The following is a 72,089-nucleotide window of genomic DNA, read 5'->3' on the forward strand; positions in this document are numbered from 1 at the left end:
AGTTTCCAAACAGAAAGAAATAAATCCTGAGTCAACTCAGATCGATCTTGCGAGCTGGAGTGGAGAGGAAGAAGAACCCCGATAGTACCATGATTGGATTGGCAGGGCACGACGCGGCAATCAGATCGGCGGCAACCAGAGCTGAGGTTGGGGAAAAGGAACTGTTCGGATCTCGATTGCTGGGTGGCACAGCAAAACGAGGGATCAATCCACCAAGGAACTGTCGAATCAAGCTAGCAGTTTCCCTTACCTACGGAGGAAGAACCCAATCCAGGCCCGTCCAGCAGCACTGGACCCCGCCGGCCGGCCGGCTGGCTACTCAGTAGCTGTGGGCGCCGAATCGCGAGGAAGAAGAAACGGACTCGGGGCGGGGAGAGATCAGAGGCGAGGAATCCGCGGGAGCGGGGTGGGCATTGGAGTGCCGGCGCCGGGGAAATCTCGGAGTTGTGGTGCGGTTCCCACCTCCTGGCCTAGGCTGCCACTAAGCGAGCAGGGAGGGGGGTAACTGTGCTCCGAGGAGGACGCACGACGGCACGGCATGGGGGGAAGGCCACTAACCCAGCACGACGAATACTAAATTCGAAATCGCCGCCACTAGCGCCGCTACTTGCGTCGACCGAAATCCGAGGACAGACATCACCTGAATCTGACAGCACCGACTGACCTGGGCGACGACCGGCGGGGGGGAGTCGGGAGGATCAGCAGCGGGCGGCGGGTAGCCCTCTGGGGAGCATCGCTCGCTGCCGGCGGGCCAAGAACTAGAAGGCTGGCTCCGAGGCGGGGGAGGTCAAAGCCGGCCGTGGCAGGAACGGGTCCTCGCCGGCCGCCGAGGGGGACGGGAGGTCGGCTCGGCAGTCGGCAGTCGGCACGAGGGGGGGGCGCGGAATCCTTGCAGGTTCGTAGTGGGTGGCCGCTCGCTGCTGACAATCACAAGGCCCGCGCCGCACCGGGAAATTTGGCTGGCTTCCGTGCCGCTTTCGTCGCGCCCTTCCTTTCCTCCCGTGGCATACGGGGCACGCACGTTCGCTTCGGTTTGGCGAGGACGCCTCCTCCTCCATGTGACCCTCTGGACCGACCTTGTGTTGTGTTGTGTTGGTGTTGGTGTTGGTGCCGACTCGTGCTTGCGTCGTCCAAGTCGTGGCTCCGTTTTTGGTGCTGGAAATTTCCTTGGTCTCGGCATGAGTAGCGGTGAAGTTTGGAGGGAAAGTCTTGACGAGATTTTTCCTGGAATGGACCCGGCTGGTTGGTTATGGGTTCACCAGGAAAGTGTTGACTAATCCAGTAGCATGTCATCTATACTACTAGTCCATCGTATTCATCGCTACGTCACCCCCAGCCAAAGCTACACAATTTTCCGCGGAGGAATTATAACCTTCTGATCAGATCTCTTAATTACATCTAACCATCAAGATTGTGCCAGGCCCACCTTAAATGTACGTTTAGCATATTTTAAAACGGACGAAAACTCTGCCACAATCGGAACACACAACAAAAAGACACGCACAGCTCAAAATAAAAAAGCACGTCTAGCGTCCAACACCTTATACGGAAACAAAAGCCAGATATGTTAAATTAGGGGAAGTCATATCAATCTTCCCCGTTCACGTCTAGCGCCTTATACAGAAACAAACAACAGATATACTAAATTAAGGGAAATCATATCAATCTGTTCCCGTTCAACGTTGCCGTCCAGACGTCTAGCAGTTCGTGCGTCATCGCTGCCCTGCGCAGCCGTCGACGCATCCACCAACGGCCACTACGACGAGCTCTTCACCAACAGAGCTGCAACCGTCGACGCATCCGCCAACGGCCGCGACGACGAGCTCTTCACCAATAGAGTTGCAGCCGCCGAGGCACCCGTCCACGGCCGCGACGACAAGTTGTACGCCGTATAAGGTGCTGCCTTCTCTCTGCTGCCGAGGCACCCGTCCACGGCCGCGACGACAAGCTGTACACCGTATAAGGTGATGCCTTCTCTCTGCCGCCGAGGCACCCGTCCACGGCTGCGACGACAAGATGTACGCCGTATAAGGTGCTGCCTTCTCTCTGCATTGTGATCCATCGATTTGCTTTGATTGATCTGGTTATCTTTCTGCAAATTATCATAACAACTACATCATGATCCATTGTTCTAAATAATTAATGCAAACTGAATTCAAATGGTTCCATACGCACAACAAGAAAACTTTGATGGTAAATAGTAGGATGTAGTTGAACATGAAACTCTATACCTTCCTGTACAATGGTATGATGACATTTTTCACATTAACAGAGTTGGCGGAGTTCGTATGACACCAACCACTCCCAACGGGACGCGCACCCCGTTCCAGGATATAAGCAACTCCCAATCCTTGGGTGATGATCAGTACCTAATCAGTATATTTTTGTTTTGTTGCTCGACTGCTAAATTGTCTCATTTATTACAGACCCTAAAGAAGTAAAAAAGGCACAGGGATAGAGAGCGGTATGCACAAAATAGGGATGAGATTAATAAGAGACGACGTGAGGCCTATAAACAGAAGAAGATTGCCGCTGCCGAGATCAGTGGGGCAAACGCACAACTGACTGTATCACAAGGTAATGACCATCAACTAAATGGTATAAGGTCCATATGTATTGTTATATAACGATCTGTTCTTTGTCTATTCAGACCGTAGTGATATTAAGAACCGCATTGAACGTGAGCGGTATGCACAGAATAGAGAGGAAATATTAAAGCGACAGCGACAGGCCCGTGACCAGAAAAAGCATAATGTTGTCGTCCTTGATGGCAGTAACCTTGTAACACAAGACATGGCTACCGGACAATCAGCAGTCACACAACTGGCTAACATAACATGTGCAGGTGGTGCAGTACCAAATTCCAGAGGGCTTCTAGACGAAAACGAGAATATTTATGGCGGCAACAAATCCGATTGGTTGCACAGAAATGATGCATACCAGATGCAACGAAAGTCTGGACAAGTAAGAGTCACACAAATGGAAGTGGTAGAGAACCCACAACTCAACCTATGTATCCAAGAAGATTCTTTAAAAAAAAGAGGTTACTTCTGTGACTTATTAATGGTGCTAAATTATCAAGTTTGACTTTCTTCTTTATTTTGGCCCTCTCCTATAGTTTCAGGTATAGCGCATTTTGATGATAATAGTCCAGTGATGCAACCTACACCAGCTGCAGGGCAAACCACTCATAATCAAGGTGGTGTGCCTTTTTTTCTAAAACTGGTACATGACAAAGGGTTCCAACCAAGGGTACTTACTCATTGGGACACAAAATGTTTTCAGGCAACGACCATGAAGAACATGCATACGGAATACTGGAGCCCGATGTCCACACCGTCAACATTGATGGTGTGCATTATGTCCTTTTGTGTTTCATCTCCTCATTGTTGTTGAACATGAACTTAACATGATTTCTGGCCCTTAATGAATTATTCATATCTTCGGTACTAGAATGCGATGGAGATAGGAACCAGATAGAAACTGCAGACGTTAACCATGATGAAGAAGCTAGGATCTTCGCGGAACGAGCTATATTGTTGCTATCATGAGTTATCAGTAAACTATAACATATGATACTATGGTTTCTACATGCAGTTTGATTAATGCAAGTGTCTAATCTTATCCAGAAGTTGCTTTTGAATCCTACCGAGTGGATCAACAGGATGGTCATGGGACTCCGAGTAGTGATATTTATGACAGGGTTTACATGAACCTCCCCAAAAAGCACCATGTGCTTAGGAAAGTTAGTGATTGCCGCCATTGTGGAGCTTTGAGAATTCAATACGAGGGGCCTGCGTTTTGTTGCAGAAAGGGGAAAGTGGATGTATTTACTCCAGATGTTCCGGAAGAGTTGAAAATGTTGTTTACAAGTCAAGATGATGAGGGTGCTAAATATTTCAGAGAAAATATACGGTATTTCAACTCCCATTTCTCTTTCACAAGTCTTGGAGTCACACTTGATCGTCGAGTCAGCACCGCAACATGAACTGGTGTATATACATTTCGTGCATGTGGGGGGTTGTACCACGCTCTTGACGATCTATTGTCTTCTGATAATGGCCCTAGACATTTGCAGCTATATATTTATGATACTGATGAAAACTTGTTTCACAGGGTTAAGAGGTCTCCGAATCTTAGGTTAGATCTCATACGAAAGATTCTGAAAATACTAGAGCACAACCCTTATGCTCAAGTTTTAAAAAGCCTTGGTACTGTTCTGAATCTAGATGAATACAGAATCTCATTAAATACAGATATCAACCTTGATCAAAGAAGGTACAATGCACCAACTACCTCTCAGGTAGCAGCAATCTGGGTTGAAGGGAGCGACCCACAATAAACTTTTGATAGAAGTGTTATCGTGTATGCTAAAGGAGACCGTCCCCTATATATTAGAGCATACTATGGGTGATACGACCCATTGTCATATCCACTATTCTTCCCACGTGGGGAGATTGCTTGGAATCGTTTGATGCCGTATATTGGGCCGGCCGCTGACACAAACCAGGATTCAGTGGATTATTCTACACGTCAAGAGAACCAAGCCTGTGTTTTTCCTTCAGGTATAATGTTCATTATTGGTTTTTCATTTTAATAAAAGTCAACCTTACTCAGTAATCCATCTTTCAGACGATAATGACACTATAACAGAACAAGTTGGTCATACCGCACACCAGGATGACCGGGCCACTGATTTACCTCCAGGTATGTGACCAGATTGTTGTTTTTATATTCTTATGATTCTATTATACCAAATTTAATGATGTTAAACAATTTTTAGATGACAACGAGGATAACCCGGATGAGGATTATGGTGACAACGAAATGAATGCCACAAAATCAAGGAAATTTGTTAGCGCGAGGGAGTATTATTGCTTCAAGTTGTAGGTCCGGAAGAAGCTTCTTAATATCATCTTGTTTGGGGGCGCCTTTTCCAACAGTGGGCTGTTGACATTTACATCAAGATTGAGACAATGAGGCTTGACTGGTACTCAAAGCCAGAGAATCAAAAAGGTTATACGCGCTGACCTCTACCAGGTAATGTACTTGTGTTTATACCTAAAAATTACATTATAGATGCCACACTCTTTGCTTGGACCATGTATACTAATTGGCGCCAAATATTAATTTATTATAGGGTCTTGTTGACACCGTCATCGCTGGCGAGTCACGTGGTGACCGGATTGGAAAGCGAATCGTGCTTCCACGTACATTTCCTGGTGGTGATCGTGACATGCAGCATAGGTTCCTGGATGCGATGGCAATAGTTCAGCGATGGGGTAAACCGGATTATTTTATCACGATGACATGCAATCCTTACTGGGAGGAGATAACTCAGGAATTGTTGCCTGGACAGCTGCCACAAGACCGTCCAGACCTTGTCGCAAGAGTATACAGAGCTAAACAACGAAGTATGATGGACTTACTGACTAAGGGTAAGCATTTTGGAGAAGTCGTGGCTTATGTACATGTCACTGAGTTTCAAAAAAGAGGTCTCCCTCATGAGCATATACTTCTGATCATGAAAGCAAAAAAGCAAGATAAGGACCCCAGATGATTATGATGGGGTGATATCTGCACAGATACCCGACAAAAAGAAATATCCTGTTCTCTATGATCTGGTAGTCAAACACATGTTGCACGGACCATGTGGTGCACTCAAGAAAAGTTGCCCCTGCATGATAGAAGGACAATATCAGTTTCATTACCCACGAGATTTCTGTGATGCTACATTGCAAGGGAAAGACTCATATCCCATCTATAGAAGGAGGGATGATGGGGTGCGAGTTAGGATCACAGGAGCAGAATTGGACAATAGATGGGTGGTCCCTTACAACCCCTTTCTGGTGATGACATACAATTGTCACATTAATGTCGAAGCATGCTCGAGCATCAAGGCAGTCAAGTACTTGTTCAAGTACATCTACAAAGGGCATGATAAGGCGTCTTTTGCGTTTGAGCAGGATATTATCAATGATGGGGTAATCATCAATGAAATTCGGCAATATAGGGATGCATGATATATATCTCCTCCCGAAGCTATTTACAGGATTTTCGGCTTCAAAATGTTTGGTGTGAGTCCATCTGTATTGCAGCTCCAGCTTCATTTGCCAAACATGCATACAGTCGCATTTAAGGCACATGAAAATCTGGAAGATGTTGTTGCTCGGCCATCTTCTTCCAAATCCATGCTTACCGAGTACTTTGAGATGAACCAGAAGTATCCGCACGCATGGAAATTGTTGTATAGAGAGTTCCCAAAACATTATAGGTGGATAGCCGGTGGTAAGAAGTGGCAGACGAAAAAAATAATAAGAAATCACAGATTGGAAGGCTGGTGCATGCACACCCTGCTGAAGGAGAGAGGTACTACTTGCGTGTGCTCCTAAGTCATCTCAGAGGTGCCACTTCATTTGATGATTTGAAAACAATAAATGGCAAGCTGTGTGGTTCCTTCACAGAGGCGTGTGAGCACTTAGGCCTCATTGAGCACGACAGGACACTTGATGATTGCAAGACGGAGGCAGCAACATTTCAAATGCCTTGTGCTCTTAGACGTTTGTTTGCGACTATACTGGTATTATGTGAGGCAACACAAATCCATCAGTTGTGGGACTAACATCTAGCATCAATGTGTGAAGATTATTGCCGTACTCAGTCAAATGAGGTATCACTTGAGCAGATGGTCCTTAGGGATATCAGGGATCTTTTGCAATCCATGGGAAAGGATATTAAAAGCTATGGACTTCCGGTTCTGGTTGACATATATGGTGATTTTGACGTTGAGTATAAAGAGGTAACAGAGGAGAGACAAGTCAAAGTGGACCAAGAACATCTAGACATATTCAGCCGTTTGAACACTGAGCAACTGGTTGGTTTCAATGAGATAATGGATCATGTGACGAACCAAAAAAGCCAGATATTCTTTGTTGATGGTCCAGGAGGCACTAGGAAGACCTACCTATACAAGGCATTGCTTGCAAAGGTCCGTTCGATGGGTCTAATAGCGATCGCAACTGCTACATCAGGTATCGCGGCGTCGATAATGCCTGGAGGCCGGACTGCACACTCCAGATTCAAAATTCCAATCAAGCTCACTCACAACAGCATGTGTAGTTTCACAAAGGAGAGTGGTACGGCAGAGTTGCTTAAACAGGCCTCCTTGCTAATTTGGGATGAAGTTGCTATGACAAAGCGTCAAGCAGTAGAGACACTCGATAGATCACTACAAGATATAATGGAATGTGCTTTACCGTTTGGTGGAAAGGTTGTCGTCTTTGGTGGAGATTTCAGGCAGGTCCTCCCCGTTGTGACCCGAGGGACAAGAGCACAGATCACTGATGCTACATTGTTGAGATCCTATCTGTGGGAGAAGATCTGCAAGATACGCCTCACGCGCAATATGCGGGCACAGACAGACCGTTGGTTCTCTAAATACCTCCTAAGGATAGGCAATGGAACGAAAAAACAATTGGTGACGACTATGTGTGTCTCCCTGAAGACATTGTGATAAGTTATACCAAGGATGAAAAACAAGTTAACAAGCTTATTGAAGATGTCTTCCCATCCCTGCACACCAATGCTACGTTGAGAGAGTACATGAGCACACGTGCAATTCTCTCAACAAAAAACGAGCATGCGGATGACCTGAATGACAAGATGATCTCCACGTTTCCGGGGGAAGAAAAGGTTTACCATAGCTTTGACTCTATCGAGGATGATTTCGAGAACAATTACACGATTGACTTTCTGAACTCGATCACACCAACTGGGTTGCCCCCGCATGTCTTGAAGGTAAAAATGAACTGCCCGGTCATCTTGCTACGGAACCTCGACCCTCATAATGGGCTATGTAATGGAACACGGCTTATGACCAGGGCCTTCCAGGATAATGCAATCGATGCAGAGATTGTTGGTGCGCGAGCATGCTGGAAAGAGGGTGTTCATACCTAGGATCCCTATGTCGCCCTCGGAGGACACCTCACTTCCCTTCAAGCTTAAGAGAAAACAGTTCCCCATCCGCTTGAGTTTTGAGATGACCATTAACAAGGCACAGGGACAAACCATTCCAAATGTCGGTATTTACCTTCCAGAACCTGTTTTCTCACACGGCCAACTATATGTTGCATTGTCAAGGGGTGTGTCAAGAAAGACGACGCGGATTTTAGCCAAGCCTAACAAGGATATTGATAAAGTTGGGACAAGCACCAAAAACATTGTCTACAAAGATGTTTTAGAGGGGTGATGTATGTGCAATCTTTAGTGTTTTGTTTGCACCTTTGCTTTTGTACCTAATAACTATTATGATCTGTTTTTCTTTCACACAACATGCAGTGCATTTTTTGGACATTTTTAGTTGCTCGGCTGGTCAGTAATGGAGGGCCTCACCGTGCGGATGGGGAATTGTCCTAAAATGAAAAGGCGTTCACATATGAACTGTCCTAAAATTAAAAAGCGTTCACATCTCACCTTATGTTATGATTACTTGTATCATCATTTGGGGAACATACAAGTTTCCATTTATTTGGTCAATTCCAGAACTGAAGATCCCTATACCAGCAAAATTTAAGCTGGGTGGGATCACTGTGACAAATAATGAAATATTGCAAATTTACGATGGTTGGAATTACTAGCGTGTATATTCTCAATGCAAATTTTTATTTAACACATGACCAGGAATATAAGAAACAGGAGTACGAAACTCACCTTGATTTTAGTAGACACAAAATCAAAGAAACATTAGAATGAAATTGGACAGAGAGATGCTTCAGCAGCGAGAAGATAACCTCCATCAGCTGAAAAACAGTGCAAAAAATAAATAAATGAACATGTACAAATTAGAGGACCAGAACAATTAAATGATTGGTGTCCATTATCAGTTACTTGATCATCTGAGTGTTGTCCAGCTGAAAAAGGAACACAAGGTATTCCATTCAAGGGCTGCAGTATGAAGCTGAACGGATTGTTGTCGACGATGACGATTCTGCTGAATTGTTTTGACAGGCAAGAAAGATCTTTCACATGTTCTCGGTACTCCGTGAAAATGCACAACCCCATTGACATCAGAAAATGAACTGGCTCGCTACTGTAATGGTTTATGTTATTGGCAAGCAAGTATTATATGCACTATCAGCCAGTCTTACTCCAAACAAGTTTTATGTGCAAAAACATGCATATGCATGCAGAGCCGAAGAAAGCACCATCCATTCATTACTAAAGACTAGCACAGGGACATGCCTTGTATGCAAGCAGAATTGATGAACTGCTTCTCCTTGTATGCAAGCAGAGCCAAAGGCATGATGAAGGGTATGGATGGACCATGAAGAAGAGACAATAAATCCCTTATATTCTGGCCCCCTGCTGCCTTTGCAGTGTGGCACCCTTCATGGATAGCATTGCACCACATAGACTCAAGAATTAGACACAAAATCAAAGAAACATTAGAATGAAATTGGATATTACACTGACAAAGCATAAAATAAAATAAGTTATGCGCAAGAGAAACACCCCGTCTACAGTGAGATGACTCATACATCCATAATAATACATGGTGTCGGTTTGGCTTTTTTCTATCCAAAAATGCCCAAGTTCACAGTGCGATCCTAAAAGCAGTGAATATATCATATATATCAAGATGTATCTAGAGCATACAAACTTACTTGTGAAATATCTTCTTTAAGCTCCGTATGCCCAAAACATCATAAACTTTAAGTAATAAGAAAAGGCGGGTGGATTTCCTCATATGATCAATAAAGAATGGAAACAACACCTAATGATAATTTAACAACTATGACACCTAAGGACCAAGTATTTGCAAGAAACATCCATAATTACTTCATCATATAGTAAAATAGCAATGGAGAAAACACCTAATGAGTAATGGCCAGGGGTGTTTTTAGAACATATTGCATCCAAGTGAACATTTGTTTGTATCAAACAGTATTAGAGAGATGAGAGATAAAAACTGACTTAACAACTTATTCATTATATCTTGTAAAAAAACATATTCACTATATACATGGTGGTTCATCAAATTGTTCTCAAAGACAGTATGTCATAGAGTCGACGAACATTAGCACGTGGGAACAGGCCCAAAGCTGCTATCATTTTATACAGAAATATCCATAAAAGAAAATTCAACATCATAAGAACTTACAACGTATATAGGTCTCTGCTGGTGAGACAACAAAGTGTACTCCCTTGCATAAGTGTAATAACTAAAAAATTGATAAGAAGAAAGAAGAACATGTGATAATCATGTGCATGTTGCAGTTCCAAATAAACAACATAAAATATCGAAAGAAACATTACGATGAGTCGAATCCAATATTTCTGTATAAAATATATTACGAAAATAAACCCAGTATTTCTGTATAAAATGTATTACGAAAATAACTCCATTAATTTTGGGTGCGTGGGGTATAAAAAACATAATTTACTTTCATATCGTGGATGAGGTCTGAGATAAATAAAAATAAAAGCGTGGGGCCTGAGGTAAAGATCACGATTCCCTTCCATCCTCATGCTATGAAAGTCCTTCCCATGATTTCCGGGAGGGAAACTGCCTATAACTAACGATCTCTCGACCAGGAGCCTAATAAGCAACGGTTTTTGCACCCTAGGGTTTTCTTCCACCTCTCCTTCATCCTCTCTCCCGATCTCGCCGCCACATCCTCACATCCCTCCACCGCACCGGCCTCTATCTTGCTGTATACATCTGTCTGTGGTGAACCATCGTCCAACATTACTCAGGCACAATCCTCGGTGGCCTCTATGGATCAATCTGCTATCATCGTGGTAATGATGTCTCTCCGTAGTTACATCCTATTCACGATTCCACATCTACAAGGCAAGGACAAACATAAGAAGATAAGCTTGGGTTTTCAGGAAAGCATCGACAAGGGAGCCAAGGACGCAGAATCTAATGGAATAGCCGACAAAGATGAAGTGGAGAAAAAGGAGAGCACGCAACCCACTGATTCCGAGGTGACAGACGCATCTTTTCTTTTCCAACTAAGTCCCAAATTGTTTTAATTCTACTTATATTATATCCTGCATACAAATTATTCTTTGTAATGTTGCTCTCAGGAATTAAACTCCAACAAAACAAGTGATGAGATGCAGCCAGCTCGGAACGAGGAATTAGCCTTCCAGGAAACAAGTGAACAACTGCAACCAGCTCTAGATGATGAATTAGCTCAAGATGATGACACCAAAGGGACAAAAACTATAGGGGACGGGCTGACAGAATCTAATGGAATAGCCGACAAAGATGAAGTGGAGAAGAAAAATAGCACGCAACCCACTGATTCCGAGGTGACAGACGCATCTTTTCTTTTCCAACTAAGTCCTAAATTGTTTTAATTCTAATTATATTATATCCTGCATACAAACTATTCTTTATGATGTTGTTCTCAGGAATTAAACTCTAACAAAATAAGTGAAGAGATGCAGCCAGCTCGGAACGAGGAATTAGCCTTCCAGGAAACAAGTGAACAACTGCAGCTAGCTCAAGATGATGAATTAGATCAAGATGATGACACCAAAGGGGCAAAAACTATAGGGGACGGGCTGGCAGAATCTAATGGAATAGCCGACACAGATGAAGTGGAGAAAAAAAGAGCACGCAATCCATTGATTCCCAGGTGACAGACGCATCTTTTCTTTTCCAACTATGTCCCAAATTGTTTTATTTCTAATTATTTTAGGTCCTGCATACAAATTATTCTTTGTAATGTTGCTCTTATGATGTAAACTTTGCTGGTACAAGTGAAGAGATGCAGCCAACTCAGAACGAGGAATTAGCACAAACATTCGTCACCAAAGGGGCATAAACTATAGGGGACAAGCTGGCAGAATCAAATGGAATATCTGACAACGATGAAGTGGAGAACATGACAAGCACGCAATCCACTGATTGCGAGGTCTCTGAAGTGACAGAGGCAGGTGGGGATGAAGAACTAGAACAAACGTCCCGCAGGGAAGGGGCAGAAATTATAGGGGACAAGCTGGCAATGCCCGCGCAGACAGGGAAGTCTATCCGACTGCATAACAAACCTAAGAAGGCACAAGACTACGTGGTGGCTCGAGAAGGCACGGACTAATATTTCTATGCCCTGGTTTTGCTACATTTGTTTTCTTCGTTATTAATAAATGTTATTACTTGCATCATGATAGATTACGCGTGCATCGATGATGATTGGTCCGTGATTGAAAATATCATGTCTGAACCAAATGATAAAAGAAATTTAGTGAGTATTGACGACTCAAATCTCCAAAGAAGACAGTTGGAACGTCTTTTAATCCCCGGAGAATTTCTTGGCGACGAAGTAAGTATATGTAGTTTTATGACGAGACGATGCTATTTGAACATGGGTTTCTATTATGTCCTATAACCAAGGTGTGCACTTCATATTTCAGATCATAGACGCATACATACATTGCATAAGTGCTAAAGAGCATCTAAAGATGAGGACAGGTGGAAGTGTGTTCTTAGAGAATGCATGGATCTCTAAGATGATAAAGGAATTTAAGTTTATACGGGATGACACACTAAGATGGGTGTTAGACAGAGCTACAACTTATTTGGAACAAGATATGGTGAGTCTCAGTTCCTTACATATTACTATGAATTCAATCATGGATGAATGTTTGTACAGATGGGACCTAAACTAACAAAAACTCTATTTTCAGATATATGTTCCAGTAAACATTAAAGACTTTTATTGGTACCTAGCAGTTATAAATACCGGGGTGCGACGTATCCAGGTGCTCAACTCGCTAGGCCCAGGAATGAACCGCAAAGACCTCATCGCTATGGTTAGTTATTACTTCCACTACACCATCTTTTGATAAGATGATTTATGTTATTCTTCGGTTGTGATGCTAATGCGTTGTCATTTATTCATGCAACAGCTCGAAGGACTGGAAAATGTATTCCAATATGCATCACTTCAAATGGAACTAAAATTTGACAAGTGGAAAGATGTAAACTTTACGACATGGCCAAGGGAAGAATGTATTAAGAGCAGTCTGCAGACAGATGGGTATACCTCTTTCGAACCAAACTTGTTGCTCCCATCCCCTTTAGGCACCTCCTCCTAATTGCTACATTCTTGCATTGGGTCTGGGAAAAATGCAAGAGAAGTAAGTAAATTAACAAAGAAAAGTTACCAAGCCCTGGCATCCACGCAAATAAAATGAAAATGCAACAGAAGTAAGTAAATTAGCAATGTAAGAATTAGATAAGGAAAACGGTGCTTCAGATACACCAAATATTAGCACAAGAATCCTAATTCTGATGACCTGCAAAGTCTGAACTGAACCAAGTTTGAATTCTGAACAGTAGCAGATTTATGTTCATATATAAGCACAGAGGGGGGGGGGGGTGCAATGCAGCTGAAGAATTTTCTGAGCTACAATTAGGCAGAACTAAACCGAACTAAGCAAAACAATGTCAAGTCTGAATCACTTGCAAATTGTTCAGAACCAATAGTGCTAATTTCTCATCCTTGGGAATCAGGACTTACACAGGAAACTAGATTTCACTGAAGAATAGCATTAGTATAGTTTGCCTAACTTAAAATCAAGTTAACCAATCCTGATTTCTGAACTATAGAATATCATGAACTTAACTGAATTGAACACTGTTAAGTCTAAATAAATTATTGAACTGTTTAGAACCGAAGAATGCAATTCTTCTTGTTTGGTGCTCACAAAAAAAGATAGAGTATTCTCCATCTTTCTGACTTCTTTCGGATATACTCTCAACATGGGTGAAGGTGCTTTAATTGATAATTGTGGCCGCAAGTTGCGTTTGCCATTTTTCGTATTATATATGCCATGTGCTCCAATCCAGGCGAAGGCATCTCTTGCTCTCTGCCCAGATCTGAGCCATCTAATTATCATATAGTATAGTGTGCCTTTCAAGGCGAACTGAAGGAAATCGTTGACTGCCTGACAGTTGACTTCACATCACACCAGAGAACAATAGAATTAAACAGCAGAATTCTCAGCTATGGAAAGCCAATTTCAGTATCTATTTTAACCAAGGGTATGAACATATGCATACAACGGAACCAATTTGCAAATCACAAAAAAGTTGAGGTGTCTTGAGAACTAACCAAACTTCTCAGGCTGGAGCATGAACTGGAGAACCGGTGTGTAGTAGTCGCCGTAGATGATCCGCACATTGGGGTACTTGGGCCGGAGCTTCTCGAGCGCTTTCTTGAGGTGTGCGTTGTGCACCCATGAGAAGGTGTTGTACTGACGGATGCACCCGCTCCGTGCGCCATACTCGTGGGCTGGGATGTCGAGCATGTTCAGGTAGACGGGGAAGCACCCGGTGGGCATCACCCCTGGCACAATGAGATCCACTGCCCCCTCGGCGATCAATTCCTGCACCATATTGTAGTTGGAATTACATTCGATGTGACAACGAGCAAATGTACGACTCAAAGAAGAAGCAACTGCTACCTCGACGCCGTCGGAGTTGCCCTGGATGACATCGGGCATGAACTTGTAGGCCTCTGTGAGGCCCTTCCCTGGAAAAAGGGGCGCGTTGTAGTCATTGCCACCGAACTCCCCGACGACAAACAACGAGTTGGCGTAGAACTCCTTGCACTCCTCTGCAGAAACATTGCAAAATCCCCAATCAGTTCATCGCAATCCACCACGTATCTAGCTTGCTGCAAAGGTGGGATTCCTTTTGACGTTTTGTTTGTTTACCCTTGGTGGAGTTGCAGAAGAAGGGCTTGAGGTCACGGAACCACTGGATTTGGGTCATGAGTGTTGGAAATATGCCCTAGAGGCAATAATAAATTAGTTATTATTATATTTCTTAGTTCATGATAATTGTTTATTATCCATGCTATAATTGTATTGATTGGAAACACAATACTTGTGTGGATACATAGACAAAACACTGTCCCTAGTAAGCCTCTAGTTGACTAGCTCGTTGATCAAAGATGGTCAAGGTTTCCTGGCCATAGGCAAGTGTTGTCACGTGATAACGGGATCACATCATTAGGAGAATCATGTGATGGACTAGACCCAAACTAATAGACGTAGCATGTTGATCGTGTCATTTTGTTGCTACTGTTTTCTGCGTGTCAAGTATTTGTTCCTATGACCATGAGATCATATAACTCACGGACACCGGAGGAATGCTTTGTGTGTATCAAACGTCGCAACGTAACTGGGTGACTATAAAGATGCTCTACAGGTATCTCCGAAGGTGTTCGTTGAGTTAGTATGGATCGAGACTGGGATTTGTCACTCCGTGTGACGGAGAGGTATATCGGGGCCCACTCGGTAATACAACATCACACACAAGCCTTGCAAGCAATGTGACTTAGTGTAAGTTGCGAGATCTTGTATTACAGAACGAGTAAAGAGACTTGCCGGTAAACGAAATTGAAATAGGTATGCGGATACTAACGATCAAATCTCGGGCAAGTAACATACCGAAGGACAAAGGGAATGACATACGGGATTATATGAATCCTTGGCACTGAGGTTCAAACGTTAAGATCTTCGTAGAATATGTAGGATCCAATATGGGCATCCAGGTCCCGCTATTGGATATTGACCGAGGAGTCTCTCGGGTCATGTCTACATAGTTCTCGAACCCGCAGGGTCTGCACACTTAAGGTTCGACGTTGTTTTATGCGTATTTGAGTTATATGGTTGGTTACCGAATGTTGTTCGGAGTCCCGGATGATATCACGGACGTCACGAGGGTTTCCGGAATGGTCCGGAAACGAAGATTGATATATAGGATGACCTCATTTGATTACCGGAAGGTTTTCGGAGTTACCGGGAATGTACCGGGAATGACGAATGGGTTCCGGGAGTTCACCGGGGGGGCAACCCACCCCGGGGAAGCCCATAGGCCATGAGGGTGGCGCACCAGCCCTTAGTGGGCTGGTGGGACAGCCCAAGAGGGCTCTATGCGCCTAGAGAAGAAAATCAAGGAGAAAAGAAAAAAAAGGGAGGAGGTGGGAAGGGAAGGAAGGACTCCCTCCCACCAAACCAAGTCCAACTCGGTTTGGGGGGGGGGGGGGAACCTTCCCCCTTGGACTCGGCCGACCCCCTTGGGGCTCCTTGAGCCCCAAGGCAAGGTCCCCTCCCTCCCACCTATATATACGGAGGTTTTAGGGCTGATTTGAGACGACTTTTCCACGGCAGCCCGACCACATACCTCCACGGTTTTTCCTCTAGATCGCGTTTCTGCGGAGCTCGGGCGGAGCCCTGCTGAGACAAGGTCATCACCAACCTCCGGAGCGCCGTCACGCTGCCGGAGAAATCTTCTACCTCTCCGTCTCTCTTGCTGGATCAAGAAGGCCGAGATCATCGTCGAGCTGTACGTGTGCTGAACGCGGAGGTGCCGTCCGTTCGGTACTAGATCGTGGGACTGATCGCGGGATTGTTCGCGGGGCGGATCGAGGGACGTGAGGACGTTCCACTACATCAACCGCGTTCACTAACGCTTCTGCTGTACGATCTACAAGGGTATGTAGATCACTCATCCCCTCTCGTAGATGGACATCACCATGATATGTCTTCGTGCGCGTAGGAAAATTTTTGTTTCCCATGCGACGTTCCCCAACAGTGGCATCATGAGCTAGGTTCATGCGTAGATGTCTTCTCGAGTAGAACACAAAAGTTTTTGTGGGCGGTGATGTGCGTTTTGCTGCCCTCCTTAGTCTTTTCTTGATTCCGCGGTATTGTTGGATCGAAGCGGCTCGGACCGACATTACTCGTACGCTTACGGGAGATTGGTTTCATCGCTACGAGTAACTCCGTTGCTCAAAGATGACTGGTGGGTGTCAGTTTCTCCAACTTTAGTTGAATCGGAATTGACCGAGGAGGTCCTTGGATGAGGTTAAATAGCAATTCATATATCTCCGTTGTGGTGTTTGCATAAGCAAGATGCGATCCTACTAGATACCCATGGTCACCACGTAAAACATGCAAACAACAAAATTAGAGGACGTCTAACTTGTTTTTGCAGGGTATGCTTGTGATGTGATATGGCCAACGATGTGATGTGATATATTGGATGTATGAGATGATCATGTTGTAATAGTTAATATCGACTTGCACGTCGATGGTACGGCAACCGGCAGGAGCCATAGGGTTGTCTTTATAACTAACGTTTGTGCTTGCAGATGCGTTTACTATTTTGCTAAGACGTAGCTTTAGTAGTAATAGCATGAGTAGCACGACAACCCCGATGGCGACACGTTGATGGACATCATGATGATGGAGATCATGGTGTGACGCCGGTGACAAGAAGATCGTGCCGGTGCTTTGGTGATGGAGATCAAGAAGCACGTGATGATGGCCATATCATGTCACTTATGAATTGCATGTGATGTTAATCCTTTTATGCACCTTATTTTGCTTAGAACGACGGTAGCATTATGAGGTGATCTCTCACTAAAATTTCAAGACGAAATTGTGTTCTCCCCGACTGTGCACCGTTGCTACAGTTCGTCGTTTCGAGACACCACGTGATGATCGGGTGTGATAGACTCAACGTTCACATACAACGGGTGCAAAACAGTTGCGCACGCGGAACACTCGGGTTAAGCTTGACGAGCCTAGCATGTGCAGACATGGCCTCGGAACACATGAGACCGAAAGGTCGAGCATGAATCGTATAGTTGATATGATTAGCATAGAGATGCTTACCACTGAAACTATTCTCGACTCACGTGATGATCGGACTTGAGATAGTGGATTTGGATCATGTACCACTCAAATGATTAGAGAGATGTACTTTTTGAGTGGGAGTTCTTATGTAATATGATTAATTGAACTAATTATCATGAACATAGTCTAATGGTCTTTGCGAATTACGATGTAGCTTGCGCTATAGCTCTACTGTTTTATATGTTCCTAGAGAAAATTTAGTTGAAAACTGATAGTAGCAAAACTTTGCAGACTGGGTCTGTAAAACCGAGGATTGTCCTCGTTGCTGTGCAGAAGGATTATGTCCTTAATGCACCACTCGGTGTGCTGCACCTCGAGCGTCGTCTGTGGATGCTATGAACATCCGACATACACGTTTCTGATGACTACACGATAGTTCAGTGCAAAATACTTAATGGCTTTGAAGCAAGGCGCCGAAAACGTTGTAAAACGTCACGGAACATAAGTCATGTTCTAAAGAGATGAAATTGTGATTTCATGCTTGTGCCCATGTTAAGAGGTACGAGACCTCCGACAAGATTCTTTGTCCACTAAGTAAAGGAGAAAGGCTCAATCGTTGAGCGTGTGCTCAGATTGTCTGAGTACGACAATCGCTTGAATCAAGTGGGAGTTAATCTTCCAGATGAGATAGTGATAGTTCTCCAAAGTCACTGCCACCAAGCTGTGAGAGCTTCGTGATGAACTATAACGTATCAAGGATACATACAACGATCCTTGAGCGATTCGCGATGTTTGACACTACGAAAGTAGAAATCAAGAAGGAGCATCAATAGTTGATGGTTTGTAAAACCACTAAGTTTCAAGAAAGGCAAGGGCTAGAAGGGATACTTCGTGAAACGGCAAAACAGTTGCTGCACTAATGAAGAGACCCAAGATTAAACCCAAACCCGAGACTAGGTGCTTCTGTAATGAGGGGAACAGTCACTGAGGCGGAGCAACTCTAGATACTTGGTAGATAAGAAGGCTGGCAAAAGTCAAGAGAAGTATATTAGATATACATGATGTTGATGTGTACTTTACTAGTACTCCTAGTAGCATGAGGGTATTGGATACCGGTTCGGTTGCTAAGTGATTAGTAACACGAAATGAAAGCTACGGCATAAACGGAGACTAGCTAAAGGCGAGGTGACGATACGTGTTGGAAGTGTTTCCAAGGTTGATATGATCAAACGTCGCACGCTCCCTCTACCATCGGGATTGATGTTAAACCTAAATAAGTGTTATTTGGTGCTTTCGTTAAGCATGAACATGATTGGATCGTGTTTATTGCAATACGATTATTCATTTAAAGAGAATAATGGTTACTCTATTTTCTTGAATAATCACCTTCAATGGTTTATTGAATCTCGATCGTAGTGTTACACATGTTCATAATATTGGTGCCAAAAAGATACGAGTTAATGATGATGGTACCACTTACTTGTGGCACTGCCGCTTGAGTCATGTTAGTATAAATTGCATGAAGAGGCTCCATACTGATGGATCTTTGTACTCACCTGATTTCGAATCACTAGTGACATGCAAACCATACCACATGAGCAAGGCCTTGTGTTCATTGAGATGAAATAAGATAGTAACTTGTTGGAAGTGATACATTTTGATGTATGCAGTCCAATGGGTACTGAGGCACGCAGTGGATATCATTATGTTCTTACTTCACTGACGATTTGAGTAGATACAGGAATATTTACTTAATGAATCACAAGTCTGAAATGTTGAAAAGTTCAAATCCGTTTCAGAGTGAAGTTCGTCGTAACAAGAGGATAAACTGTCTACGATATGATCATAGAAATGAATATGTGAGTTACGAGTTTTGGTACGCAGTTAAGACAATGTGGAAATTGTTTCGCAATTCATGCCACCTGGAACATCATAGTGTGATGATGTGTCTGAACGTCATAGCCACGCACTATTTGGTATGGTGCATACTATGATGTCTCTTATCGAATTACCACTATCGTTTATGGGTTATGCATTAGAGACAACCGCACTCACTTTAAATAGGGCACCGCGTATTTCCGTTGAGATGACACAGTATAGACTGAGGTTTAGAGAAATCTAAACTGTCGTTTCTTGAAAGTTTGGGGTTTCGACACTTATGTGAAAAAGTTTCAGTCTGATAAGCTCGAACCCAAAGCGGATAAATGCATCTTCATAGGATATCCAAAACAGTTGGGTACATCTCCTATCTCAGATCCGAAAGCAAAGTGTTTGTTTCTAGAAACGGATCCTCTCTCGAGGAAAGGTTTCTCTCGAAAGAATTGAGTGGGAGGGTAGTAGAACTTGATGAGGTTATTGAACCATCACTTCAACCAGTGTGTAGCAGGGCGCAGGAAGTTGTTCCTGTGGCGCCTACACCAATTGAAGTGGAAGCTGATGATGGTGATCATTGAGCTTCGAATCAAGTTACTACAAACCTCGTAGGTCGACAAGGTCGCGTACTGCTGCAGAGTAGTACGGTAACCCTGTCTTGGAGGTCATGTTGTTGAGCAACAGTGAACCTACGAGTTATGGAGAAAGCGATGTTGGGCCCAGATTCCGACAAATGGCTGGAAGCCATGAAATCCGAGAGAGGATCCATGGATGAAAACAAAGTGTAGACTTTGGAAGAATTACTTGATGGTCATAGGACTATTGAGTAAAGATGGATCTTTAAAGGAAAACAGACGATGATGGTGATAAGTCACTATTAAGAAAAGCTCGACTTGTCGCAAAGATGTTTTCGACAAGATCAAACAGTTGACTATGATGAGACTTTCTCACTCGTAGTGATGCTAAAGGTCTGTTAGAATTATGTTAGTTGTTGATGCATTATTTATGAAATATTGCACGTAGGATGTCAAAACACTGTTTCCTCGACGGTTTCCTTGAGCAAACATTGTATGTGATACAACCAGGAGGTTTTGTCGATCCTAAAGATACTAGCAAGTATGCAAGCTCCAGTGATCCTTCAATGGACTGGTGCAAGCATCTCGGAGTTGGAATATACACTTTGATGAGATGATCAAATATTTTGGGTTTGTACAAGGTTTATGAGAAACTTGTATTTCCAAAGAAGTGAGTGGGAGCACTATAGAATTTCTGATAGGTATATGTGGTTGACATATTGTGGATCAGAAGTAATGTAGAATTTCTGTAAAGCATACAAGGTTGTTTGAAAGAAGTTTTCAAAGGAGTACCTGGATTACGCTACTTGAACGTTGAGCATCAAAGGTCTATGGAGATAGATCAAAAGCGCTTAATAGAAGTTTCAACAAGATGCATGCCTTGACAAGTTTTTGAAAGAGTTCAAAATAGATCAGCAAAGAAGGAGTTCTTGGTTGCGTTGTGAGGTGTGAATTTGAGTAAGACTCAAAACTCGACCACGGCAGAATAAAGAGAATAGACGAAGGTCGTCTTCTATGCCTTAGCCGTAGAATCTAAAGTATGCCATGCTGTGTACCGCACCTGATGTGTGCCTTGACTCAAAATCTGTTGAGAGGTACAGAGAATGATCCATGATTGAATCACTAGCAGCGGTCAAAATTTATCCTTAGTAACTAATGGACTAAGGAATCTTTCTCGATTATGGAGGTGGTTAAAGAGTTCGTCGTAAAGGGTTACGTCGATGGAAGCTTTGACACTAATCCGAATAACTATGAGTAGTGAAACGGATTCGTATAGTAGAGTAGATATTTGGAGCATTTCCGAATAGCACGTAGTAGCAGCATCTATAAGATGACATAAAGATTTGTAAAGAACGCACGGATCTGAAAGTTTCAGAACCGTTGACTAAAACCTCTCTCACGAGCAAGACGTGATCAGACCCCATAACTATATGGGTGTTGGATTCGTTGGAATCACATGGTGATGTGAACTAGATTATTGACTCTAGTGCAAGTGGGAGACTGTTGGAAATATGCCCTAGAGGCAATAATAAATTAGTTATTATTATATTTCTTAGTTCATGATAATCGTTTATTATCCATGCTATAATTGTATTGATTGGAAACACAATACTTGTGTGGATACATAGACAAAACACTGTCCCTAGTAAGCCTCTAGTTGACTAGCTCGTTGATCAAAGATGGTCAAGGTTTCCTGGCCATAGGCAAGTGTTGTCACGTGATAACGGGATCACATCATTAGGAGAATCATGTGATGGACTAGACCCAAACTAATAGACGTAGCATGTTGATCGTGTCATTTTGTTGCTACTGTTTTCTGCGTGTCAAGTATTTGTTCCTATGACCATATGATCATATAACTCACGGACACCGGAGGAATGCTTTGTGTGTATCAAACGTCGCAACGTAACTGGGTGACTATAAAGATGCTCTACAGGTATCTCCGAAGGTGTTCGTTGAGTTAGTATGGATCGAGACTGGGATTTGTCACTCCGTGTGACGGAGAGGTATATCGGGGCCCACTCGGTAATACAACATCACACACAAGCCTTGCAAGCAATGTGACTTAGTGTAAGTTGCGAGATCTTGTATTACGGAACGAGTAAAGAGACTTGCCGGTAAACGAGATTGAAATAGGTATGCGGATACTAACGATCAAATCTCGGGCAAGTAACATACCGAAGGACAAAGGGAATGACATACGGGATTATATGAATCCTTGGCACTGAGGTTCAAACGATAAGATCTTCGTAGAATATGTAGGATCCAATATGGGCATCCAGGTCCCGCTATTGGATATTGACCGAGGAGTCTCTCGGGTCATGTCTACATAGTTCTCGAACTCGCAGGGTCTGCACACTTAAGGTTCGACGTTGTTTTATGCGTATTTGAGTTATATGGTTGGTTACCGAATGTTGTTCGGGGTCCCGGATGAGATCACGAACGTCACGAGGGTTTCCGGAATGGTCCGAAAACGAAGATTGATATATAGGATCACCTCATTTGATTACCGGAAAGTTTTCGGAGTTACCGGGAATGTACCGGGAATGACGAATGGGTTCCGAGAGTTCACCGGGGGGGGGGGGGGGCAACCCACCCCGGGGAAGCCCATAGGCCATGAGGGTGGCGCACCAGCCCTTAGTGGACTGGTGGGACAGCCCAAGAGGGCCCTATGCGCCTAGAGAAGAAAATCAAGGAGAAAAAAAAAGGGAGGAGGTGGGAAGGGAAGGAAGGACTCCCTCCCACCAAACCAAGTCCAACTCGGTTTGGGGGGGGGGGAACCTTCCCCCTTGGACTCGGACGACCCCCTTGGGGCTCCTTGAGCCCCAAGGCAAGGTCCCCTCCCTCCCACCTATATATACGAAGGTTTTAGGGCTGATTTGAGACGACTTTTCCACGGCAGCCCGACCACATACCTCCACGGTTTTTCCTCTAGATCGTGTTTCTGCGGAGCTCGGGCGGAGCCCTGCTGAGACAAGGTCATCACCAACCTCCGGAGCGCCGTCACGCTGCCGGAGAACTCTTCTACCTCTCCGTCTCTCTTGCTGGATCAAGAAGGCCGAGATCATCGTCGAGTTGTACGTGTGCTGAACGCGGAGGTGCCGTCCGTTCGGTACTAGATCGTGGGACTGATCGCGGGATTGTTCGCGGGGCGGATCGAGGGACGTGAGGACGTTCCACTACATCAACCGTGTTCACTAACGCTTCTGCTGTACGATCTACAAGGGTACGTAGATCACTCATCCCCTCTCGTAGATGGACATCACCATGATATGTCTTCGTGCGCGTAGGAAATTTTTTGTTTCCCATGCGACGTTCCCCAACAATGAGGGCGCCGGAGTTCCAGACGACGGTGCCGAGGCCCCTGGCCTCGAAGTAGGGCGTGTCGAGCGCGGTGGCATAGGTGATGGCGAAGTTGGCCCCGTACCTGAAATTGAAGTGGTTGGCCGAGTGCCTTGTGCCGAATCCCCCACGCCTTCCTATGGCGGCCATCCTACATGGATCACAAAGCCACAAGAAAAGTTAGGGAGATGGACACAAGAGACTAATTTCGAGCGAGAAGGATAGCGACCTTGTAGAGGTTGATCTTGTTGATCTGGTAGGAGACGTCACGCCAGGTGGTCTTGGCGACCTTGTAGCCGAGGCCCAGTCCAGCAGGAACTGCACCACGTTGAACAAGTTCTTCTTCTTGCTCCTCTTCGCGTTCGCTGCCACCGCCGCCTCTCCCTCCGCGGTTGCGGCGCTGGTGCTCAGGGCCCTCGGGGCTGTGGGCGCCACGAGCCCCACGGACCGCCGGAGAAGCGCGCCCGCGACCCTCTGCGCCATGAGCTTCGGTGTCCGGGGTGGCCTCGAGAGAGGAGCGCGGACGGTAGGGGAGCGGCGGCGGCAGCGGTGGCCGGCGGGGCTTTCTAGGGTTTGACGCGGAGCTTGCCGGAGGGGAGAATGCCGTCGAGTGGGCTGTTGTGACAGCCCGACGCCGACGTCCCAGAAGATTCCCCTTTTCTTTCCGTTTTCGTTGCGTGTCTATTTACTTTCATCATCGCATCATGCGCATCATATGCATTGCATCGGCATCTCGTTGCCGTCCGTTTTCAAAACTTGCATTCGTTAGTAGTTGCCGGTTCTCGTGGTTGTCCGTTCTCAGTCCGATCGCACTCGCACGCGCCCGCGGCACCGTCGAAACCCTGTTTTAAAAGTGTGCGTAAAAACTTTCTCTGATCGGGTTGAAATTTGACGTGCGATCTTATTGCTAGGCCGCCTGTCGAGTTTCGTCGCGATCGGAGTCCGTCTGGTACCCGAACGGTCGACCGTAGCGGCACCGTATTCGGTCTACCGTCGGACGTGTTCCGGTGTTTTAAATTGTGTTGCCGCGCCGCCCGTTCTCCCTCTCGTCTCCGGATATCCCCTCTACACGGCCGCGTACCCATTTCCGCGTTCGGATTCGTCCGAATCCGACCGCACGGTTGGATCCGGAACGAAATTCCGGGTAACCTAGCCCCCCATTTGTCTATAAATAGACCCTCCTATTATTTTGGGACAGCCTACCACCCTCTACCTCGGGATCCGCACCAAACCCTAATTCCCCCACTCTCTCTCCCCTGTCTCCCACCTCCAGCCGCCGGGCCCGCCCGAGCCCGGGTCAGGCCCGCCGAAGCCCATCGGGGCCCGAGGCAAACCCTAGCCGAGCCCCCATGGATCTCCCTACCCGAGCAGCGCCTCCCCATGGCTCTCCCCGCGCCAGCAGCCGCCGGCCAGCCCCGTAGCTGCCCCGCCGGCTTCCTCCTCCCTCGCCGGTACCCCGTCCCCGCCGAAGTGGCCTGCATCACCAGCCCCGCCGCCATGGCCGTCCTCGTGCCCGAGCTCCTCCCGTCGGGGTCCCTAACCTGCAGAAGTTCGCCGCCGCCGATCTCCTTGTCCGGCCGCCGCCAGCCGCAGCCACCACCGGGAACGGAACCCCGGTGGCCGGATCTAACCCCGCCGCCGGTTCCATGCCTCCCTCCGCATCTTCCCCCGCTCCGGCTGCAGCAGCCACCGCCGACAGTCGCCAGGGCCTCGACAAGTGCGGGAGGACGAGGGGCTCGACCCGTTGACCGAGCCAGTGCCCAGCTCCAGCGCCGCCTGGGCCGCTCCCCGCGTGGGCGACGTGGGCCGGCTTCGCCAGGCCTCGCCCCGGCCCAGATGCGTCCCAGCGCCAGGAGGCAGCTCCTCCGGCCCAGCTCCTCCTCCCACCAGACCGGGCCAGGCCCGAAGGTGAGAGTCCCCTAGCCCCTTTGTTGCGCCCCATCATAATTTAGCTATTTCGCGCTCGTTGCGAGTAGGTCCAGCTGTGGTAGAAGTCGGCCTGATAGGTTTTTGTTCGATTTTTTCGGATTAGGTAAATTCCAGACATATACGTATATTATATCGTCCGTAGTTTTTAATCCGTAAGTCGGATCGCGATGGGTAGTATATGGTTTTAGTGTAGGTTTTCGCGTAGAATCCGTTTTAGCCACTTCCATAATTATTTGACGTTGTTTTACGTGTCGAATGCATAGATTAACGTGCTGTCCTATTATGTTTGCGTCCCGTATTATTTTTTCGCGCGTGCCCGGACTGCCCGTATACCGTAGATTAAATGTCCATGTTTTAGGGACCATTATTCCATGTTTTTTAGAGCGGTCATAGGTATTTTTGCATGTATGGATTGCCGGTAGTTTATTTTCCCGTGTATAGGTTATTTTCTCGCATTTTCGTGTGGGAATATTTTCTTGTTGCAACCCAACATATTTTATGTGTTTTCGGGGTAGAAAAATCCACGGGATTTTTCTGTGCAATTAGTTTTAGCTTTTGAGTAAGTTAGTTCGCGCGATATTTTGCCGTGATGCCCTTTTGTTTAATTCGTAGGATTTATTCCGTTCTTCGTTTCACGGAGTTGTCAACTAGAGAGTTGATCTTGGGTGTTTAGACTAGCCCCTGGTATTTTTAGTTGCAATAGAGATGCATGTTTAGGTGTGGTTTTCTTGCTCTCAAGTTGCTAGAAATAATGCTGATTTGGAGGAGCTGAAATATTTCTAAGTCTGGAATCTGTTATATTTTGTTGCTGTCTTGTCTTGCTTGCATTTGGTGATGTGTAGCTCTTTTGAGGTTGGTCCAATGGAGTTAGTTGTACCCCTTGTGTTTCTCCAGCATGCAGTAAATTTGCATGCCATTTGGAGTCCTGTAGCTATAGGTTTGGCTGCTGTCAATATAGCTTCAGATCGAAAACTGCACTTTCACGAGGTGTAATTTTCACTAAGTCTGAAATAGTGTGTGGGAAGCCATTTTGTGTCTTCTTTCCCTAGTGATCCATGATGCCATGCTAGTTGTTGTTAGATGTTTATAGTAGTGCTTCTTGCCCTCTTTCATGATATGCCTTGCTTGAGTTTATCGGAGTTGTGTAGCCGTAGTTGTGGGGCGTAGAAAATGCTATGTGGCTGATTTTGGCAGATTGTAGTCAGTTCTTGTTTTGCTCGTAGTTTTTGAACCGTAGCTCCGTTTAGATCGTGTCCTACATGAAACTTGCTTAGAATCTCGTGTAGTTTCATTTTCTCTAGATGGTTGCATGTGTTGAAGTGCTCGTAGCCGCCGTTGCACACATATTGCATTCATGCCATCATATCTTGCGGTGCTTGTAACTTTTGATCCGTAGCTCCGTTGAAGATGTTCTTTATGTGTAGATTGCTTGAAATGACGCGTAGAATCCCGTGAACCTATTTGTTTTACTGTTTAACAACTAATTAAATGTGTTAGTTCAGATCTGGACAGAATTGTAAATTAACATGTGAGGTCGTCTCGGAGGTGCTATATGTCATTTCCGACCTCATTTATAATGCCTACATAGGTAGTTTAATTGCGCTTCACCTCTTGCCATGTTTAATCACATTTAATATTGTCGTGTATCAACTCGGGATAGAACTAAATAATTAACGTGGAGTTTCGTCAATATGCAACTCGTTGCATATTGAACTTCACTTAATGTGTAGTGTCTGTTAGTGTGAATTGCCATGCCGTGACTTGCATGTATTCCGCTGCTCATGCATCATATGTGTTGTGCATCGTGTGGCGACTCTCGTGTGTTGATTCTTGTTCCCAGTTTGCCTCGTCTCGATAGAGTTCCGCAAGCGTGTCGGATTGTGAGGACCCGTTCGACTACATCGGTTCGTCTACTTCGCGGAGTCATTCTTCTTCCAAGCGGGATCTCAGGCAAGATGACCATTTCCCCAGATACCATTACTATCATTGCCAAGCTAGTTATTTCGATGCTACCGATTATGTCTCGTTGCCTACCACATGTTTAATATCAGCCTCTCAACAATGCCATGAAAACCTTCTACGTGTTCGACCTAGCAAACCACTGATTGGCTATGTTACTGCTTGCTTAACCCTGTGTTAGCGTTGCTAGTTGCAGGTGCAGTTGCTTCCATGTGAAAGCATGGGTTCCTTGTCATATCAGCATATTTAAATGATATTTAATTTAATGCACCTATATACTTGGTAAAAGGTGGAAGGCTCGGCCATTCTAGCCTGGTGTTTTGTTCCACCTTTGCCCCCTTAATTTCGGCTACCGGTGTTACGTTCCATAAACGAGCGCTCCTAACATGATCGGGGTTGTTGTAGGACCCCCTTGATAATTCGTTTTAGATTAAAGCTGGTCTGGCAAGGCCCAACATTGGTACTACATTTGCCTAATCACCTAATAAATTGCATAGGGACTTTCCGGACCTCGAGGATAATTTAATCAACCCTCGGGCCAGTGCTCCTCATGAGTGTTGGTCCAAAACAGAGCACTGTGCGGGGCCACCGCGAGGAAACTCGAGGTTTGGCACTCGTGCGTGTAGCTTATCCGACGTGTCCTAAGAACGAGATACGCGGCTCCTATCAGGATCGTCGACACGCCGGGCGGCCTTGCTGGATTAGTTTTAGCTTTGACGGAATATCTTGTGCATCGGGAGTCCGGTGATGCTTTGGGTAATCCCAGAGTTGAGGTTTTCCACTAGGGAATCCGATGAGATCGCGAGCTTCGTGATCGAGGATTTCTATGCGGCTTGTGGTAATTTGTGATGGACTAGTTGGAGCACCCCTGCAGGGTTAAATCTTTCAGAAAGCCGTGCCCGCGGTTATGTGGCAACGTGGAAGCTTTGTTTAACACTGGTTCTAGATAACTTAAAGTTAACTTAATTAAAATATGCCAACTGTGTGCGTAACCGTGACTGTCTCTTTCGTGAGTTCTTTCTCCGATCGAGGACACGGTGGGGTTATGTCTGACGTAGGTAGGTGTTCAGGATCATTCACTTGATCATCAGTAGCTCACATCCGTTATGCGTAGATCTTCCCCTTCTTATTTTCTTGTACTCGTAAGTTTAGCCACCAAAGATATGCTTAGCCGCTGTTGCAACCTCACCACTTAACCTCACCTCAGCCATTAAGCTTTGCTAGTCTTGATACCTTTGAAAATGAGATTGCTGAGTCCCCTGTGGCTCACAGATTACTACAACACCAGTTGCAGGTACAGGTAGAGGTTAATTCACGGGAGCGCGTTGATTGTTCATTTGGAGTTGCTTCTTCTTCTTCTTCTTCTTCTTCTTCTTCTTCTTCTTCGATCTAGGATGGGTTCCAGGCCGGCAGCCTAGGATAGCAAGGATGGACGTCGTTCTTCTTTTGTCGTTTGTTTTGGTCCATAGTCGTACCCTGCTCTTACTCTTGATGATTATGTAACGTACTGATGTGACTCTGATGTAGCTTGTGGCGAGTGTAAGCCAACTCTATATATATCTCTTCTTTTCAGTACATGTACTTGTAACGATATCCATTCTTGCGACACGACGAGATGCGCTTCTATCCCTGACGAGGCCCTCGTGCGAAATTGAGGATAGGGTCGCATCTTGGACGTGACAAGTTGGTATCAGAGCAGTACCGACCTAGGAGCCCCCTTGATTGATCGAACTTGGCCGAGTCGAGTCTAGTGAAAAAAACTGCTTTGAGTCTAGTTATATATCGGAGAGTAGGATTCTTTTTTCTCCTCTTCTATGCTCTGGTGAGGAATCTTGACGTAATAATTTATTCTACTCCTCTTCTCACTCAAATTTTTTTAGGATCACGCGGATATTTTTGAGATCTATATGATGCCGATGTGACGGAGTTCTGTCTTGGTTCCTCCTATCTGCTCTAAGTCTCAGGGGAGTTGAGCTCCAGGGGATTCTTGGGCACATCGTTATCATTCAGATTTCTTAGTATCTCAGAACGAAGGATGTTCGTAATTGCTTCAATACTAGTAGTGGCGAGATAACCCCGATGTCCCCAGTACTGGTGCAGATTGTTCGGGAGTACTGCCATACTTTGTATCGTTGTGATCACGAGGGTCTATTGTAGATGAAGGTCCGAGATTCTGGTCGTGTGTTGACGGATGTGATACAGGTGACGGGTTAGTATAGGAGTTGTGTGATATTACTCCTTGTATCCGTGTACCAGATTGCATGACCAGATATTTCGGAATTAATAGGTGGGAATTCAAGTAGTTACTTATAGGACATTCTTCCAACAAATGCATGATGTTAGGTTGGGGTTCGACATCTAGTGGATTCCTGTCCACGAAAATATCGGACGAAATCTTTCTCATGAGTTTGTTCTCGCTTGCTTCATAAGCCTCTCCCTTTGTTTTGTTGGAGTTTGGTAATTCAAGTTGCTTCGATGTCAAGTGGTGATTTCAGGCCTTTCCAAGAGGTGTTCTCATATTTTTATGTGAATGCTAATTCTTTTGCTCAATCAGATCGTCTTATCAATTCTTGTCAACCGGAGTCGTCATGTTAATTCTTTTCCAACCGGTGTGTTTCTCTCCAAGTGGATTCAATCCTCTCCAATTTTCGCAAGATCATTCTCTCATTTTATTCCGGAGTTCATCTCATCTAGCCCAAGTTGTCTTTGTTTTTCCCCGCCCTCCCACCCTTTTCTTTAGTGATTCAATTTTCATCCAAGAGTTTTCTTTTCTTTGTGCTCCCGCTATCTTTTCTTCCGTGTCCTATCCGGTGTGTCATTGTGATGATTCTTAGGAGTTCTAGTGCATCATTCCTTCAATCTTGTTATTTTTTCCGGTGAATTTAATTCAGCTATCCGTGTTCATTATATCCTATTCTTCCTTGTAATTCTTTCTCATGTTGGGAATTTTTATCAGCCTATCTTGCTATTAATTCCTCTCTCTTTCTATCCGGAGTATTAAAGATATTTCAGAAATTATTGTTTTCAATTCTTTCATTTATTTCAAGGTGCTCAGCCTCATCTAGTTGTCATTTTTACCGGTGCAATATCAATCCTCCTAGCAATCTTTTCAACGGTGGTTTCTTTGAGTGGGCCCATAACCCACAGGTTCTTTCCCAGGATCTTATCTGACTCTTGTAATCCTTCCGGAGTTATCTTGTTCTTTTCAACTATGACGTAGGTATCAATTTCATCAGTCATATCCCTTCTTCAAGATCCATTTATATTAATTCTCATATTGGCTCAACCTTTCATTCTTCTATATTCCGGAGTGTCTCAGCTATTCTTGGTGTTGTTCCTCGTCATCATTCTCAGTTTGCAAATTCAAAGGAGTGTTTCTCTCAGTCTTTTTCCATTCTTGTGAAGATTCTCATTTCAGCTTCGTGGCATTATCTTATTTGCTCCAATCATGAGTAATCCCTTTCGTGCTATCCGGTGCTTCTCTGAGTTGTTTTTATTTCTCGTTCCTCCGAAGGCCATCATTTTAGAAAACTTCTTCATTCTCAGCTTGCAGCTTTCATCCTCAATTCTTCTCCATTGTTGTCTCTTTGTTCGTCTCTCGATTATCCGGTGCCTTGTTCAAGTTTTCTCTCAGGTGGCTCATGATCTCTCCATTATCATGTATCTCCATTAATTCATGGAGTTCCCATTCAATTGTGAATTCTTACCGGTGCTTCCTTCAATTTTGCCTCAAGTAGTGCTTATCTCTCTATCTCTTCTAGGTTCTCTCAAGTAGAATAAGTTGTATGCTAAATCTTTTGCTTGTCATCAATTAAACTTGATGAAGGATAAGCATAACATAATTCTTATTCCTGTTTCAAAATGTTTTCAATTCTTCTTCCGGAGTGTCTCTTGATATCAATTCCTTTTCTCTAGTGTTCTTATCTTTCTTTTCCGGAGTTCCAAGTTTTCTAAAGTATCTTTTTGTGAGGCTTCATCTAAATCTTGGTAAGGTCATAATCTTATTCTCTTTCTACCTTCATATCTTTGCATCATTCATTTGTATACGGAGGTCCTTCATGGTGGTTCATCAAGGTTTCAATCCATTCTCAAGTGTTCTTCAAGATTCTTGTTGGAGAACCTCAAGTATCCTTTCTCTTGCATTTATATATGCAATTGTTCTTCCTTTATCCTTTGCGGTGGTATTATAGCATTCTTGTTAGTGTAGGAGCCTCGAAGAGATTTCCTTTCAAGAATGAGATAATTAAATCCATCGATTCTGTGATCATGAGATATTTTCAAACCTTGATTTCTTCATTGAGCTGTCTTGGTTTGGATTTCACCTAAAGCTTTTCCTATGGATTGTACTATCATGGTGCTTGTCATTAATCCTAGTTATCAATGCACACTCTTGGTGTAAGAAGTTTTGATATCTTTGCTTTCAACTATCCTTGTTTCTTTTAGTGGTTGGTTGTCACCTCATTTATGTTGAGATGATTTTCATAAGCCCACTACTATCTTGTTCTTTTCGTTGTTGGTTTTCCAACTACTCCGTCTATTCTTCTATCCGGAGGCTCTTCAATTCTATTGTGATGGTAGTTGTCTTTCTTTTTCTTCATTCTATTCTTCCGCTTGAGCTAGTTCCTATTCTCTTGTTCCGGAGGCCTTGTGATGTTGCTCTTTTGGGTCTATTATGTTGTTCTATCAAGTTCATGGTGTCCCTTGTTCTATTTACTTGTTTGTTGTGAATATTTTCTATTTCTTCCATCTTATCGTTTTTTTGTCCCATTTTCCTACCGAAGTGCTGCCGAAATTTTCCGTGAATTCTTGCTTCTTTCTCATATCATTCCTCATCTCTTTGCAACCTTCAAGGATCGTTGGTTTCACTCGTTTGTCAAAGAAGCGACTAAGTTTTTACCTCTTGTTCTTTCTCATCCTCTCCCCTTTCATTCTTGGATCTCGGGGCGAAATCCTCTTGTAGTGTAGGAGACTTGTGAAAGCCCGATGCCGACGTCCCACAAGATTCCCCTTTTCTTTCCGTTTTCGTCGCGTGTCTATTTACTTTCATCATTGCATCATGCGCATCATATTCATTGCATCGGCATCCCGTTGCCGCCCGTTTTCAAAACTTGCATTCGTTAGTAGTTGTCGGTTCTCGTCGTTGTCTGTTCTGAGTCCGACCGCCCTCGCACGCGCCCGCGGCACCGTCGAAACCCTGTTTTAAAAGTGTGCGTAAAAACTTTCTCTGATCAGGTTGATATTTCACGTGCGGTCTTATTTTAATATGGCTAGGCCGCCTGTCGAGTTTCGTCGCGATCGGAGTCCGTCTAGTACCCGAACGGTCGACCGTAGCGGCACCGTATTCGGTCTACCGTCGGACGTGTTCCGGTGTTTTAAATTGTGTTGCCGCGCCGCCCGTTCTCCCTCTCGTCTCCGGATATCCCCTCTACACGGCCGCGTACCCATTTCCGCGTTCGGATTCGTCCGAATCCGACCGCACGGTTGGATCCGGAACGAAATTCCGCGTAACCTAGCCCCCCCCCATTTGTCTATAAATAGACCCTCCTATTATTTTGGGACAGCGTACCACCCTCTACCTCGGGATCCGCACCAAACCCTAATTCCCCCACTCTCTCTCCCCTGTCTCCCACCTCCAGCCGTCGGGCCCGCCCGAGCCCGGGTCAGGCCCGCTGAAGCCCATCGGGGCCCGAGGCAAACCCTAGCCGAGCCCCCATGGATCTCCCTGCCCGAGCAACGCCTCCCCATGGCTATCCCCGCGCCAGCAGCCAGCGGCCAGCCCCGTAGCTGCCCCGCCGGCTTCCTCCTCCCTCGCCGGTACCCCGCCCCCGCCGAAGTGGCCTGCATCGCCAGCCCCGCCGCCATGGCCGTCCTCCTGCCCGAGCTCCTCCCGTCGGGGTCCCTAACCTGCAGAAGTTCGCCGCCGCCGATCTCCTTCTCCGGCCGCCGCCAACCGCCGCCACCACCGGGAACGGAACCCTGGTGGCCGGATCTAACCCCGCCGCCGGTTCCTCGCCTCCCTCCGCGTCTTCCCCCGCTCCGGCTGCAGCAGCAACCGCCGGCAGTCGCGAGGGCCTCGTCCCGTGCGGTAGGACGAGGGGCTCGACCCGTTGACCGAGCCAGTGCCCAGCTCCAGCGCCGCCTGGGCCGCTCCCCGCATGGGCGACGTGGGCCAGCTTCGCCAGGCCTCGCCCCGGCCCAGATACGTCCCAGCGCCTCGAGGCAGCTCCTCCGGCCCAGCTCCTCCTCCCACCAGACCGGGCCAGGCCCGAAGGTGAGAGTCCCCTGGCCCCTTTGTTGCGCCCCAACATAGTTTAGCTATTTCGCGCTCGTTGCGAGTAGGCCCAGCTGGGGTAGAAGTCGGCCCGATAGGTTTTTCTTAGATTTTTTTGGATTAGGTAAATTCCAGAAATATACGTATATTATATCGTTCGTAGTTTTTAATCCGTAAGTGGGATCGCGATGAGTAGTATATGGTTTTGGCGTAGGTTTTCGCGTAGAATCCGTTTTAGCCACTTGCATAATTATTTGACGTTGTTTGACGTGTCGAATGCATAAATTAACGTGCTGTCCTATTATGTTTGCGTCCCGTATTATTTTTTCGCGCGTGCCCGGACTGCCCGTATACCGTAGATTAAATGTCCATGTTTTAGGGACCATTATTCCATGTTTTTAGAGCGGTCATAGGTATTTTTGCATGTATGGATTGCCGGTAGTTTATTTTCCCGTGTATTGGTTATTTTCTCGCATTTTCGTGTGGGAATATTTTCTTGTTGCAACCCAACATATTTTATATGTTTTCGGGGTAGAAAAATCCATGGGATTTTTCTGTGCAATTAGTTTTAGTTTTTGAGTAAGTTAGTTCGCGCGATATTTTGCCGTGATGCCCTTTTGTTTAATTCGTAGGATTTATTCCGTTCTTCGTTTGACGGAGTTGTCAACTAGAGAGTTGATCTTGGGTGTTTAGACTAGCCCCTGGTATTTTTAGTTGCAATAGAGATGCGTGTTTAGGTGTGGTTTGCTTGCTCTCAAGTTGCTAGAAATAGTGCTGATTTGGAGGAGCTGAAATATTTCTAAGTCTGAAATCTGTTATATTTTGTTGTTGTCTTGTCTTGCTTGCATTTGGTGATCTGTAGCTCTTTTGAGGTTGGTCCAATGGAGTTAGTTGTACCCCTTGTGTTTCTCCAGCATGTTGTATATTTTATGCCATTTGAAGTCCTGTAGCTATAGGTTTTGCTGCTGTCAATATGGCTTCAGTTCGAAAACTGCACTTTCACGAGGTGTAGTGTGTGGGAAGCCATTTTGTGTCTTCTTCCCTAGTGATCCATGATGCCATGCTAGTTTTTGTTAGATGTTTGTAGTAGTGCTTCTTGCCCTCTTTCGTGACATGCCTTGCTTGAGTTTATCGGAGTTGTCTAGCCGTAGTTGTGGGGCGTAGAAAATGCTATGTGACTGATTTGGTAGATTGTAGTCAGTTCTTGTTTTGCTCGTAGTTTTTGAACCGTAGCTCCGTTTTGATCGTGTCCTACATGAAACATGCTTAGAATCTCGTGTAGTTTCATTTTCTCTTGCTGGTTGCATGTGTTGAAGTGCTCGTAGCCACCGTTGCACACATATTGCATTCATGACATCATATCTGGCGGTGCTTGTAACTTTTGATCCGTAGCTCCGTTGGAGATGTTCTGTATGTGTAGATTGCTTGAAATGACGCGTAGAATCACGTGAACCTATTTGTTTTGCTGTTTAACAACTAATTAAATGTTTTAGTTCAGATCTGGACAGAATTGTAAATTAACATGTGAGGTCGTCTCGGAGGTGCTATATGTCATTTCCGACCTCATTTAAAATGCCTAGATAGGTAGTTTAATTGTGCTTCACCTCTTGCCATGTTTAATCACATTTAATATTGCCGTGTATCAACTCGGGATAGAACTAAATAATTAACGTGGAGTTTCGTCAATATGCAACTCGTTGCATATTAAACTTCACTTAATGTGTAGTGTCTGTTTGTGTGAATTGCCATGCCGTGACTTGCATGTATTCCGCTGCTCATGCATCATATGTGTTGTGCATCGTGTGGTGAATCTCGTGTGTTGATTCTTGTTTCCGGTTTGCCTCGTCTCGATAGAGTTCCCCAAGCGTGTCGGATTGTGAGGACCCGTTCGACTACATCGGTTCGTCTGCTTCACGGAGTCATTCTTCTTCCAAGCGGGATCTCACGCAAGATGACCATTTCCCCAGATACCATTACTATCATTGCCAAGCTAGTTATTTCGATGCTATCGATTATGTCTCGTTGCCTACCACATGTTTAATATCAGCCTCTCAACAATGCCATGAAAACCTTCTACCTGTTCGACCTAGCAAACCACTGATTGGCTATGTTACTGCTTGCTTAACCCTGTGTTAGCCTTGCTAGTTGCAGGTGCAGTTGCTTCCATGTGAAAGCATGGGTTCCTTGTCATATCACCATATTTAAATGCTATTTAATTTAATGCACCTATATACTTGATAAAAGGTGGAAGGCTCGGCCTTTCTAGCCTGGTGTTTTGTTCCACCTTTGCCCCCTTAGTTTCGGCTACCGGTGTTATGTTCCATAAACGAGCGCTCCTAACACGATTGGGGTTGTTATGGGGACCCCCTTGATAATTCGTTTTAGATTAAAGCTGGTCTGGCAAGGCCCAACATTGGTACTACATTTGCCTAATCACCTAATAAATTGCATAGGGACTTTCCGGACCCTGAGGATAATTTGATCAACCCCCGGGCCAGTGCTCCTCATGAGTGTTGGTCCAAAACAGAGCACTGTGCGGGGCCACCGCGAGGAAACTCGAGGTTTGGCACTCGTGCGCGTAGCTTATCCGTCGTGTCCTGAGAACGAGATACGCGGCTCCTATCGGGATCGTCGACACGCCGTGCGGCCTTGCTGGATTAGTTTTAACTTTGACGGAATATCTTGTGCATCGGGATTCCGGTGATGCTTTGGGTAATCCCAGAGTTGAGGTTTTCCACTAGGGAATCCGACGAAATCGCGAGCTTCGTGGTCGAGGATTTCTATGCGGCTTGTGGTAATTTGTGATGGACTAGTTGGAGCACCCCTGCAGGGTTAAATCTTTCGGAAAGCCGTGCCCGTGGTTATGTGGCAACGTGGAAGCTTTGTTTAACACTGGTTCTAGATAACTTAAAGTTAACTTAATTAAAATATGCCAACTGTGTGCGTAACCGTGACTGTCTCTTTTGTGAGTTCTTTCTCCGATCGAGGACACGGTGGGGTTATGTCTGACGTAGGTAGGTGTTCAGGATCATTCACTTGATCATCAGTAGCTCACGTCCGTTATGCGTAGATCTCCCCCCTCTTATTTTCTTGTACTCGTAAGTTTAGCCACCAAAGATATGCTTAGCCGCTGCTGCAACCTCACCACTTAACCTCACCTCACCCATTAAGCTTTGCTAGTCTTGATACCTTTGGAAATGAGATTGCTGAGTCCCCTGTGGCTCATAGATTACTACAACACCAGTTGCAGGTACAGGTAGAGGTTACTTCACGCGAGCGCGTTGATTGTTCATTTGGAGTTTCTTCTTCTTCTTCTTCTTCATCATCGATCTAGGATGGGTTCCAGGCCGGCAGCCTGGGATAGCAAGGATGACGTCGTTCTTCTTTTGTCGTTTGTTTTCGTCCGTAGTCGGACCCTGCTCTTACTCTTGATGATTATGTAATGTACTGATGTGACTCTGATGTAGCTTGTGGCGAGTGTAAGCCAACTCTATATATATCTCTTCTTTTCAGTACATGTACTTGTAACAATATCCATTCTTGCGACACGACGAGATGCGCTTCTATCCCTGACGAGGCCCTCATGCCAAATTGAGGATAGGGTCGCATCTTGGGCATGACAGCTATGGTTGCAGTGGACTGAGTGGATATGGATCGGGTGGGGAGAGGGGGGAGTGGGTGAGATGGTGATCTTTTTTTTTCTATAACAGAGTTTGGGAGTGGGTGAGGTTGTGAGTGAGTGCAACTGCTTTTTTTTAGGGGAAGTGCGGCTGTTACAGAGTAGCATTTATCTTCTAAAAAATATATATTTTTAGCAATTTGGTTATTTTGTGTAGGGCATGTCCGAATCACTTGCATGGGTGAGGTTTTTGTTATCACCGCGGCTATCAAATATCTATAATTTAATTTAATTTAATTTAATTTAATTTCTATAAAATCATTTTTATATAAAACATTTATAAAATTGATAAAAATATATTAGATATATTTAATTTCTATAATCATATATAGGTCATCTTGTGGTCTGTGGATGATAAATTTTATGGAGTACTTCACTGGAAATGATTTGTCTGACACTCCTATGCAGGTAAATTTTATGTAATACTTATTCTATGTTATATCATTATTTAACTCTTATTTTTTACTTTAATAGGATCATATGGCAGATTTTAGAACAAAACTAGCTGTCATTTTATTGGACTCAGAATTGAATGATGATAATATAAGAAATCGAGACATGGAAGATGACGAAAACAATATAGATCCCAAGGATTGTATGATTTTGGATGGACCCCCTTAGAATCTCAAAACAACAAATACATCATTAGATGTTGAGCTCATCTCACAGTCATATATCCTTTCACCGTCTGTCAACCCAACAAACGATGACTTAATAGACGAATTGTGCTTGTTCATCAGTATGGTTGATGATGACGCTTTACTAGAGTAAGCCATGTACTTTTAGTTCATTTTGTATTCTAATAAATTACTCTGATGTCATTATAATTAACAAAAAATTGTTTTTACAGGACCGAATGGGTGAAAAGCTCTGATCCTTACCCTATCAGCTTAAAGTTGAGACAAATAAAAATATATTAAACAATGATGAATATATGGATACTGATTGCTTTAACATGGCTGTGCGGACACTAGCGCGCCACGAAGTCCAGCTTCTTAGAGACATTCCATCTCACTACATGGATCTAAACTTTTGTGTAAGTTATTATAATTGTGTATTACATTTTTTTTCTCATAGCACTATTGTTTTCTTTTTTTTAGTCCATGTTCCACTATGCACGAGACCCAAGTCATCATGAAAATATGGACAGTGCTACGTTCAAACGATTGTTTCATAGCTGGCCTGACAGCAAAGAGTATCATATCTCACGGTGTGATATGGTAAGATTTTAATTTTTCGTTTATAACAGTTGTTTATTTGGTTTTAATTAATATTTCATGTATTTATAAACGTATGCATCATTGCATATTTTGTTGCCTTGGGATATTTTTGGCCCGTTTCTGTTGTTTGTCTTGGATCAAGATAAAAAAGTATCTCAATTTTTGATCCGATACCAATACCTACTTTGGGGAAGAATATACTTAAAACCGTGGTAAAAAACCTAAACCTCGCACTCCAAGTTGCAAACCCTGCATTTAAGGACGATATCTCTAAATGGGAATGTATAGTTCTAGTTGTTCCAACAAACTCACACTGGTATGAATCTTTTTAATGCATTACAATATTAAATAATTCATTCATTCAACGCACATTATGTGTTTAATTCATACATGCAGTGCCTTGTCGGGGTATTCGGTTTTTAACTACATGCACTCATTGTGCGATGGACCACGTGAGTATTTACATCATGCTTATTTGTATACACATTGCACATCCAAACTTGTTATAACAATGTTGTCTAATTCACATGTAGGGTTTTTTGAACTGAGGAAGCGATTTTTGGTGCATATTTTAAAATATGAAGAAAATGAATCTCAAAACAATATCCCATACATTGAAGGAAGCATCATAGATCGCATCTATAGATGGACTTTCATTGCTTCAAAAGATGGACCATAAAGACATGCTTAGTCCTGGTTTTTAAAATATATTTCTGTAACAACTATAATACAATTATTATGTGATCGTGAATTTTGTGCGGAGACATGTTTCTGGATCGTATGTTACGCACGTTCTCATATTGTTTTATATAAGACACCGATAAATGGCTCGATAAAAAAACTCAAATATGTTTTACTATAGATTATGATACGTGTGTTCGATCACAAATATGTCACAATTTGAAAATACAATTTGAGTGACATAATAACATTTTGTACCCGTCTGAAAAAAATCAAAAATTATTTTCCTATGATACCATATGAACCCATTTTTTTTCTTAGACGTGTGTTGCACGTGCATGCTTACTAGTGTTGCAAAAAGAGTGTTTTTCTTTCTTGGACGTGGCTAGCAAGTGCATCGGTGCCAGTTCGCAATCGTGAGCGTACGTGTCAGAAAAAAAGGATCGCCGCGTGTCCATGAAAACAAGAAAAAAGGAGACCTTATACATTTATTGGCGTTTTAACAAAATCAAAAAGTCATAACTTTTGAGTCGAGTGTCGAAATTTAGATCCGTTTTTAAAATTGTGTTTCTCGCGATGAGTTCTTCAAAACTAAAACTCATATGATTAGGTTTCGACGAGCTATTTTTTCCGAGCAACTTTGTGTGTTATAAAGTCAACATTAGTGTTATGGGTAAGCAATTCCTTTCCCCCCTAATATGACTACGTATCAGCGAAGGATTCACTTCAAGTTGGTTATCATGACTACAAGTTGACTTCACCTCTAAAGAATGGTCTTGGTAATGTTTCTGTTCGTGAGGATTGGGTACATGGTTTTAGACAACTTGTATATGGTTGATTGTGGACAATTGGATACATGGTTTCAGACAATTGTATGGTTGATTATGGGCAATTAGATACATGATTTTAAGCAACATTATGATTGATTGTACACGACTATGACACATAAACCAATCAAACCCGCTTTAGAATTCAGATCCGCTTTCACCGTTGAGTTTCTAATGACGAGTTCTTCAAAACTAGATCCCATATGAATTGGTCTCAATAAACTTTTTTGGACAACTTTGTGTGCAACGGAGGCAACTTGAGTGCTATAGGGAAGCAACTCCTTCTTTTTGTCTAGTAGGACTACCTATTAGGTTGGTTTGCGTAAAAACGATAAAATCACACCAAACGTGAGGTGTCTTTAGTGTTACATACAAACAACTTCACTCCACTATATGTACCTATGAATTTTGCTAACATTATCCCAACTTGCATATTGTGGTTGCTTGGTTGTCTATTGTTGATGGTCAGTTGTCTACGATTGACCCTCGGTTGCCTACAAATAATATGAAATTGCATACTTTTGATGCCTAGTTGACTGTAGTTGGTAATTAATTGTCTACCATTGCTTCTCAATTGCCTAACTTTGTAAGTTAGTTTCCTACAATATTATGAAAAATAATAATACACAACTTCATAATATTGTAGGTAACTAATGTGTAAAGTTAGGCAACTGAGCAGCATTGGTAGGCAACTAAATACTGATAGCAAGCAACTAGGCATCCATACTAGTCAATTTCAAAGTGTTTGTAGGCAACTCACACTCAACCGTAGGCAACTCACGAACAATAATAAGCAATTTAGCAGCCGTGATACGCAAGTTGGGATAATGTTAGCAAAAGTTTACGGGTACAAATAGCCTATTGAATTTGATTGCATGTAGCACTAAAGAAGCCTCATGTTTTCTGTGATTTTATCGTTTTTACACAAAGAAATCTAATAGACATGCTTACTTGGCTAAAAGCAAGAAGTTGCTTCTCTATAGCACTGGAGTTGCGTCCGTTGCACACTAAAGTTGCCAAAAATAGTTTATCAAAACATATCCATATGGGATCTACTCCCTCCGTACCTAAATATAAGTCTTTTAAGATATTTCATTAGGTGTCTACATGCGGAGCAAAATGAGTGAATCTATACTCTAAAATATGTCTATATACATCTGTATGTAGTCCATTAGTGAAGCCTCTAGAAAGACTTATATTTAGGAACGAAGGGAGTAGTTTTTAAGCATTTGTCGCGAGAAATCCAACCGTGAAAACGGATCTTAATTTTGACACTTGGTTTAAAAGATATAACTAATTGTGTTGGAGAAAGAACTAGTCACATGCGGGTTTCTTTTTTGTTGAGGTCGCATGCACTCACGGTAGCTAAAAAGTGCAGCTGCACTTATTAGCATTTGGATTCTTTCTTTTATTACGGGGAATAGAATAGTTGTTTCAGGGAGGGACTCTGTGCGCATCCAGCCGCCAGTTCTTTCCATCAGAGATATGTACTCTCTCCGTTCTTAAATATATGTCGTCGTTTTCTCACGACAGATGTCATGGGTAGGCTTATAGAGAGTGGTTGGGACCGAAAGAACACCGGCGGGCTCCGGGAACGGGATTGGTAACTAGCGATGCAAGACGCGCGATGTACCCAGGTTCGGGGCCCTCCGTGGGAGGTAACATCCCTAGTCGTTTCGGAGTGGTTGATGAACCAATGAAACTACATTGCGCTCCTTGAGCTGTTCGACGGAGGAGGAAGATGGAGCAGTCGGCTCGCAGTCTACCTCTCCTGTGTGAGTGGGTGGGTGCGTAAGAATAGTCGGTCCTCTGCATGAAGGAGGGCGAGGGGGTTTTATAGACGATCCCCCGGCCTAAATATGGATATAAGGTACAACAAGGGGGGGCGGCTGGCGGCCTCTCCGGCTAGTCAGAGGGCTCGTCGTTGATCAGTGTTGTCGCTGGCGGGGCCCGCCGGCTGCAGGGTCCCATCCGGTTCTGGGACCCACCGGCTGGCCTATGGGATTGGTGCGTGCTCCTCACGCGGGGCGCGGGTGGTACGATGGCCGTCATCTTGTGGGATCCGGCGCCGGTCAGCGGTACGGTCGCCTCCACTGTAGCCATGTCGGGCCAAGCAATGGAGTGGGTGGTGGCGTGCGGGCGTTGTATACGGTTGATGGGTCGTAGCTGGAATCGATCAGCGGTACGGCCGCCACCACTGTAGCCACACGTATCCCATTCCATCGTACCCGACCTGACGTACTTTCGCCTTTAATTGAAGGCCTCTGTCACATCAAAGGTGCTGATGCGACGGGTGCTCCCTAGCCGGCTGTGTTGGGGAACGTCGCATGGGAAACAAAATATTCCTACGCGCACGAAGACCTATCATGGTGATGTCCATCTACGAGGGGGATTTCAGATCTACGTATCCTTGTAGATCGCACAACAGGAAGCGTTAATAAACGCGGTTGATGTAGTGGAACGTCCTCACGTCCCTCGATCCGCCCCGCGAACCGTCCCACGAACCGTCCCGCGATCCGTCCCATGATCCGGTCCGATCTAGTGCCGAACGGACGTCACCTCCGCGTTCAGCACACGTACAGCTCGACGACGGTCTCGGCCTTCTTGATCTAGCAAGAGAGACAGAGAGGTAGATGAGTTCTCCCACAGCGTGACGGCGCTCCGGAGGTTGGTGGTGATCTTATCTCAGCAAGGCTCCGCCCGAGCTCCGCAGAAACGCGGTCTAGAGGAAAACTGTGGCGGTATGTGGTCGGGCTGTGATACGTCTCAAACGTATCTATAATTTTTTATGGTTTCATGCTGTTATCTTGTCATCTTTGGATGTTTTATGTACCTTTTATATCTTTTTTGGGACTAACTTATTAATTCAGTGCTAAGTGCCAGTTCCTGTTTTTTTTCCGTGTTTTTGGCTCTTTTCAGATCTAATTTTGGAACGGAGTCCAAGCGGAATAAAATCCCCGAAATAAATTTTTCCCGAACGGAAGAAGATCACGGGGCTTGAGGGGCAAGCCAGGAGAGCTACACGGGGCCCACAAGCCCTGTAGCCGCCACCAGGGGGCGGCGGCTAGCAGGCTTGTGGCCTCCCTGGCTCCCCCTGACCTAGCTCCTTCGCCTATATATTCCCTAAAATACAGAAAAAATCAGGGAATCCACGAAAACACTTTTTCGCCGCCGCACGCTTCCGTTTCCACGAGATCTCATCTGCAGACCCTTCCCGGTGCCCTGCCAGAGGGGACTTTGGAGTTGGAGGGCTTCTACATCAACATCATCGCCCCTCCAATGACTCGTGAGTAGTTCACTTCAGACCTAGGGTCCATAGTTAGTAGCTAGATAACTTCTTCTCTCTCTTGGATCTTCAATACAAAGTTCTCCATGATCTTCATGTAGATCTATCCGATGTAATCCTCTTTGGCGGTGTGTTTGTCGAGATCCGGTGAATTGTGGATTTGTGATCAGATTATCTATGATATATATTTGAGTCTTTGTCGATTTCTTATTTGCATGATTTGATATCCTTGTAAGTCTCTCCGAGTCTTGGGTTTTGTTTGGCCAACTAGATCTATGATTCTTGCAATGGGAGAAGTGCTTGGTTTTGGGTTCTTACTGTGTGGTGACCTTTCCCAGTGACAGTAGGGGCAGCAAGGCACACATCGTGTAGTGGCCATCAAGGGTAACAAGGTGGGCTTTGTCGTAGATATGAGATTGTCCATCTACATTATGTCATCTTGCTTAAGGCGTTACTCTGTTCTTTTGGACTTAATACACTAGATGCATGCTGGATAGCAGTCGACGTGTGGAGTAACAGTAGTAGATGCAGAAAGTATCGGTCTACTTGTTTTGGACGTGATGCCTATAGATATAATCATTTCCATAGATGACGACACGACTTTGCGCGGTTCTATCAATTGCTCGACAGTAATTTGTTCACCCACTGTCTACTTGCTTTCATGAGAGAAGCCACTAGTAAACACTACGGCCCCCGGGTCTATTCACATCTATCGTTTCCACTTTCGCTTTTACTTTGCTTTGTTACTTTGTTGCTTTTGGTTCTCACTTGGCAAACAATCTATAAGGGATTGACAACTCCTTCATAGCGTTGGGAGCAATCTTTTTGTGTTTGTGCAGGTACTTGTGATACTCCTTCACTGGATCGATACCTTGGTTCTCAAACTGAGGGAAATACTTACCACCGCTGCGCTACATCATCCTTTCCGCTTCGAGGGAACACCAACGCAAGGCTCCAAGGCCACGGGGTAAATCCTTTGCATATTTGCCTAGGAAGTCCCTTAAGGCGTGGCCGTAGCAGAAGGATTCCTCGTGCCGTTGCTGAGGAGTATCAAGACAAGAATAGTCTCTCGTCAGCACGTGTTTCTGGCGCCGTTGGAAGGTCTTTTGTTGTAGTAGCAGAAGTATTTCTCGCGCCGTTGCCGGGGAAGGAGAGATCTATCCAAGTAGGTCTCACAAACTCATCTCTTGCATTTACTTTTTTTGCCACTTGCCTCTCGTTTTCCTCTCCCCCACTTCACATTTTCCGTTTTCATTTGCCTTTCTCCTTTGCCGTTTTCTTTTGCTTTTTGCCTTTTGCCGTTTTCCTTTGCCGGTTTTCTTGCTTGCTTGTGTGCTTGTTTGTTTGTTGAAGTCATCATGGCTGAAAACACCAAACTTTGCGACTTCTCGAGTACCAATAATAATGATTTTATTAGTACTCCGATTGCTCCCGCCACTAGTGCGGAATCGTATGAAATCAACGCAGCTTTGCTGAATCTTGTTATGAAAGAGCAATTCTCTGGCCTTCCTAGTGAATATGCCGCATTCCATCTCAATACCTTCATTGAGCTTTGCGATATGCAAAAGAAAAGAGATGTGGATAATGGCATGATTAAGTTGAAGCTTTTTTCCTTTCTCGATGCGAGATCGCGCAAAAACTTGGTTTTCTTCTTTGCCTAAAAATAGTATCGATTCTTGGGATAAGTGCAAAGATGCTTACATATCCAAGTATTTTCCGCAAGCTAAGATCATCTCCTTACGTAACGATATCATGAATTTCAAGCAACTTGATCATGAACACGTTGCACAATCTTGGGAGAGGATGAAGCTTATGATTAGAAATTGTCCCGCTCATGGCTTGAGTTTTTGGATGATTATACAAATCTTTTACGGTGGCTTGAATTTCGCTTCTCGCAATATCTTGGACTCCGCCTCAGGTGGAATGTTCATGGAAATCACGTTAGGAGATGCTACAAAACTCCTAGACAATATCATGACCAACTACTCCCAGTGGCACACTGAAAGGTCACCTGCTAGCAAAAAGGTACACGCTATAGAAGAAATTAACTCGCTTAGTGCTAAGATGGACGAGTTGATGAATTTGGTTGCTAGTAGAAATGCTCCTTTAGATCCTAATGACATGCCACTATCTTCCTTGATTGAGAGTAGCAACGCTAGTTTGGACGTTAATTTTGTTGGTAGGAACAATTTTGGCAACAACAATGCTTTTAGAGGAAACTATGTTCCTAGGCCTTTTCCTAGTAACTCCTCTAACAATTATGGCAATTCCTACAACAACACTTATGGAAATCACAACAAATTACCCTCTGATTTAGAGAGTAATATCAAAGAGTTCATCAACTCTCAAAACATTTTCAATGCGTCCATAGAGGAAAAACTACTAAAAATAGACGATTTGGCTAAGAGCGTTGATAGGATGTCTTGTGATATTGATGCTTTGAAAGTTAGATGTGCTCCTCCCAAGGTCAACTTGGATGAAACTTTGAAAGCTATGTGATACGTCTCCATCGTATCTACTTTCCCAAACTCTTTTGCCCTTGTTTTGGACTCTAATTTGCATGATTTGAATGGAACTAACCTGGACTGACGCTGTTTTCACCAAAATTGCCTTGGTGTTGTTTTTGTGCAGAAATTAAAGTTCTCCAAACGTCCTAAAAATTTACGGGGAGCATTTTTGGAAAATATGAAAAATATATGTGCCAAGATCCACCTGAGGGGGTGGGCCAGTGGGCCACAAGCCCTGCCTCCGCCACCCCCATGGTGGCGGTGGGCAAGCTTGTGGGGCTCACACGGCTCTGCCGCCCCCAATCTCAGCTCTATAAGTTCACTTTCGTCCCATAAAAAATAAAAAGAGAAGATTTCGTCGTGTTTGCGATACGGAGGCGTCGCCACAACCTGTTCTTCATCTCGAGGGCAGATCTGGAGTCCGTCTTGGGCTCCGGAGAGGGGAAATCGTCGACATCGTCATCATCAACCTTCGTCCCTCTCCAATTCCATGAAGCTCTTCGTCGTTCGTGAGTAATCTATTCGTAGGCTCGATGGGCGGTGATGAGTAGGATGAGATCTATCATGTAATCAAGTTAGTTTTGATGGGGATTGATCCCTAGTATCCACTATGTTCTAAGATGATGTTGCTACTACTTTGCCATGCTTAATGCTTGTCACTAGGGCCCGAGTGCCATGATTTCAGATCTGAAATTATTATGTTGTCACCAATATATGTGTGTTTTAGATCCGATCTTGCAAGTTGTAGTTACCTACTATGTGTTATGATCCGGCAACCCCGGAGTGACAATAACCGGAACCACTCCCGGTGATGACCATAGTTTGAGGAGTTCATGTGTTCACCAAGTGCTAATGCGTTGGTCCGGTTCTTTATTAAAAGGAGAACCTTAATATCCCGTAGTTTTCTTTTGGACCCCGCTGCCACGGGAGGGATGGACAATAGATGTCATGCAAGTTCTTTTTCCCTAAGCACGTATGACGACACACGGAATGCATGCCTACATCACATTGACGAACGGGAGCTAGCCACATATCTCTCCGTGTTATAATTGTTGCATGATGAATATCATCCAAACAAATAACTTACCCATTGCCTACGAGTTTGTCCTACTGTTGCTGTTACTTGTCTTGCTCTGTTCCTGTTACTTGTCTTGCTCTGCTGCTACTGTTGCTACTTGTTGCTGCTGTCACTACTGTTGTTCCTTGCCACTGCCGTTACTATCTACTTCCCTGTTACTACTTTGCTTGCAGATACTAATCTTTCAGGTGTGGTTGAATCTGACATATTCAGCTGCTAATACTTGAGAGTATCCTCTCACCTCCTATAGGCGTACCAAAAAATTTGGGTCGAATACTCTACCCTCGAAAACTGTTGCGAACCCACGCGCTGGTGGGCCGTCAACAACATTCTTCTAGTTTCGATTGCCGGAGAGTGCTAGCAGCATTCTTCTGGTGCCGTTGCAAGGGAAGGTATGCTGTTACGGAGTCAGCACTTTTCTGGCGCCGTTGCCGGGGAGGTATTGCTATATTCTCTGAGTTACTTGGGATTTATATCTGCTGATCACTATGAAGAATCTGAGGGGTCCAAAAACCAAAGTCTTGCCCTCAACTACGAGGGGAGGTAAGGAATTGCCATCTAGCTCTGCACTTGATTCACCTTCAGTTATGAGTAAGTTTGCGACATCACCTCCTGCTAGAAATCTTGATATGTCGCCTGTGCTTGATGATGCTACTGCTAGAGATGCTATGCTTGATACTATGCCTGATATTGCTTTGCCTGATATTGCTAGAGATGCTATGCGTGATACTGCTTTGCCTGATGATGCTAGAGATGCTATTTTGCCTGATGATGCTATGCTTGATACTGCTAGAGATACTACTTTGCCTCATGTTCCACTAGGGGTATTCCTTGATGCTCATATTTCTAGAGTTACTGCCAATGCTCGTGATGCTTCTGAAACTGCCGATACTATTGAGATAGAACCTGCTTTTGCTCCTGCTAGATCTAGCTCTCCTAGATATTAATTGCCCGATATACCTGAGGGTTACGTTATGGAGGGAGAGATAGCTGAGGATTTTCTTGCGTGTAAGGATGCCTATGACGCTGAGAAATTACTTCTCAAGTGGAAGGAAAAATCTCTGAAAGCTAGGATGAAATACGACCCGAAGTTTGCCACTTCACCTATCTTTATCACCGATAAGGATTATGAATTCTCCATCGATCCTGAGATAATCTCTCTAGTCAAATCTGATCCTTTTCACGGTTATGATTCTGAGACGGTCGTAGCCCATCTTGCCAAACTACACGATATAGCCACCCTTTTCACTAATGAGGAGAAGATCTGCAACTACTACATCCTTAAGTTGTTTCCTTTCTCTCTAAAGGATGACGCTAAAGCCTGGTTCACCTCTCTTGCTCCTGGATGTGTGAGTGGTCCCCAGGATATGGTCTATTACTTCCGTGAGAAATATTTCCCATTGTTTCCAATCACCAAAAACTCCACGTTGTTTCCAAAAACTCCACGTTGTTTCCAATCACCAATATATCATCCACATATAATATTAGAAACGCCACAGAGCTCCCACTCACTTTCTTGTAAATACAAGATTCTCCAACCACTTGTATAAACCCAAATGCTTTGATCACCTCCTCAAAACGTTTGTTCCAACTCCGAGATGCTTGCACGAGTCCATAAATGGATCGCTGGAGCTTGCACACCTTGTTAGCATTCTTAGGATCGACAGAACCTTCGGGTTGTATCATATACAACTCTTCCTTAAGGAAACCGTTAAGGAACGCCGTTTTGACTTCCATCTGCCAGATTTCATAATCGAAAAATGCAGCTATTGCTAACATGATTCTGACGGACTTAAGCATCGCTACGGATGAGAATGTCTCATCGTAGTCAACTCCTTGAACTTGTGAAAAACCCTTTGCCACAAGTCGAGCTTTATGAACGGTCACATTGCCGTCAGCGTCCGTCTTCCTCTTAAAGATCCATTTGTTCTGAATAGCCTTGCGGCCCTCAGGTAGTACCTCCAAAGTCCACACTTTGTTCTCATACATGGATCCTATCTCGGACTTCATGGCTTCTAGCCATTTGTTGGAATCTGGGCCCACCATTGCTTCTTCATAATTTGCAGGTTCATTGTTGTCTAACAACATGATAGATAAGACGGGATTACCGTACCACTCTGGAGCAGCACGTGGTCTCGTCGACCTGCGTGGTTCGACAGAAACTTGAACCGGAGTTTCATGATCATCATCATTAACTTCCTCCTCAACCGGCGTCGCAACGACAGAGGTTTCCCCTTGCCCTGCGCCACCATCCAGAGGGATGAGAGGTTCGACAACCTCGTCAAGTTCTATCTTCCTCCCACTCAATTCTCTCGAGAGAAACTCCTTCTCGAGAAAAGCTCCATTTTTAGCAACAAACACTTTGCCCTCGGATTTGAGATAGAAGGTGTACCCAACAGTCTCCTTTGGGTAACCTATGAAGACGCACTTTTCCGCTTTGGGTTCCAGCTTTTCAGGCTGAAGCTTTTTGACATAAGCATCACATCCCCAAACTTTAAGAAACGACAATTTTGGCCTTTTGCCATACCACAGTTCGTATGGTGTCGTCTCAACGGATTTTGATGGTGCCCTATTTAAAGTGAATGCAGCTGTTTCTAATGCATAACCCCAAAACGATAACGGCAAATCAGTAAGAGACATCATAGATCGCACCATCTCTAATAGAGTACGATTACGACGTTCGGACACACCATTACGCTGTGGTATTCCAGGTGGTGTTAACTGTGAAACAATTCCACACTGTCTTAAGTGAGTACCAAACTCGAAACTCAGATATTCACCCCCACGATCAGACCGCAGGAACTTGATCTTCTTGTTACGATGATTTTCCACTTCACTCTGAAATTGCTTGAACTTTTCAAATGTTTCAGACTTGTGTTTCATCAAGTAGACATAACCATATCTACTCAAATCGTCAGTGAAGGTGAGAAAACAACGATATCCGCCGCGTGCCTCTACGCTCATCGGACCACACACATCGGTATGTATGATTTCCAATAAGTCACTTGCACGCTCCATTGTTCCGGAGAACGGAGTCTTAGTCATCTTGCCCATGAGGCATGGTTCGCATGTGTCAAGTGAATCAAAGTCAAGTGACTCCAAAAGTCAATTAGCATGGAGTTTCTTCATGCGCTTTACACCAATATGACCTAAGCGGCAGTGCCACAAAAATATGGCGCTATCATTATTAACTCTAACTCTTTTGGTCTCAATGTTATGTATATGTGTATCGCTATCAAGATTCAATATGAACAATGCTCTCACATTAGGTGCATGACCATAAAAGATGTTACTCATAGAAATAGAACAACCATTATTCTCAGACTTAAAAGAGTAACCGTCTCGCAATAAACAAGATCCAGATATAATGTTCATGCTCAACGCAGGCACTAAATAACAATGATTTAAGTTCATCACTAATCCTGATGGTAACTGAAGTGAAACTGTGCCGACGGCGATTGCATCAACCTTGGAACCATTTCCTACGCGCATCGTCACTTCATCTTTCGCCAACCTTCGTCTATTCCGTAGTTCCTGTTTCGAGTTGCAAATATGAGCAACAGAACCGGTATCGAATACCCAGGCACTACTACGAGAGCCGGTTAAGTACACATCAATAACATGTATATCAAATATACATGATTTTTCTTTGGCCGCCTTCTTATCTACTAGATATTTGGGGCAATTGCGCTTCCAGTGACCCATACCCTTGCAATAGTAACACTCCGTTTCAGGCTTAGGTCCAGCTTTGGGTTTCTTCGTCGGATTGGCAACAGGCTTGCCGCTCTTCTTCGAATTACCCTTCTTGCCTTTGTCGTTTCTCTTGAAACTAGTGGTCTTATTCACCATCAACACTTGATGCTCTTTACGGAGTTCAGACTCTGCGACTTTCAGCATCGCAAACAACTCGCCGCGAGACTTGTTCATCCCTTGCATGTTGTAGTTCAACACAAAGCCTTTATAGCTTGGCGGCAGTGATTGAAGGATTCTGTCAGTGATAGCATCTTGCGGGAGTTCAATCCCCAGCTCAGCTAGACGGTTTGAGTACCCAGACATTTTGAGCACATGTTCACTGACAGACGAGTTTTCCTCCATCTTGCAAGCATAGAATTTATCGGAGGTCTCATACCTCTCGATCCGGGCGTTCTTCTGAAAGATAAACTTCAACTCCTGGAACATCTCAAATGCTCCATGACGCTCAAAGCGACGTTGAAGTCCCGGTTCTAAGCCATACAAGACTGCACATTGAACTATTGAGTAGTCCTCCTTACGTGCTAACCAAGCGTTCTTAACATCCTGATCAGCCGTAGCGGGTGGTTCATCTCCTAGCGCAGCATTAAGGACATAATCCTTCTTCCCAGCTTGTAAGATTAGCTTAAGATTACGAGCCCAGTCTACAAAGTTGCTTCCATCATCTTTCAACTTAGCTTTCTCTAGGAACGTATTAAAATTCAGGGTGACTGTCGTGTGAGCCATGATCTACAACACAAATATATTCAAAGTGGACTTAGACTATGTTCAAGATAATTAGAGTTTAACTTAATCAAATTATTTGCTAAACTCCCGCTCAAAAAGTACATCTCTCTAGTCATTTGAGTGGTTCATGATCCACTTACACTAGCTCAAGTCCGATCATCACGTGAGTTGAGTATAGTTTCAGTGGTAAGCATCCCTATGCTAATCATATCATCTATATGATTCATGATCGACCTTTCGGTCTCATGTGTTCCGAGGCCATGTCTGCACATGCTAGGCTCGTCAAGCTTAACCCGAGTGTTCCGCGTGTGCAACTGTTTTGCACCCGTTGTATGTGAACGTTGAGTCTATCACACCCGATCATCACGTGGTGTCTCGAAACGACGAACTGTAGCAACGGTGCACAGTCGAGGAGAACACAATTTCGTCTTGAAATTTTAGTGAGAGATCACCTCATAATGCTACCATCGTTCTAAGCAAAATAAGGTGCATAAAAGGATTAACATCACATGCAATTCATAAGTGACATGATATGGCCATCATCACGTGCTTCTTGATCTCCATCACCAAAGCACCGGCACGATCTTCTTGTCACCGGCGCCACGCCATGATCTCCATCAACATGTTGCCATCGGGGTTGTCGTGCTACTCATGCTATTACTACTAAAGCTACATCCTAGCAAAATAGTAAACGCATCTGCAAGCACAAACGTTAGTATAAAGACAACCCTATGGCTCCTGCCGGTTGCCGTACCATCGACGTGCAAGTCGATATTTTCTATTACAACATGATCATCTCATACATCCAATATATCACATCACATCGTTGGCCATATCACATCACAAGCATACCCTCCAAAAACAAGTTGGACGTCCTCTAATTTTGTTGTTGCATGTTTTACGTGGTGACCAAGGGTATCTAGTAGGATCGCATTTTACTTACGCAAACACCACAACGGAGATATATGAGTTGCTATTTAACCTCATCCAAGGACCTCCTCGGTCAAATCCGATTCAAATAAAGTTGGAGAAACCGACACTTGCCAGTCATCTTTGAGCAACGGGGTTACGCGTAACGATGAAACCAGTCTCTCGTAAGCGTACGAGTAATGTCGGTCCAAGCCGCTTCAATCCAACAATACCGTGGAATCAAGAAATGACTAAGGAGGGCAGCAAAACGCACATCACCGCCCACAAAAACTTTTGTGTTCTACTCGAGAAGACATCTACGCATGAACCTAGCTCTGATACCACTGTTGGGGAACGTCGCATGGGAAACAAAAATTTCCTACGCGCACGAAGACCTATCATGGTGATGTCCATCTACGAGAGGGGATGAGTGATCTACGTACCCTTGTAGATCGTACAGCAGAAGCGTTTAGTGAACGCGGTTGATGTAGTGGAACGTCCTCACGTCCCTCGATCCGCCCCGCGAACAATCCCGCGATCAGTCCCACGATCTAGTACCGAACGGACGGCACCTCCGCGTTCAGCACACGTACAGCTCGACGATGATCTCGGCCTTCTTGATCCAGCAAGAGAGACGGAGAGGTAGAAGAGTTCTCCGACAGCGTGACGGCGCTCCGGAGGTTGGTGATGACCTTGTCTCAGCACGGCTCTGCCCGAGCTCCGCAGAAACGCGATCTAGAGGAAAAACCGTGGAGGTATGTGGTCGGGCTGCCATGGAAAAGTCGTCTCAAATCAGCCCCAATACCTCCGTATATATAGGTGGGAGGGAGGGGACCTTGCCTTGGGGCTCAAGGAGCCCCAAGGGGGGAAGGCTCCCCCCCCAAACCGAGTTGGACTTGGTTTGGTGGGTGGGAGTCCTTCCCTTCCTTCCCACCTCCCTTTTTTTTCTTTCTCTTTGATTTTCCTTTGTATGGCGCATAGGGCCCTTTTGGGCTGTCCCACCAGCCCACTAAGGGTTGGTGCGCCCCTCTCATGGCCTATGGGCTTCCCCGGGGTGTGTTGCCCCCCCCCCCCGGTGAACTCCCGGAACCCATTCGTCATTCCCGGTACATTCCCGGTAATTCCGAAAACCTTCCGGTAATCAAATGAGGTCATCCTATATATCAATCTTCGTTTCCGGACCATTCCGGAAACCCTCGTGACGTCCGTGATCTCATCCGGGACTCCGGACAACCTTCGGTAACCAACCATATAACTCAAATACGCATAAAACAACGTCGAACCTTAAGTGTGCAGACCCTGCGGGTTCGAGAACTATGTAGACATGACCCGAGAGACTCCTCGGTCAATATCCAATAGCGGGACCTGGATGCCCATATTGGATCCTACATATTCTACGAAGATCTTATCGTTTGAACCTCAGTGCCAAGGATTCATATAATCCCGTATGTCATTCACTTTGTCCTTCGGTATGTTACTTGCCCGAGATTCGATCGGCAGTATCCGCATACCTATTTCAATCTCGTTTACCGGCAAGTCTCTTTACTCGTCCCGTAATACAAGATCCCGTGACTTACACTAAGTCACATTGCTTGCAAGGCTTGTGTGTGATGTTGTATTACCGAGTGTGCCCCGAGATACCTCTCTGTCACACGGAGTGACAAATCCCAGTCTTGATCCATACTAACTCAACGGACAAATCTATGCAAGAGAAAGGCATTAGATCTGAAGATGTCAAAAATCTACCACCTATCGAAGAGATCCATGGTCTCGATAACCCGATACACGTAGTAGAAGTGAATTATCTGCGTAGGTTTGATGAGAGTGATATTCCTTTTGACAAACCTGCTAGCCTATGCTTTGATGAATTTGACAACTTTGTTGCCAAACAACAGAGTTTCAATGATTATGTTAGCAGACATTTGGAACAAAGTACTCGTATGCTTAGCCATTTAAGTGCTTGTGTAGACAGAAATGTCAATGATCAGAAGCTTCTCAGTAAACATGCCTCTATGATTACTACTCGGGTAGAACAAGTACTTAAAGCTCAGAATGACCTGCTCAATGAATTAAATGACAACTCTGTCAGAGTCATTACTAGAGGAGGCAAAATGACTCAGGAACCTTTGTATCCTGAAGGTCATCCTAAGAGAATTGATCAACGAATCAATGCTGATACACCTAGTCATCCTAAGGAGAAGAAGAAGCACGATAGAAACCTGCATGTTGGTTCACCAAATACTGTCACACCTGAAGAACCTAATGATATTTCTGCGTCTGATGCAAAAACACAATCTGGTGATGAACATGAACCTGGTGACAATATGGACAGTGATGTTCATAATAATGCTCAACCTAGCAATGATGAGGATGTGGAGATTGAACCTACGGTTAATCCTGATAACCCACAACCTAAGAGATACGATAAGGATGACTTTACTGCTAGGAAGCATGGTAAAGAAAGGGAGCCATGGGTTCAGAGATCTATGCCCTTTCCTCCTAAGCCATCCAAGAAAAAGGATGATGAGGATTTTGAGCGTTTCGTTGAGATGATAAGACCCGTCTTTCTGCAGATGCGGTTAACTGATATGCTCAGTATGTCTCCATATGCCAAGTACATGAAATATATCATGACTAATAAACGGAAGATACCAGATCTTGAGATCTCCACCATGCTTGCCAACTACACTTTTAAAGGTGGAACTCCTAAGAAACTTGGTGATCCCGGAGTGCCCACTATTCCTTGCTCCATTAAAGGAAACTACGTAAGAACTGCCTTATGTGACCTTGGAGCCGGTGTTAGTGTTATGACGCTCTCTCTTTATCGTAGACTTGAATTGGATAAGTTGACACCCACTAAAATTTCTCTGCAGATGGCCGACAAATCAACTGCTTTCCCTATCGGCATTTGCGAGGATGTGCCTGTTGTGGTTGCTAATACCACTATCTTAACAGACTTTGTTATCTTGGATATTCCCGAGGACGATGCCATGGTTGTCATCCTCGGAAGACCCTTTTTAAACACTGCAGGGGCTGTTATAGATTGCAACAAAGGCAATGTAACTTTCCATGTCAACGGTAAGGAGCACACAGTGCACTTTCCGAAGAAACGATATCAAGTACATTGCATCAATGCTATCGAAAAGACTTCATCGATTCTTATTGGGAGCTTTGAATGCCCTATTCCTCGTGTCAAGATGAAGTATGATTTGCTTGTTGGGGAGATACATATCCCCATTGAGGCGACTTAGTGGCTATTCGCAAATTCTCCATTCTCTCTTGCGATTCGAGAAGATTTTGTCATGAGGACTTGATCAACCCCATTGACGGATTTCTTTCGATGACCATGAAATGGATGAATCAAAGAGTCACATACCTCTGTTTTGATCTTTCATTTTCTGCTGCTTAGAAGAAAAATGATAGAATTAGTTTAGTTTTTCCTGTTTTCTGTTTTAGCGTCCCGGAGAAAAATACCTCGAAAATAAAAGTTCTCCGATGGTCCTGAAAATTTAGTATGATTTTTTCTGGAATTTTTGAAAATTATTGGGCCTGAGAGCTGGCCTGGGGGCTAGACCAGTGGGCCACAAGCCCTGCCAACGCCACCCCCTAGTGGCGGAGGGCAAGCTTGTGGGGCCCACAGGGACCCCCTCCACTCATTCCAGCTCCCAACCTCTTCTTCCACCTCCAGAAAAAAATTGTTTCGCACCTCAAACCCATGTTCTTGCTCATTTGACTGTGATTTTCGATCTCCTTGCTCAAAGCACCATTCTTCGAACCGTTTTGGGAAATTACTCCTTGGTAAGTGACTCCTCCATTGGTCCAATTAGTTTTTTCTCTAGTGCTTTATCCTTTGCGTATTCTTTCTACCTTGGTGACCCTGTTCTTGAGCTAGAAATGTTGATTTTAGCTGGTCCCAAGTAGTTTTAGCGCGTGATATGGTCTCTAGGCACTAGTAGGAGTAGTTGCTACAAGTTGGGTTAATCTTTATTCACTTTTCTTTTGAAGTCTCTAAAAATTTCAGAATTTTTCAGAGCTAGAAAAAGGAAAAGATGAGGAGGTTCTTGAGAGGCTCTTCAAGCCGTAACCCCAAGGAGGATGAGAAGAACCGACCCAAGTACGTAGTCCCTCGAGTCACAGAAGTTCGAGCGTGCGAGTGGCCAAGTGATGAATTCTTGCGCGCCGCTGGGCTTTATGAAGACTTTTATTACTTGGTGGAAAACGCATGTCTTACTGCGTTCGTTGCAGATAAGTGCTCACAATACCTCCTCCTCACCAATATTTTCGTTCAAAGCTTCAACTTTTATCCGAGGAAGAATCCTCCCATGGTTGAGTTCATGATATACGATGTTCCCTAGTGCATGACACTACAGGATTTTTGCAATGTATGCAAATTACCTTATGTTGGGGATATCCATGACCCTCGTCCACGGGACTTGGAGGATTTCATTGGTACTATTGCTGTTGGAGAGGAGAGAGGAGTGTCTCGCGCTAGAATTGCTAGCATACATTTTCCTGTGCTTCGGTACTTCTCACTATTTGTGGGAAAATGTTTGATTGGCCGTGGGGAGGCTGGATCACTTAGTTCTCCAGACCTTGCGGTTTTGCGCAAAGGCCTTTATAACGATAAGACTTACAGCCTAGGTGCTATAGTGGCCCAGCGGTTGAACATCAACCGTTCCAAGGGTGTCGTCTAGGGAGGTATCTACGCTACCCGTCTTGCCAGACACTTTGAGATACCGATTAGACTGGGAGAGGAAGGAGAGATGCTTATCCCTGAGAAATATATGGATTATGACAGCATGGTTCGCCATGATTTTCTGGATAGAGATGCTAGTAGACAGATGATTTATAACCTGGTATTTAGTCAGGGTACTCGAGAGACTATTACTTTGCCTGCTCCTTCTTTGTTCGATCTTCATGCAGGCAGGTACACTATTATGCCCTCGGACATCTACGCATATTGGGGCTTGGCCCAACCACGGGCGCCCGTGCCCGAGCCGCCAGTCGAGTACCAGACGCCAGTTTATCAGTGGGAGCCAGAGGAGCTCACACAGCAGTGGCATCCACAGTATGCTCCGGAGTATCCTGGAGCTGGTGATTTCCCACCATGGGAGTAGACCAAGCTAGGCCAAAAGCCTAAGCTTGGGGTGTACGTGTTCTCACCGACTTTACATTCATGCTTATGCTTTCACTTTGTTAGCCGGTGTTTACACTTTGCCATTGTATTATCCATGCTAGTTTATTTTTGTTTTCTTGTTTTCTTGTTTTATGTCCTTTTGAGAAAACCCAAAAAGATTTTTCTTTCTTCTTTTGCTTGTTGGGAGCTTTCCCGTGTAAATAGTTTTCTTTTTCTTTGGGTCAAGGTAGAAGATATTGGTTTCAATGTTTAGTGGTTCTTGCATGCATACCTGTTTAGCTTTCAAAGAGCCATATTACTTTGTCTTCTCCTTTGTGTTTGCCTACAGATTCAGCTTAGTCCAATGCACGAGCACTCTTATTATTGTTCACATCGTTCGATCGTGCAAGTGAAAGGCAATAATGATGATATATGATGAAGTGTCTGAGACTGAAAAGCTGGTATGAACTCTATCTATTTTGTTTTTGTAAATGCGACTAGCTTGTCGACCTAGATTCAGCTTTGTTGTGAGAGAACCATGTTTGCAATGACAACTTAGAGATCATAGTTTCTGATGCCATACTTATTTAGCTGAGAGTTTAAAATGGTTTGTCTTGAATGCCAACATAGATTTTGAAATGACTATGATGTAGTATGATAGGATGGTATTCTCCTTTGAATGTTTCAAGTGGCTTGACTTGGCGCATGTTCATGCATGTAGTTGAAACAAAATCAACATAGCCTCTATGATGTTCGTGTTCATGGTGATTTATATCTTGTTCATGCTTGCATTCAATGTTAGTCAAACTCATTGCATCTTCACGACTGTTGTCGCTCTCTAGTTGGTCGCTTCCCAGTCTTTTGCTAGCCTTCACTTGTACTAAGCGGAATACTGTTTGTGCATCCACTTCCATAAACCCAAAAGTTTTTCCATGAGAGTCCACCATACCTACCTATTTGCGGTATCTACCTGCTATTCCAAGTAAATTTGCATGTGCCACTCTCTAAACCTTCAAGAAATAATCTGTTTTGCATGCCCGAACCGCTCATGTGGTGACAGGGGGCTATTGGTATCTTCCATGCTAGGAGTGTTATCCTCGACATGTGTTTATTCACTGTCATTCACGAGAAAGGGGCTGGTAATTGGAATGCCCGGTTCCACACTTAAATCGAAAACATAACTGTAAAACAAGACTCCCCCGAGATTGATGTTAGTATGGACGGTACCCAAGGATTCGGCTAGCCGTGGAGTGTGATTGATTGGTGGTGGGGGAGTTAAAACTTTACTTTTCTGTTTGGGAACCGCCTATAGCATGAGTAGCATGGAAGATATTGAGAACTCTTGGTCATTGCATTGACAATGAAAGCATGCCACCCAAAATTATTATCTCTGTTGTCAAAGTTTGAGCTTTGGCACCTCTGCAAATCAATGCTTCCCTCTGCGAAGGGCCTGTCTATTTATTTTCCTGTTGAGTCATCCTCTTCTTTTATAAGCACCAATTAGAGAGCACCTCTGTCATTTTTATGCTTTGCTTTTGATTGATATTGAGTATGACTATGAATGGATCTTCGTTGCTATGAATTATAATGTTTAGTCAGCCTTGATCTTTGAAAGTGCTCTGCATTTATGTTTTGCGGTCTCAGAAAGAGCTAGCGAGATACTACCTATTTGTATTGCTTCATGCTTGTTTTGATTGAAGTGTTGGTATTCGAAACTCATTATTATTTGCTCGTTAGCTGATTATGCCATTGATATTAGTTTACCGTGAGACCTTTGTGTCATTTGCTTATGTGGTTAACTTGTGATCTTGCTGAAATTCTGGTTAAGAGTTAGACATAGTTGCAACAAGATCAAACAGAGTTTGTCAAAGTTTTTCTTTCTCTCTCAGTTTGTCAACTGAGTTGCTTGAGGACAAGCAAGGTTTTAAGCTTGGGGGAGTTGATACGTCTCCATGGTATCTACTTTTCCAAACTCTTTTGCCCTTGTTTTGGACTCTAATTTGCATGATTTGAATGGAACTAACCTGGACTGACGCTGTTTTCAGCAGAATTGCCTTGGTGTTGTTTTTGTGCAGAAATCAAAGTTCTCCAAACGTCCTGAAAATTTACGGAGAGCATTTTTGGAAAATATGAAAAATATCTGCACCAAGACCCACCTGAGGGGGGTGGGCCAGTGGGCCACAAGCCTTGCCTCCGCCACCCCCTGGTGGCGGTGGGCAAGCTTGTGGGGCCCACACGGCTCTGCCGCCCCCAATCTCAGCTCTATAAGTTCACTTTCGTCCCAGAAAAAATAAAAAGAGAATTTCGTCGCGTTTGCGATACGGAGGCGCCGCCACAACCTGTTCTTCATCTGGAGGGCGGATCTGGAGTCCGTCTTGGGCTCCGGAGAGGGGAAATCATTGCCATCGTCATCATCAACCTTCTTCCCTCTCTAATTCCATGAAGCTCTTCGTCGTTCGTGAGTAATCTATTCGTAGGCTCGCTGGGCGGTGATGAGTAGGATGAGATCTATCATGTAATCGAGTTAGTTTTGATGGGGATTGATCCCTAGTATCCACTATGTTCTGAGATTGATGTTGCTACTACTTTGCCATGCTTAATGCTTGTCACTAGGGCCCGAGTGCCATGATTTCAGATCTGAAATTATTATGTTGTCACCAATATATGTGTGTTTTAGATCCGATCTTGCAAGTTGTAGTTACCTACTATGTGTTATGATCCGGCAACCCCGGAGTGACAATAACCGGAACCACTCCCGGTGATGACCATAGTTTGAGGAGTTCATGTGTTCACCAAGTGCTAATGCGTTGGTCCGGTTCTTTATTAAAAGGAGAACCTTAATATCCCGTAGTTTTCTTTTGGACCCCGCTGCCACGGGAGGGATGGACAATAGATGTCATGCAAGTTCTTTTTCCCTAAGCACGTATGACGACACACGGAATGCATGCCTACATCACATTGACGAACGGGAGCTAGCCACATATCTCTCCGTGTTATAACTGTTGCATGATGAATATCATCCAAACAAATCACCGACCCATTGCCTACGAGTTTGTCCTACTGTTGTTGTTACTTGTCTTGCTCTGCTGCTGTTACTTGTCTTGCTCTGCTGCTACTGTTGCTACTTGTTGCTGCTGTCACTACTGTTGTTCCTTGCCACTGCCGTTACTAGCTACTTCTCTGTTACTACTTTGCTTGCAGATACTAATCTTTCAAGTGTCATATTCAGCTGCTAATACTTGAGAGTATCCTCTCACCTCCTATAGGCGTACCAACAAATTTGGGTCGAATACTCTACCCTCGAAAACTGCTACGATCCCACGCTTTGGTGGGCCGTCAACAACATTCTTCTAGTTTCGATTGCCGGAGAGTGCTAGCAACATTCTTCTGGTGTCGTTGCAAGGGAAGGTCTGCTGTTACGGAGTCACTATGCGTGTCTCCATGAATGAGAGCAAAGAAAGAACCGCCCACATTCGCGCTAGGCATGAATGATTTAAAAGGGTGCGTTCTAGTGATGCAAATCACGAAGATCTTAAAGTGCTTGGTGTGACTCCTCTTGAATCTTTGTTTTCGCGTGTCAAACCTATTGATGAAGGGGCTGGATATGAATCCACTTTGGTTGAAAAATGCCCCAATGATTCGGAGTCTACCCATCTTGATGATAAAGCTATGGAGAATGGAGTAGAAGAAATGAAAATTTTGGGTAGTAATGAAACTCCCACTTTGGATTTCAAGGAATCCAATTATGATAATTGCTCCTTGTTTGAATGCATTTCTTTGATGCAATCCATTGCAAACTCTCCACATGCTTATAGCCAAAGCAAAGCCTTTACCGCGCATATCGTAGATGTTGTGATGAAATCTCTTGAAGAGAAGCTCGAACTAGAAGTCTCTATACCTAGAAAATTTCATCATGAGTGGGAACCTACTATCAAAATCAAGATCAAAAACTATGAGTGCAATGCTTTGTGTGATTTGGGTGCTAGTGTTTCCGCGATTCCAAAGTCTTTATGTGATATTCTTGGTTTTCATGAGATTGAAGAGTGTGCTCTTAATTTGCATCTTGCGGATTCTACTATTAAGAAACCCATGGGAAGGATCGAGGATGTTCTTATTGTTGCAAATAAGAACTATGTACTCGTGCATTTCATTGTACTTGACATAGATTGCAATCCTTCATGTCCCATTATTCTTGGTAGACCTTTCCTAAGGACTATTGGTGCCATCATCGATATGAAGGAAGGGAATATTAGATTTCAATTTCCTTTAAAGAAGGGCATGGAGCACTTTCCTAGAAAGAAAATAAGATTGCCTTATGAATCTATGATGAGGGCTACTTATGGTTTGAGCACCAAAGATGACTATACGTGATTCCATCACCTTTTGCCTAGCTAAGGGCGTTAAACAAAAGCGCTTGTTGGGAGGCAACCTAACGAATCTATCCTTTTTCTTTCTGTTTTGTGTTTTCAACACTTTCATAATTCTGTTATGATTGTGTTTTTTGTGTTTCTTTTTGCGTTTGTGCCAAGCAAAACAGTTATGATTAGTCTTGGGGATGATCGTTTGGTCATGCTGGAAAAGACAGAAACTTTCTGCTCACGAAAAGAATTTTCTTTTTTTTATGTAAGAGCTTTTGAGTTGATTTTTTGCTGATGATTGCTACGAAAATTCTTTAGACTTCTGTAATTTTTCAGAATTTTTGAAGTACCACAAGTATACGAAGTATACAGATTGCTACAGACTGGTCTGCTCTTAACAGATTCTGTTTTTGTTGTGTTGGTTGCTTATTTTGATGAAACTATGGATAGTATCGGGGGATATTAGCCATGGAAGATTGAAAATACAGTAACCCAACATCAGCATAAGTAGAATTTAAGTTTTCTACAGTACCTAAGGAACTGGTGGTTTGCTTTCTTATACTAATGTTATCACGAGTTTCTGTTTAAGTTTCGTGTTGTGAAGTTTTCAAGTTTTGGGTGAAGTTCTTATGGACAAAGAGATAAAGAGTGGCAAGAGCTCAAGCTTGGGGATGCCCAAGGCACCCCAAGAGATTAAAGGATGCCGTAAAAGCCTAATCTTGGGGATGCCCCGGGAAGGCATCCCCTCTCTCGTCTTCAATCCATCGGTAACGTTACTTGGGGATATATTTTTATTCACCAAATGTTATGTGTTTTGCTTGGAGCGTCTTGTATCGTAGGAGTCTTTTATTTTTGTTGTGTCACAATCATCCTTGCTGCACACCTAGAGAGAGAGACATGCACTCACCGTGATTTTGTCGAGCTTCACTTATATCCTTTGGTAGACAATTCAGCTCACATGTGCTTCACTTATATCTTTTGAGCTAGTAGATTTTGCTCTGTGTGCTTCACTTATATCTTTTAGAGCACAGCGGTGCGTGGCTTGATAGTTGATCTATGCTTTGAAAGTAGTCTCAAAAGGGGTAGTTATCCAAAGGGATATGAAAACTTCCACCTTCATGTGCATTGAATAGTTAGAGAAGTTTGATTCATCTCAATTAGTTTTGAGTTGTGGTTGTGGTAATATTGGAGTTATGCTAGTAAGGTGTTGTGGATCTAGAAATACTTGTGTTGAAGTTAGTGATTCCCGTAGCATGCACGTATGGTGAACCGCTATGTGATGAAGTCTGAGCATGATTAGTCTTTTGATTGTCATCCTTTGTGTGGCGGTCGGGATCGCGCGATGGTTTATACCTACCAACCCTTCCCCTAGGAGTATGCGTTGATTGCTTTGTTTCGATTACTAATAAAACTTTTGCAACAAGTATATGAGTTCTTCATGACTAATGTTGAGTCCATGGTTTAGATTCACTTTCACCTTTCACCATCACTATCTTCTTAGTGCCGTGCAACTTTCGCCGGTGCACAAAACCCACCATTAGCCTCCCTCAAAACAACCACCATACCTACCTACTATGGCTTTTTCAAAGTCATTCCGAGATATATTGCCATGCAACTACCACCATGACATGTGCCACCACTTCTACATTGCCATTGCATGATATTAATATAGTAGCATGATGTTTCCATTAATGTCTATGCCATGCTAGATCATTGTCACAGTACACTACCGAAGGCATTCCATATAGAGTCATCGTTGCTCTAAGTTTTGAGTTGTAAGTGTGATGATCATCATTGATGGAGCATTGTCCCATGTGAGGAAATAAAAGAGGCCAAAGATGCCCACCAAAATAAAAATAAAAAATAAAAAAAAGAGGCCAAAGAGCCCATTCAAAAAAAATGAGAGAAAAAGAGAGAAGGGACAATGCTACTATCCTTCCACACTTGTGCTTATTAAGCACCATGATCTTCATGATTAAGAGTCTCTCGTTTTGTCACCACCATATAGCTCGTGGGAAATTTTCATTACATAACTTGGCTTGTATATTCCAATGATAGGCTTCCTCAAAATTGCCTTAGGTCTTCGTGAGCAAGCAAGTTGGATGCACACCCACTAGTTTTCTTTAAGAGCTTTCACATACTCTTAGCTCTAGTGCACATTTGTATGGCAATCCCTACTCATTCACATTGATATATATTGATGAGCATCTCCACAGCTCATTAATATGCCTAGTTAATGTGACCATCTTATCCTTGTTTGTCTTGCAACCTCCACCACACTCCACACCACTTATAGTGCTAAAACCATGGCTCACGCTCATGTATTGCGTGAGAGTTGAAAAGGTTTGAGAAAGTAAAGGTGTGAAAACAATTACTTGGCCAATACCGGGGTTGTGCATGATTTAAATTCATTGTGCAATGATGATAGAGCATAGCTAGACTATATGCTTTTGTAGGGATAACTTTCTTCTGGCCTTGTTATTTTCAAAGTTTATAATTACCTTGCTAGTTTGCTTGAATTATTATTGTTTCCACGTCAATAGCAAACTATTGTTTTGAATCTAATGGATCTGAACATTCACGTCACATAAGAGGAGTTACAAAGGACATCTATGCTAGGTAGCATGAAAGCATCAAAAATTCATTCTTTATCACTTCCCTACTCAAGGATGAGCAGGAGTTAAGCTTGGAGATGCTTGATACGTCTCAAACGTATCTATAATTTTTGATGGTTTCATGCTGTTATCTTGTCATCTTTGGATGTTTTATGTACCTTTTATATCTTTTTTGGGACTAACTTATTAATTCTGTGCCAAGTGCCAGTTCCTATTTTTTCTGTGTTTTTGGCTCTTTTCAGATCTAATTTTGGAACGGAGTCCAAACGGAATAAAATCCCCGAAATAAATTTTTCCCGAACGGAAGAAGATCAGGGGGCTTGAGGGCCAAGCCAGGAGAGCTACAGGGGGCCCACAAGCCCTGTAGCCGCCACCAGGGGGCGGCGGCTAGCAGGCTTGTGGCCTCCCTAGCGCCCCCGCTGACCTAGCTCCTTCGCCTATATATTCCCTAAAATACAGAAAAAATCAGGGAATCCACGAAAACACTTTTCCGCCGCCGCAAGCTTCCGTTTCCGCGAGATCTCATCTGGAGACCCTTCCCGGTGCCCTGCCGGAGGGGACTTTGGAGTTGGAGGGCTTCTACATCAACATCATCGCCCCTCCAATGACTCGTGAGTAGTTCACTTCAGACCTACGGGTCCGTAGTTAGTATCTAGATGGCTTCTTCTCTCTCTTGGATCTTCAACACAAAATTCCATGATCTTCATGGAGATCTATCCGATGTAATCCTCTTTGGCGGTGTGTTTGTCGAGATCCGATGAATTGTGCATTTGTGATTAGATTATCTATGATATATATTTGAGTCTTTGCTGCTTTCTTATTTGCATGATTTGATATCCTTGTAAGTCTCTCAAAGTCTTGGGTTTGTTTGGCCAACTAGATCTATGATTCTTGCAATGGGAGAAGTGCTTGGTTTTGGGTTCTTACCGTGTGGTGACCTTTCCCAGTGACAGTAGGGGTAGCAAGGCACACATCGTGTAGTTGCCATCAAGGGTAACAAGGTGGGATTTGTCGTAGATATGAGATTGTCCATCTACATCATGTCATCTTGCTTAAGGCGTTACTCTGTTCTTTTGGACTTAATACACTAGATGCATGCTGGATAGCGGTCGACGTGTGGATTAATAGTAGTAGATGCAGAAAGTATCGGTCTACTTGTTTTGGACGTGATGCCTATAGATATAATCATTGCCATAGATGACGTCACGACTTTGTGCGGTTCTATCAATTGCTCGACAGTAATTTGTTCACCCACCGTCTACTTGCTTTCATGAGAGAAGCCACTAGTAAACACTAAGGCCCCCAGGTCTATTCACATCTATCGTTTCCACTTTCGCTTTTACTTTGCTTTGTTACTTTGTTGCTTTCAGTTCTCACTTGGCAAACAATCTATAAGGGATTGACAACCCCTTCATAGCGTTGGGAGCAAGCTTTTTGTGTTTGTGCAGGTACTTGTGATACTCCTTCACTGGATCGATACCTTGGTTCTCAAACTGAGGGAAATACTTACCACCGCTGCGCTACATCACCCTTTCCGCTTCGAGGGAACACCAACGCAAGGCTCCAAGGCCACGGGGGAAATCCTTTGCATATTTGCCTAGGAAGTCCCTTAAGGCGTAGCCGTAGCAGAAGGATTCCTCGTGCCGTTGTTGAGGAGTATCAAGACAAGAACAGTCTCCCGTCAGCACGTGTTTCTGGCGCTGTTGGAAGGTCTTTTGTTGCAGTAGCAGGCTGCCGTGGCAAAGTTGTCTCAAATCAGCCCTAATACCTCAGTATATATAGGAGGGAGGGGAGGGGCCTTGCCTTGAGGCTCAAGGAACCACAAGGGGTTCGGCCGAAGGGGGGGAGGAGGAATCCTCCTCCAATCCTAGTCCAACTAGGATTGGAAGGTGGAGTCCTTCCCTTCCTTCCCACTTCCTCTTTTTTTTCTTTTTGATTTTTCTTATCTCCTGCGCAGGGGCCTTCTTGGTCTTGTCCACCAGCCGTGGGCTGGTGCAGCACCCCTAAGGCCTACGGAATTCCCCGGGGTGGGCTGCCCCCCCCCCCGGTGAACATCCGGAACCCATTCGTCACTCCCGGTACATTCCCGGTAATGCCGAAAACTTTCTAGTAATCAAATAAGGTCATCCTATATATCAATCTTCGTCTCCGGACCATTCTGGAAACCCTCGTGACGTCCGTGATCTCATCCGGGACTCCGAACAACATTCGGTAACCAACCATACAACTCAAATACGCATAAAACAACGTCGAAACTTAAGTGTGTAGACCATGCGGGTTCGAGAACTATGTAGACATGACCCGAGGGACTCCTCGGTCAATATCCAATAGCGGGACCTGGATGCCCATATTGGATCCTACATATTCTACGAAGATCTTATCGTTTGAACCTTGGTGCCAAGGATTCATATAATCCCGTATGTCATTCCCTTTGTCCTTCGGTATGTTACTTGCCCGAGATTCGATCGTCAGTATCCGCATACCTATTTCAATCTCGTTTACCGGCAAGTCTCTTTACTCGTCCCGTAATACAAGATCCCGTGACTTACACTAAGTCACATTGCTTGCAAGGCTTGTGTGTGATGTTGTATTACCGAGTGTGCCCCGAGATACCTCTCTGTCACACGGAGTGACAAATCCCAGTCTTGATCCATACTAACTCAACGGACACCTTCGGAGATACCTGTAGAGCATATTTATAGTCACCCAGTTATGTTGTGACGTTTGATACACACAAAGTATTCCTTCGGTGTCAGTGAGTTATATGATCTCATGGTCATAGGAATAAATACTTGACACGCAGAAAGCAGTAGCAACAAAATGACACGATCAACATGCTACGTCTATTAGTTTGGGTCTAGTCCATCACATGATTCACACAATGATGTGATCCAGATATCAAGCAACAACACCTTGTACATAGTCAGAAGACCCTGACTATCCTTGATCAACTGGCTAGCCAACTAGAGGCTTGCTAGGGACAGTGTTTTGTCTATGTATCCACACATGTATCTAAGTCTTCATTCAACACAATTATAGTATGGATAATAAACGATTATCTTGATACAAGAATTATAATAATAACTTATTTATCATTGCCTCTAGGGCATAATTCCAACAGGCTGGCGGCTAGCCATCCGTCCACAGAGTAGACGGCGATGCTCCTAGCCGGCGCTGGCCATGCAGCCGGCCAGGAGAAGCCGACATGTGAGGAGGCTTTCGCCCCACTTTATGCCGAAACGCGATGGAGTAGGCTTGATGAGCCTACCCCGGGGTTATCCCCCCATCAGTAGTCCCCAAAGCTTCCTCGAACAATGGAGTCCAATGATCCCGCCGTAATACCTTCTCGAAAGCTTCGACCTCCTTGGTCGTGAACCCTTCTTTATCAACTTCTTCATCAGGACCGTCATCGTCCGACTCCGACGCATAGCCATGGGAATACAGAATGGAATGGTCCATTATGTCTTGCAAATAATATTTTTCCAAATCACCAACATTGTTGTCATGGAGAACAACATCATCATTCTCATCATCTTCATACCCATTATTCTCCTCTTGCAATGCTTCATCTTGGATCTTCGAAATCAAGGTCAATGTTGGCCTCACTTGTTGGGTCAAAAAAGGTTCACTCATGTCATCTTGGTTCATGCGTGAAGGACTACTATCAACAATCGGAGAGGCAACCTGATCCAAATCCAAGTGCAAGCTAGCATCGACCTTTGTTGTGGCAAATAACTCTAGATCATTGTGTACTGATTTGACCATCATCTCCTTGTATGCAACCCAATGTTGCTCGGAGTTCACATACATGGTCTTTCAACGAATGTGCATTCCAAATCTTACATATGCCTTCCATCAAACTCAATAACATCACTTGGGTCCATCCAATTCAAATCTTTTCCCACTTGTTCCATGACCTCGACAACGCCATATCAAACTCATCCGGGTCTGGCTCCGTATTGCCTCTCAAAAAGGCGTCCTTGTACACGTGATGTACATAAACATATGTTCTTCCCATCCCTAAAAAAATTGAACAGCGCAACAAAGAATATATATTATAGGCACTCATACCAATATTACAACATTCGTATAATTAAAACAACAAGACTTACTCCTAACATATATATTGAACAACCCTAACCCCAACATAATCCTAACCCTTACATATTTAGAACTCTAACCCCAACATAACCATAACCCTTACATATTTAGAACCCCAATCCTAACATACAAATAAGCATAACCTTTACATATGAGCAAGCCTAACCCTAACAAAATGCAACAAAAGCATACACATTCTAAAATTCATGAAGAACTAGAGTTTGCTTAAACTTGCAAAAAAGTGAGCAAACGAGAGAATTTTTTTAATAAGAGGAAGGAGATCGAAGAAGATTACCTTAAGGGAGGGATTGGGGTTGAAATCCACAGACCAAACCTTCGAGACCTGCTTAATTTGGGGAGGGATTTGAGAGGGCGGGGGGGGGGGGGGGACTCGAGGAGCCGGAGCTATTGTTCTTGAGATGTGTGTGGGTGACGATGGGGGAGGGCCGACCCACGCTGATAAGGCAATATGTAACACCTTTATCTTAGACACGACGCATTGCAAGTGTGGCGCCTTGGCTTTAAGCACTCCACTCCGGAGGAAGGGGCCAGACCTGACATCGGGATGCCAGCATGGCCGGTGGTGCGGCTTCTGTGCGTCAAACGCCACATTGTGTCGAACGCCACATAAAAGAATATACCAGTAAAGAAATTCCAAAACGGTTCACTTTATGAATTTGTTGCTTCTTCAATTCACTTTTGTACATTTTGCCGAAAAACCATCGAAGTGCCTAGAAACCCAAGGCCCCACCCACAGTGACACGCCACCCACCCCGGAAAATCCCCCATCACATCAGCAGTCCATCACATCACCGAGCTCACCACCGCCGGCAGCCCACCCACCGAGTTGACCCCCCACAAAACCCCAGCTCGAGCACCGGCAACCATGGCCCTCCTCGCCACGACCCCACTCCTCGCGCCCCTCGCCTTCTCCCCGGCCCCGATCTCCGCCTCCCAGAGCTCCCTCCTCTTCCTGCGCGCGCCCGCCCCGGCCCTCCTCTCGCTCCGCTCCGCCTCCCCCGGCGCCCGCCTCCTCGCGGCCGTCGCGTCCAAGGAGCCCGAGCTCGGCGGCGGCGGATCGGAAGGCGGAGACGGTGCGGGATCTGGGGGCGGAGGCGGCGGGGGAAGCGACCCGCAGGGGGGCGGGGACGAGGAGGAGGAGGAGAAGATGGGGGACGGGCTCTCCATGTCGCAGAAGCTCACCCTCGCCTACGCTGCGCTCGTCGGAGGTAGCGCCGGCCACCTCCATTTTTACGTAGCGATAGATGCAGATGCGTTGGGTTTGAGTAAAGTATATCTAGCATTTATATGCGATTTTCAACTGTTCTCATCAGTATAACCATTATTGTCCGCCTGATCCCGCTGATACTGAAGTCTGATTCAAGAGTAGAAGGTCAAATGGTAGAATGGACTGTGCCATCCTGGCATTTTAGCTGGTAACTAGTGGATTATCCCCAGTTTGTTAAACCGCTCGTATTTCTTGGCTGTATTTTAGGCAAGCTTACTTACACCTTTTATATATTTGATAATCAATTTGAAATGCTGTAGTCTTTAGTTGCTTTTGGCTGAGGCATCCGGTGATATGGTTGTATATCAGGGGAGTAAGTGATGATGCTCCCAGTATAGTGTAAGTCTCCATTTTCTTAATGAGAATGGGGCCCAACAGGCCGCTCTAATCGAAAATAATGATAATAATAATCATGGTAATGGAATTATTTGACTAAACAATGATTAAGATTGGCATGCCAACTGTAGAAACCAGTAAGCAGGCTCGTCAATACTCGCTTGATTGCTCTGTTCCTCCTTTAATAATAGCAACAATAAAACTTTGGATGTCGTCAGCAAATTAGCAAAGATAGAAATTGGGTTCCTTTATATGTATCATAGGATACTCTTCTGGCTTTATAATATTGACTGTCAGGTGCCCTCACTTAAAGGCTTAAGAAGAAAGTCCAGTGTAGGCTATCACGAGCATCCAGATCCAGATCAGAAAGAAGTGGTTGGCTTTATTCAACAGAAGGGCATTTCTTATTCATAATAACAGATCTGTGTCTCATGCCTTTGTCATTTAGAGTTTTTTTTGTGTGTGGAGACGGTCATATGGCAGCTTGGGCTGTACTTTGGCACAATTGTTTGAACACTCAACTCTCCCTTTATGGTGTTGTTTGTTATAGACCCTGCTGTGGGAATGTGTGTGCATATTGGAGTCAAATTCCTTAGCAAGTGGTTGTTCATTACTCAGTGGGGTTATTGTGCCATTTGAACTTGTGGTTGCTAGATCCCTCCCCCTACACCCGCATTTTGTCATCTTTTTGTCTTTGATTGTTAAGCTAAATGACTAATGTGGTAGTACAAGAGTTAAAATTGACTGGCGATTACATAAACGAGTAGGCAGGCTCATCAGCACTCTCTTGGTTACTCAGCTTCTCCTTTTATCAGAGCGGAAAATAGAACTGGGCTGTGCTTAGCAAATTGCATGTATAGAAATGTATGCCTTTCTGTGTGTCTCAGAATGCTCTTCTTGTCCATAGTGCTAAGTGCTTACTTCCTTAATTAAATGCGTACAAACAAGCACGGTGTAGGATCTCTCTCCAAGGAAGTAGGATATCATGAACACCCAGATACCAGCAAAGATGGAAGCGGTTGGCTTTACACAACACACGGGTATTTTTATTGATAACGGAGCTGTAGTGTTATTGCCTTCTTGGTATCTGATACCTTTGTTATGTGTGTTGAACTAGCATAGGGCTAAATACCCCTGACATTATTTTAGCTCCATCAACCATCTCTCTGCACCTTTTACAGCGTTATAACTGAAAGCACGCTGAAAGTATTGACTGTTCTTGGGAAGTTGCAACATTTACCAACAACTGATCATTGTGCTGCTACCTTTTGCAGCTGGTGGAGTAATGGGCTACATGAAGAGCGGAAGCCAGAAATCGCTGGCTGCAGGAGGCATATCGGCCCTGGTGCTGTTCTTCGTTCACACTCAACTACCAGTGAGACCAGTCTTTGCGTCGGCGATCGGGTTAGGTATGTAGTATTCCTTCATAGGACATGTTTCGTATGGTCCTTGTTATCCTTGCTTGGGAATTTCATCGACCTATAGAATCTTCTCCTGAAGGGTGATGCCCTAATGTTTTCTTGGCTTTGCGTCATAGGCATATCGGCTGCACTGCTGTCAGTCATGGGATCTCGCTTCAAGAAGTCTGGAAAGATATTCCCAGCAGGCGTCGTGTCCCTTCTTTCCTTGGTCATGGTCGGCGGCTACGCCCATGGGATTATGCGTAGCTCGCATGTGTGATGCAATCATTGTAGTTATCGTATGCACTTCCAGACTTAGACATGCGAGGTCTTTTTTATTTTCCGTGTTTCGAAGAAGTTGCCTGCATATCTTCCGTGTTTCCGGACATTTTGGGACTGACTGACTGTCGTGTTACATTCCCGTTGAGCTCTAGTGAAGTATGTATGGGCAGATGGACAGGAAACCAATAATTTTGAGAAGATCGTGTGTGAATAGCGGTCTTATAGCACAAGTTTCTGTGACCGTGTTGCCCTTGTTTTTCTCTTTGCTCCATGGTTAGTTCATGAAGTGTAAATCTAGCTACGTCAGCTCATTCTTGATCA

General features: G+C 44.4%; 5 protein-coding genes and 1 pseudogene across 6 annotated transcripts in view; 3 read left to right on the forward strand and 3 right to left on the reverse strand.

Annotated features, from left to right (window-relative positions):
* The window catches only part of LOC123428098 (vacuolar cation/proton exchanger 3), a 4,744-nt gene extending 3,698 nt beyond the window's left edge, over nucleotides 1-1,046 (reverse strand). Inside the window, exon 1 of one of the 2 annotated variants that reach the window (XM_045112264.1) lies at nucleotides 665-1,046. The gene's annotated coding sequence lies outside the window, so the exon portion shown is untranslated. Of the gene's footprint in view, nucleotides 1-250; nucleotides 504-664 lie in introns of those variants that run through there. The other variant, XM_045112265.1, reaches the window with a different exon arrangement.
* A 13,075-nt stretch (nucleotides 1,047-14,121) lies between these two features.
* Nucleotides 14,122-23,549, reverse strand: LOC123431013 (GDSL esterase/lipase At5g45910-like; the record flags this gene model as incomplete). The annotated part of the gene is made up of 4 exons (XM_045114832.1): nucleotides 14,122-14,400; nucleotides 14,479-14,630; nucleotides 14,731-14,806; nucleotides 23,433-23,549. Coding segments are annotated over 4 exons (624 nt in total), but the record flags the coding sequence as incomplete, so codon positions are not given.
* Nucleotide 23,550: 1 nt separating this feature from the next.
* LOC123431010 lies at nucleotides 23,551-23,933 on the reverse strand (annotated as a pseudogene).
* An 897-nt stretch (nucleotides 23,934-24,830) lies between these two features.
* LOC123431403 (lysine-rich arabinogalactan protein 19-like) lies at nucleotides 24,831-25,373 on the forward strand. The gene has a single exon (XM_045115194.1). The coding sequence runs from the start codon at nucleotides 24,831-24,833 to the stop codon at nucleotides 25,371-25,373; it is 543 nt and encodes a 180-aa protein (XP_044971129.1).
* Nucleotides 25,374-33,081: 7,708 nt separating this feature from the next.
* On the forward strand, nucleotides 33,082-33,648 carry LOC123431014 (proline-rich receptor-like protein kinase PERK9). Its single transcript, XM_045114833.1, has one exon. The coding sequence runs from the start codon at nucleotides 33,082-33,084 to the stop codon at nucleotides 33,646-33,648; it is 567 nt and encodes a 188-aa protein (XP_044970768.1).
* A 35,583-nt stretch (nucleotides 33,649-69,231) lies between these two features.
* On the forward strand, nucleotides 69,232-71,979 carry LOC123428099 (protein FATTY ACID EXPORT 7-like). Its single transcript, XM_045112266.1, has 3 exons — nucleotides 69,232-69,691; nucleotides 71,361-71,495; nucleotides 71,624-71,979. The coding sequence occupies exons 1-3, from the start codon at nucleotides 69,349-69,351 to the stop codon at nucleotides 71,764-71,766; spliced, it is 621 nt and encodes a 206-aa protein (XP_044968201.1). The 5' UTR covers nucleotides 69,232-69,348; the 3' UTR covers nucleotides 71,767-71,979.
* The last annotated feature ends 110 nt before the right edge of the window (nucleotides 71,980-72,089 follow it).

The sequence above is a fragment of the Hordeum vulgare genome, chromosome 2H (genome assembly GCF_904849725.1).
Source record: "Hordeum vulgare subsp. vulgare chromosome 2H, MorexV3_pseudomolecules_assembly, whole genome shotgun sequence".
NCBI classification, from domain to species: Eukaryota; Viridiplantae; Streptophyta; class Magnoliopsida; order Poales; family Poaceae; genus Hordeum; species Hordeum vulgare.

What these genes read in the sequence shown, in the direction of transcription:
- LOC123431403 (XM_045115194.1), top strand. Translation starts at nt 24,831, where the DNA reads ATGGCTCTCCCCGCGCCAGCAGCCGCCGGCCAGCCCCGTAGCTGCCCC.
- LOC123428099 (XM_045112266.1), top strand. Translation starts at nt 69,349, where the DNA reads ATGGCCCTCCTCGCCACGACCCCACTCCTCGCGCCCCTCGCCTTCTCC. An exon ending in CTACGCTGCGCTCGTCGGAG is followed by an intron (nt 69,692 to 71,360) that starts GTAGCGCCGGCC and finishes TACCTTTTGCAG; the next exon opens with CTGGTGGAGTAATGGGCTAC. An exon ending in TGCGTCGGCGATCGGGTTAG is followed by an intron (nt 71,496 to 71,623) that starts GTATGTAGTATT and finishes TTTGCGTCATAG; the next exon opens with GCATATCGGCTGCACTGCTG.
- LOC123431014 (XM_045114833.1), top strand. Translation starts at nt 33,082, where the DNA reads ATGGCTATCCCCGCGCCAGCAGCCAGCGGCCAGCCCCGTAGCTGCCCC.